The sequence below is a fragment of the Oncorhynchus mykiss genome, chromosome 19, assembly GCF_057628025.1.
Source record: "Oncorhynchus mykiss isolate SJ-2025 chromosome 19, ASM5762802v1, whole genome shotgun sequence".
NCBI classification, from domain to species: domain Eukaryota; kingdom Metazoa; phylum Chordata; class Actinopteri; order Salmoniformes; family Salmonidae; genus Oncorhynchus; species Oncorhynchus mykiss.
In genome coordinates this window covers 45,554,426-45,620,863 of record NC_143040.1, presented here as the reverse complement: position 1 = coordinate 45,620,863, position 66,438 = coordinate 45,554,426, and the positions used below count along the sequence as shown (strand labels likewise).

Below are 66,438 nucleotides of genomic sequence, written 5' to 3'. Positions count from 1 at the left end.
CTTAAGTAGTAAATGGAGGACGCTTTTCCCTTGGTTTATTTTCATGCCAGCCAGGTGGGCTATTCTCCTGTTGTAAATATAAACAATGTGCTTAATATCAGGAAAGTTGAGAAATAAATATAGTAGGCCTGAAAGCTGATGGGATCCTCCACTTTTAATAGAGGCCATCTCATGCAATTGCATAGCCTATTTTCTCACGCAATTGCATAGCCTATAGAAATGTTGCCATCATCAGCTCATGGGCTCTCATGAAGTGTTTGATTTGATTTTCGATCACATTTGCATTGATGTCAGAGAGATTAGAGGGACAATAGAGTGTGTGGTACCGTTATCTCTTCATTCCAAGACTCAATCACGGACACTCTTACTGATTGTTATGACTACTTCGCGTGATGTGTTGTCGTCTCTGCCTTCATGCCCTTTGTGCTGTTGTCTGTACCCAATACAGGGGCGGCAGGGTAGCCTAGCGGTTAGAGTGTTGGACTAGTAGCCTGTTTCTAGGCCGTCATTGAAAATAAGAATTTGTTCTTAACTGACTTGCCTAGTTAAATAAAGGTAAAAAAAAAATGTGTACCATGTTGTGCTGCTGCCATGTTGTGTTGCTACCATGTTGTTGTCATTTTGTGTTGCTAGCGTGCTGTGTTGTCATGTGTTGCTGCCATGCTATGTTGTTTTCTTAGGTTTCTCTTTATGTAGTGTTGTGTTGTCTCTCTTGTGATGTGTGTTTTGTCCTATATTTATTATATATATATATATTATTTTTTTTATCCCAGCCCCCGACCCTGCCGGAGGCATTTTACCTTTTGGTAGGCCATCATTGTAAATATGAATTTGTTCTTAACTGACTTTCCTAGTTAAATAAATATAAATAAAAGTTAGCAAGTTTGGTAGGCTACTAATGACCATAAGCAGCAGCAGAGCTTGGAGAAGCCTAATTACAGTGACTAAACTGTTGCCTTCATGACTTGGTCACCATAACAGCCCCATTCATACCCCTTGACTTATTCCATTTTTTTTGTGTTACAGCCTGATTGAGCCTAAATTGTCTACACATAATACAAAAACATATTTTTAGAAATGTTTGCAAATTTATTGAGAATGGAATAGAGAAAAACATTTACATAAGTATTCAAACCCCTGAGTCAATACTTTGTCGAAGCACCTTTGGCAGCGATTACAGCTGTGAGTCTGTAAGAGTTTTCCACACCTGGATTGTGCAACATTTGCCCATTATTATTTTCAAAATTGCCATAGATTTTCAAATAGATCTAAGTCAAAACTGTAACTCAGCCGCTCAGGAACATTCACTGTCTTCTTGGTAGTAACTCCAGTGTAGATTTGGCCTTCCTGTTGAAAGGTGAATTAATCTCCCAGTGTCTGGTGGAAAGCAGACTGAACCAGTTTTTCCTCTGAGATTTTGCCTGTGTTTATCTCCATTACATACATTTTTTATCCAAAAAAACTCCCCAGTCCTTAACGATTACAAGCATACCCATGACATGATGCAGCCTCCACTATGCTTGGAAATATGGAGTGTCACTCAGTAATGTGTTATATTGGATTTGCCCCCAACATAACACTTTGTATTCAGGACAAAAGGTTAATTGCTTTGCCACATTTTATGGGATAATTATTTTAGTCTCATGTTGCAAACAGGATGCATGTTTTAGAATATGTTTATTCTGTACAGACTTTCTTATTTTCCCTAAGTCAATTAGGTTAGTATTGTGGAGTAAATACAATGCTGTTGAGCCATGCTCTGTTTTCTCCTGTCACAGCCATTAATGTAACGGATGTCGTCTGGAGATAGAGAGGAGGACCAAGGTGCAGCGTGGTAAGTGTTCATGTCTTTTTAATAAACAAACTGAACACTGGAACAAAACAATAAATGATGTGAACAAAACGAAACAGTACCGTGTGGCCCAAACACTCACACGGAAACAAACACCCACAAACCAAAAGTGAAACCCAGGCTACCTAAGTATGATTCTCAATCAGGGACAACAATTGACAGCTGCCTCTTTTTGAAGTGTCTTTCCTATATCAAGGAGATACTGTATTGGAAAGCTGGGGAAATATAAACGTTTAAGCCCTTTTTTTGGGCACAAGACTCTCTTAATTTTAATAAACCAGTACCTTCAGACGAGTCCCTTGACACTTGTGAGGATCATAGGGCAAAACTGAGAATCTCCCCTTTCCATAGAGTGGTATTTGTTTGTAATCCAAACCGTTTGAACATTACAGAGGTTTTCGTAAGAAGGCCCGATTTTAAGGATACTCTCACAAACACTGGTGTAGCTCGGCCACCTTCCACCGCAAATGCGTAAAACCGACATATGCGGCTGTGGTGGGTTGAGATGCAGCACATGCAAAAACTGATAGCTCTAGCTCAGTGGTCTCCAACCGGTAGATCGAGATCTTCAAGGCATTCCTAGTCGATCACCAAATATTTCTGTAGAAAAGCCAACGAACGATAAAGGCTTGCGCTTCTTTTTTAAAATCGTGTTGAGCTGTTGCCGGTAGTGCACCATTCAAAAGTCCTGCGCACTGGGTAAGCAAAGTGTCCCATGAGACAAACTCTGTCTACCCAGTGGACCGGCAAATCTGTGAATAAATCGAGTGCACCTACTGCGCTGCCCAATCGGATAGCTCAAACCACCGTGACTACAGAGCTTCCATGACCCTGGCCACAGCCAAGTTTATGTTAAAGTTTATATTCAGCACTGTCATTGTTTTTATTCAACACTGTTACAAAACATGTTTCTCCGTACTTCTGCTCGGGCTGCAGCTGCTATGAATGAATAGCCAAGTATTGATAGCCCTGCATTTTATTATTATTAGCAGCTCGCCGTGTTGATTTTGATATAAAGGAATATTTAACTTTCTCTGGTATTAGAAACAGCATGAATTTGTGCATGAGGCAGATGTGGTGCGACTCGAGTTTCGCCATCAGGTGGAAGACGGTGTCCCCTCTCTCTGGTCAGTCTTGCCGGAGGAAAGGAATGAGAGAGCAAAAATTGTTTTGAACGGTCATCCACTCGGAATTCCAAGTCGGACACTCTGGCATCTTTCTAGAGATCCGACTTTTCAACCTGAAGATCACCGACGTGGTGATTTGACCTTGTTGACCATCAGATGCAAGTACCATCAGTCCAGTAAAATAAAAAAAACAAATTATTAAAATTCATGCTCCACAGTGCCTCACAAGTGCTAAACGAACTGATCTATTTTGTTTATCAAAGCTCGAGTTTTGAAATATAATATGGTCTGATTAACAATATTGGCAGGCCAATCATATAGCCAATATGCTGTGATAATATATTAGGCCAGCTGCCAAACGTCATTCCTACAAAACTGTTTGTGTGAGGTTAATTTCAACAACAAAAAAATCTGAGCAGTAGATCTCAGCTTGCTTTTTGACTGTGAAAGTGATCGTGACTCAGAAATGGTTGGTGACCACTGCTCTAGCTTAATCTGACGGATTTTGATGGGGATTTTTTTATTATGTTACTTAGATCGGCGCACGGGTGCGTCAATATACTCTTAAGGATTTTAAACACTATTATTGCTTACAGAGTGAGACCATGCAACTTATTATGTGGAACCCCGTTCCTCTAGCGGAACCCCTCGCCAACAGCCAATGAAATTGCAGGGCGCCAAATTCAATCAACAGAAATCTCAGAATTCAATTTTCTCAAACATACAAGAATTAGGCACCATTTTAAAGATACAATTCTCGTTAATCCAACCACAGTGTCAAAAAGCTTTTCTGTGAAAGCAGAACATATCATTATGTTAGGTCAGCAACTAGTCACAGAAAGCATTCAGCGATTTTCCAAGCAAAGAGAGGAGTCACAAAAAAGCAGAAATATTGATAAAATGTATCACTAACCTTTGATATTCTTCATCAGATGACACTCCCGGGACAACATGTTACAAAATACATGTATGTTTTGTTCGATCAAGTTCATATTTATATCCAAAAACCTCAGTTTACATTCGGCTTTGCCTCCAAAACATCCCGTGAATTTGCACAGAGCCACATAAAATCACAGAAATACTCATAATAAACATGAATAAAAGATACAAGTGTTATTCACAGATTTAAAGATATCCTTCTCCTTAATGCAACCGCTGTGTCAGATTTAAAAAAAACTTTACGGAAAAAGCAAACCATGCAATAATCTGAGTACGGCGCTCAGACAACATACACAACCCAAGAATATATCCGCCATGTTGGAGTCAACAGAAATAGCATTATAAATATTCACTTACCTTTGATGATCTTTGTCAGAATGCACTCCCAGGAATACCAGTTCCATAAATTCCATCATTTATGTCCAAATTCCTACTTTTGTTAGGGCGTTTGGTAAACAAATCGAAACTCACGAGGCGCGGGCAGGTCCAGCGGAAATATCGGACGAAAATTCCAAAAAGTTATATTACTGGTCGTAGAAACAAATCAAACGATGTATAGAATCAATCTTTAGGATGTTTTTATCATAAATGTTCAATAATGTCCCATCTGGAGAATTCATGTCTGTAGAAAAGCAATGGAACGAGAGGTAACTTTCTCATGACAGCGTGTCACGAGACCGAGGCTGCTGGCAGACCTCTGATTCATTCCCCTCTCATTGAGCCCCCCTTCATAGTAGAAGCCTGAAACAACGTTCTAAAGACTGTTGACATCTAGTGGAAGCATTAGGAAGTGCAAGATGACCCATATCCCACTGTATATTCAATAGGGACTGAGTTGAAAACCTACAAACCTTAGATTTCCCACGTCCTGGTTGGATTTTTTCTCAGGTTTTTGCCAGCCATATGAGTTCTGTTGTACTCACAGACATCATTCAAACAGTTTTAGAAACTTCAGAGTGTTTTATATCCAATACGAATAATACTATGCATATATTAGCATCTGGGACTGAGTAGGAGGCAGTTTACTCTGGGCATGATTTTCATCCAAACGTGAAAATGCTGCCCCCTATCCATAAGAAGTTTTTGACTCAAGACATTTTAGATTTTCACTTTTGATTCATTTGTAATAATTTTGAAAAACATAATTCCAATTTGACATTATGAGGTATTGTGTGTAGGCCCATGACAAAAAAAATAAATTTAAGACATTTTAAATTCAGCCTGTAACACAACAAAATGTGGAAAAAGTCAAGGGTTGTGAATAATTTCTGAAGGCACTGTAGCTACCACATTTACCTTGTACCCCTGGACTTCGACTCGGTACTGGCACACCCTGTATATTACGATGTTCTTTTTAATAATTATTGCTTTTTGTTATTCCCTGTATATTTATTCCTTTATTTATTCCTTTTTCTTTTATTCCTCACAATTTCCATTTTTTTAAAGTATCTTTGTCTTTAACTCTATTGTTGGAAAAGGACCTGTAAGTAAACATTTCACTGTTAGTCTACCTACACCTGTTGTTTACAATGCATGTGACAAATAAAACGTGATTTGATTTGAGGAGCGGCTGAATCAATGACCCTCCAACTCAACTCAATCCTTTCTTCAGTCGGGAGTTGCACGTGTGTCAGGGCAGCAGCAACACTGGTAGTGGACTCTACAGGTGTAGGATGTTAATTTGATACAGTTTGCTGCAACAGGAAAATAACCCTGCAGCAATAGAACATGTGAATTATTATGTGGATTGTAATTAATGGACATTTTTTTGTAGGGGTTAATACTTTTTCCGGAAGGAAAAGTCAAGTCTGACATTTCAAAGTGGAAATTACAAACTTCAGAAGCCTTCTTAAATCTCAAAAGTAAAATGAGGCTTCTCCTGGTTTCAGTGAAGGAATGACATCGGCTCACATCCAGACAGAGATATGTACAACCTGTGCCTGTGTCAGAGTGAGTGATGGTACAATGCTTGTCTTGTATCAGCACATCATCCACTAGTAATCAATGCCAGTGCATATACAGTACCAGTCATATACAGTACCAGACACACCTTTCACAAACTTTTGACAGGTACTGTACCTTCAGTAGGAAGCAGTGCGAGGAGCTTGTCTCACAAACTGAAAAGGTCCATTTCTACTCATGTGATATATTGTGTTGTGCATAGGTTAAGTCTTATGGTGAGATTTCAGACTTTTCCCCCAAGTGCACATTTAGCTCAGAAAGTGTTACGTTTAACACTTTCACAATGTACACGTGTCCCACTGTACAGTTTAAAGTAAAACTTCTGATGCATTTCCCTGTTGGATTGAATGGGACATTTTTCACACAATAAGTATTTATGTAGACAAACACAGCAATCCTGAAACTTTAATGGAATACATTTTCATACAAAAAAGAATGTGTATTTGAATTACTACATTGCTACACACTTACACATTTGACCTCTTATTGGGGATTTAAATAATACAATTTGCTGGAAATTCTATTGTAATTGGTTAATGTAAGTAAGTACTTACTGTATGTTATACTGTAAATACCAATATGTACAGTGTATACATATACCAAGACATGAGAAACCCTCTACAACCTTCTAGATAGTCTTACTACAAATTATTATTTTATCAAGGTCACATAAGAAACGTCATTGAATACAAACAGCCCCTACTCTCTTTCTAGCTTATCGCTAGATGATGCCCTGTAACTTAAAGTCATATATCATATAATCGTAAAAATACGTCAAAAAGGTTGATGGAATCAATGTTGACTCTCTGCATCAACTCAAGACCGGGGGATGTATACACAAGAACATTTCTATTGACTTCAGCAATGCATGTGCAAAGCTATTCATAAATCATTATATAATGTGTCTGATATAATAACTCACTGGCGGCAGGTAGCCTAGCTGTTAGGAGTGTTGGGCCAGTTCAATTACCGAGCTGACTTGGTTAAAAATCTGTTGATGTGCCCTTGAGCAAGGCACTTAACCCTAATTGCTCCAGGGTTGCTGTCAATAATGTCTGATTTCTGGCTCTGCTCCACTCTGAGGGGAGTGGGATGTGCAAAAAACACATTTTCACTTTGCACTTGTACGTGTGGTGTAGGACAAATGTAAGCACCCACCTAATTATTGTAATGGTGAACTTGGACCAAATTGATTTATCACTGATACAATTGCAGCTGTTAGGGCAAGCCAGCCAACATTCAAGAACAACGGTCTCCTAGAGAGAAGACAAATTCCAATCAAAAAGGGAGCGGATCTTTCCTGTTTCAGCTCTTTTCAGCTGAACAGAACGCTTTGGGGCTGAGATTAAACATGTTTTTATCAATCCATCACATTTACCAACCTTGGCGGTTCTTTTCAGTTCCTTTCTAGACAGAAAGCAGTCAATAATTAAGCTCAATAATAAAGCTCATAGCACTGCCACTGTGACAGCCTTAAGAAATGATCACCCCTGACATCAATGTACATGGATTTGGAGAGAGAGTTGGGGACTTGAGAACACCCACTGTGGTGACACCAGGGGCCTCGCTAATGTCTTGAAAAGAGAACTGTTAATATTCTCAACTGGCCCTGGACCCTATGGCAGCAAAAAGCAAATTCACTGAACAGTTCTACATTTAAAGAGACCAGCTTGATAGAACACAGCTTATTTAGCTTATACAGCACATGAAGACTCCAAAGAGGGTAGCTAAATAACAATTAGGCTATGACAACCTAAAGCTGTACATTATTTCTGCTCATGTAAAGTGTGCTTATATCTTTCAGGTCTACCTTGGTCATATACTTTAATGTCTCTGTGAGAGGTTTGTTATAAAAAAGTGAAATGTCAATGATAGATGTTCTGTGGTGTAATAAATCATGTTTCAGATGCAGATTTAGCAGAGTAAATTAGATGGTGGAGTGATTTCCTTTATTGGACCATAAACTGGTGTGGCATTGCTATAGAAACTGAGAAGCGTTCTTTTGTCAGAACAGATAATGGACTGTAAGAACCTGAGCCCATGGCTAATGCAGAAGTATTCCCAGCATCACTTAAATGTTTTAAGATTCACGTCTCTGTTCATCCAAATAATTAAGCAGCACTCCTCGTAATTGCCTCTCATCTATCTGGGGGACATTTAAGATGGTCCGGTTCATCCCGTATCTTATCGCCCTCAGTACCACAATGCAACACAACAACATCCAGGAGTGTGATGTCTACTGAAAGTTAGGCGACTAAAGTTGAAAATACCATTCAGACTTCAGTTGAACGTGTGTGTACTGGTATATTGTTCCTATCCTGAAACATTGAATTTTTTTTATTGAAAGTGAATGTTGCTGAAGCTTCAACTAAAGAAACCCCCCACCACAGTCAGCGTTTGCATCCCGGAGCCCTTTTCATTATGTGATATTTATCCTTTGCCTTTTATCACGTTCCCCCATGGGGAAGCTCACTCATTTTTGGCTTGGTGGACAGGAAGGCAAGATGGATCAGAAGGTGAATGCGTAGACCACTCCCACCACCACAATGTTGCCGATAGTAGCGATGATGGCAATCCAGAGCCAGATGGCATCACTGGACGAGGACTGGTCGTCCTGCTGGGTCTGGGATGAGGTCGCCGCAGAGGCGGCGTGGACACTGGCTGAGGAATTGAAGAGCGAGTGGTCGGCACTGTAGTTGTCATTGGGTGAGGAGTCCATGAAGGCCCCCGTCATGACTGGGATCTGCAGGACAGGGAAGGATGGGAGGGAGGGAGAGGGAGAGAAAGAGAGAGAGAGAAAATATTAGATAAGATATGAATTGACAAAACCAAAAGGAGTTATTTTATTTAATATGCCGTGTAGATCTCTTTGCCAGTAGGTACAGAAGATTTGAACATTTTCTTTCCTGTGAGTGGGAGATGTTCATAGGTCCTGCATTAGCAAGTTAAAAGTTTAAATTAAATAGTGAACGTATCACGGCATCTTGTGGGAACAAGGTTTCTCACTTCTGGTGTGGATCCCCCCCCCCACACACAGGTGTGTTCCCACCCTTGGAACTAAGGCTTAATTCACATGAAATAAATATTTAACGAGTGGGAAGTGAGAGTGATTTATTGCTTGGGACAATTAGAAGCCTGCTGAGAAGGCGGCTGGACAGCAGAGCAGAAGAAGAGAGAGAGTGCATCCTCTCATATGTACTGTAGGAAGCTAAGAAGTGCCTGAAAACGAGAGAACACTTTCTTGCTGCGAACGCTAGCTCTCAAATTAGAAAACAGATTCCTCTCCTCCGAGGGCTGTCAAAAAAACAATGCTAAAAATACTTGAGGGATGTAGAGCACTCACACTATATACACCAAAACACTCTTACTCTTTCTGCTCGCTCTCTTTCACACACACACTAATACAGTGAGAGAGAAAAAAAAACACACAGAGCACACAGTCTCATTTGAGGTCGTTCCTCTCACTGAGATAAAACATTTTTTTATAGCATTCCGCTGCTTTCCAGCCATTGGCCCCTGGTGGTGAGTAATGACATGACATATCCAATTGGGCATGATGGGAGCAGATATCTATGTATGGGTACAGTAACCTGGGGTTCCCCTCACCTAGTGATCACTCAGCCAGAAGTAAGGTGTAGGGTTGACTGATGAATGGATGGATGGATGGATGAGGGGATTGCTGATCTAGAATGGTTTGATCGCATTAGAAGGGGTGTATGCTATGTATGGACACTCCACATGTACTGTAGCTAAAGGTTTTTTAGTAGTAGTAGGTTTAGCTGAATAGAGCCTATAGAGGAGTGACAAAGTCTACATTTAGACACATCTAACATAAACGCCCCTATATGACTCATTTCACCATAAAAACATCCACACCATAGCTTTGCATAACATGCAATAATTGTTAAGGTAGTAACTTTGGAAAAACATTAGTAATCTGGTATCACTTGTCTGAACCCCTTATTTCCCAGTGCACCGGCATGAGGTCAGCACAGCTAGCTGTAAGCATTATAAATCCACCTCATGGGTGGAATGTTATTTATATTTAATAATTAATAAACATTATTTCGAAAAACCCACAGAAAATCTGGTGTTTCCATGTCAAAAGGTTTTGTTATATTTCAGTCTTCTGTGATGTTTATAAAATGTAATATTGGGATGCAAACTCCAAATTGAATAGATTTCAACTTTATATCGGACATGGTACAGGTGTCTTATTTTTTTAAGCCCATAACAATGTGTGTGAGGTGTATACTTTGGTTTCAAAGTAGATTTGTTTAAGACTACCAAGAAACATTCTGTGTGACCCTGATTTAGCCCACTGCAGTAAAAGGTTAATGGAATGGAAAGAGAGAAACCCTGGTATGGGGCATCCCCAGGCCGCTTTGCACTTAAGCGGGCAATGAGGGCCATCTCCCATGCATCAATGTCAGGAAACCGATGCCAGTAAACCTGCATGGGTGAGTGGCTGCGTAATAGAGCCAGTCATCTGGTCACTGACCAGGGTAGGCTTAGATCTCGCGGATATGCTGGCTCAACAGCAACAGGCTATCTTAACATTGCGAGCAGTTTATTGGTGCTATATTGGATTAGATAGAACATGCAATGTTTGCACACTCTAAGAAATGCTGGGTTGTTTGGATGACCCAACTGCTGGGTTGCAAGCATTGGGTTACCTTGTTGGGTTGTTTTCTTTAAAAAGAGCAAGGTTGGGTTGTTGATGCTGGGTTATTGAGATATGAGCCAGCAGGTCAGATCAGAAGACTGGAGGCGTGGCTCAGTAGGGGCGTGGCTTTTAGATAGTTATTTTTGGCCACCAATGAAAGTGAATGTTATTCCGGTTCATCTGTTCTGTTTTATTTTTATCACATGTTAAGGTTTATCAACACTGACACTTTTGTAGCTTTATTGAGGCTTACTGTAGGTCCCGTGTGGCTCAGTTGCTAGAGCATGGTGCTTGCAATGTTAGGGTTGTGTGTTTGATTCCCATGGGGGACCAGTAGGAAAAAAAGTAGGGAAATGTTGGCACTCACTACTGTAAGTTTCTCTGGATAAGAGCATCTGCTAAATTATTAAAATGTGAAATGTTTACACAAGTGTATGAGTTCCTCAAGAACCTATGCATAAACCACTGTTGGGATAGTTACAATATGTAAATAACACTGGGTGAAAGGAGTCTATATCAGGGGATGTCTGTTAGGTGCCTCCTAAGAAGAGGTAGGTGCAGGAGTCAGGAACAGGAGAGCAATGAAGTCCCAGTAGCACAATCGTTTATTGAAAGTCCCAACACAACAACAACAACAGGTGGGGAAACACACTCAACGAAGTCGCCACACACAGGGAAATAACGTAACACTCGGAGGAGAAATCTCTACTCCTAATTACAGTCCAAACGGTACAACGACCGTGAGAAAACAAAACCCTGTGGCGCAAACAAGCACCCCTAACAGAGCAACAACAGCAAATAATCCCCCACAAAGAATTAGCAGACAGCGAAGGTTAATAAACCCACCGAAATTAACTAATAGGACACAGGTGTAAACAAAACAGACAGACACAAAAGAAAAATGGATCGGTGGCAGCTAGCTAGTAGACCGGCAACAACAACCGCCGAGCACCTCCCGAACAGGGAGAGGAGCCACCTCCGGTGGAAGTCGTGTCAATGTCTTTACATGACACATTTTTGATATTCTAGAGAATACAGACCATTTCCAATCCATTTTTTTTGATTTATGGATATGCACCATATCCTGATAAATTCTGAATCTAGATGTGTCCTTTAGACATATATGATATTGGGATTACTCCAAATATCACACGAAGACATATCCTATGGCCGAATATGGACTCATTCAATATTTTGAGATATGTGACATCGATTTTTCGCTCTTCGTGTTGACAAATTCTGACGGTATACATCACATATAACGCTGTAAATAAGGGGGATTTCTTATGCATTTCTGAGTTCTCAGCACATGCTCAATAATTTTACAAATATGAAATCCACATTTTTCTTTCATGCACAAATCATTTTTGGTATGGCCGGATATTGACTCATTAGATATCCTGGGATCTTATTTTCTCTATATGATGACAAATACTGACAGTAGGCCTATATAGTATATTTTCTCAGCACATGCAATGCATATGCTCTTGACTGAGGTCCATATGAGGATCTAGAAATGCATTTGATATGTTGATGCATGCTCAAAAATTATACAGTGCCTTCAGAAAGTATTCAGACCCCTTGACTTTTTCCACATATTGTTAGGTTACAGCCTTATTCTAAAATTGATTAAATAGTATGTTTTCCTTGTCAATATACACACAATACCCAATAATGACAAAGCAAAAACAGATTTTTTGAAATGTTTGCAAATTTATAAAAATAAAAAAAATGGAAGAATAAATTGACATACTGTAAGTATTCAGACGCTTTACTCAGTACTTTGTTGAAGCACCTTTGGCAACGATTACAGCCTTGAGGCTTCCTTGGTATGATGCTAGACCCTTGGCACACCTGTATTTGGGGAGTTTCTCCCATTCTTCTCTGCAGATCCTCAAGCTCTGTCAGGTTGGATGGGGAGTGTTGCTGCACAGCTATTTTCAGGTCTCTCCAAAGATGTTCGATCAGGTACAAGTCTGGACTCTGGCTGGGCCACTCAAGGACTTTCAGAGACTTGTCTCGAAGCCACTCCTGCGTTGTCTTGGCTGTGTGCTTAGGGTCGGTGTCCTGTTGGAAGGTGAACCATCGCCCCAGTCTGAGGTCCTGAGTGCTTTGGAGCAGATTTTCATCAAGGATCTCTCTGTACTTTGCTCCATTCATCTTTCCCTTGATCCTGACTAGTCTCCCAGTCCCTGCTTCTGAAAAACATCCACACAGCATGATGCTGCCACCACCTTGCTTCACTGTAGGGATGGTGCCAGGTTTCCTCCAGACGTGACGCTTTGCATTCAGGCCAAAGAGTTCAATCTTGGTTTCATCAGACCAGAGAATCTTGTTTCTCATGGTCTGAGAGTCTTTATATGCCTTTTAGCAAACTCCAAGCTGGCTGTCATGTGCTTTTTACTGAGGAGTGGCTTCGTCTGGCCACTCTACCATAAAGGCCAGATTGGTGCAGTGCTGCAGAGGTGGTTGTCCTTCTGGAAGGTTCTCCCATCTCCACAGAGGAACTCTAGAGCTCCGTCAGAGTGATCAACATGTTCTTGGTCACCTCCCTGACCAAGGCCCTTCTCCCCCGATTGCTCAGTGTGGCCAGGTGGCCGGCTTCAGGAAGATTCTTGGTGGTTCCAAACTTCTTCCATTTAAGAATAATGGAGGCCAGTGTGTTCTTGGGGACTTTCAATGCTGCTGAAATGTTTTAGTACCCATCCCCAGATCTCTGCCTCAACACAATCCAGTCTTGGAGCTCTACGGACAATTTATTCGACCTCATGGCTTGGTTTCTGCTCTGACATGTGCTGTCAACAGTGGGACCTTATATAGACAGGCCTGTCCAATCAATTGAATTTAACACAGGTGGACTCCCACACAAGTTGTAGAGCCATTTCAAGGATGATCAACGGAAACAGAATGCACCTGAGCTCAATTTCGAGTCTCATAGCTAAGGGTGTCAATACTTATGTAAATACGTACTGTCGAACAATTCACAACAATACACACAAATATAAGATTAAAATAATGGAATTAATAAATTAATAATGTTGGGGGGATTGACTAAATACAGTAGAATACAGTTTATATACATATGAAATCAGTAAAACAGTATGTAAAAAAAAAGCCGGCTACTGATGGCTATTTAACAGTCTGATGGCCTTGAGACAGAAGCTATTTTTCTGTCTCTCCATCCCGGCTTTGATGGAGCTATATTGACCTCGCCTTCTGGATGTTAGCAGGGTGAACAGGCTGTGACTCGTGTGGTTGATGTCCTTGATGATCTTTTTGGCCTTCCTGTGACATCGGGTGCTGTAGGTGTCCTGGAAGGAAGGCAGTGTGCCCCTGGTGATGGAAGACCACATCACCCACTGGAGTGCCCTGCGGTTGCGGGCGGTACAGCTGCTGTATCAGGCGTTGATATAACCCCACAGGATGCTCTCAATTGTGCATCTATAAAAGTTTGCGCCTTCTTCACTACACTGTCTGTGTGGGTGGACCATTTCAGAAAAGTACCAGTGTTCTGGCTTTGACCCCAAGTAAGAACAGGTCCACTGGTGAGACACTTATGCTGGCCTGCGTAGATGGAAGCAGAAAAGTCTGAGCCTTTTGGGTAAAACACTGGGGTAAATTTTGTATGGAAATGGGCCAAAGGTGTTTTTGTCTGGTCTTTGTATTTCAAATAAGCTCAAAGCACAGCTTCCCCCTCAAAAGCAATGTCTTACTTGAGTGGAGATTCAATTAAGGGGTTCAACCCCCCCCCCCCGCCACGCTAGCACAATATAATGCCAGCACAATATAAAAATGACGCAAGCACAATATAAAATTACTAGCTTGGCTGGTTTTGCGCATCGTTTTCCCCCCACACATCTTTTTGGTGTTCAAATTCTATTTTTCTGCCTGAACTGCCTTTTCCCCACGATTATTCAAAGCCTTTTAAGTAGACCTTAGGTCCTGTTAAAATAGCATGTCCTAACAGAGATAGATGGGGTATGTGACTGACAGTTAAAAAGACGTGTGGAAGAGACATGGCAATATGATCTAATGCCCTGCATGGCCCAATCAGAGAGGAGCAAACGCTCCGCTTCAGAGATGAAGCTGCACCTCTGTCAGCTGCCTGCGGTTGTCAGGAAAATACATTATTTGTTGTGAAGCGCATCCCGCCGGCAGAAGATGGATACAGAGCTCCCTGGCATTCAGTTTGCTGATATGGACATATAGTTTGCATGCATTCTGGAGTGGAAGTGCAGGATCTCAGCAGGTCCTTCCTACACACTAACAGCATGGTATAGTATAGATTTTCACTGGTGTGAAGTTAATTTTGTAGCAGTGGTTTTCAGACAGGAGTACAAACAAGGGTCAAGAGAAGGAACGATATTCTGGTCATTTTAACATGTGCAAACGCTTAGTAAATAAATGCCCTCAGTACGCACCTAAGTGTGTTTATTATGTACCCAAGTAGAGTATGTATGATCTGGAAATTACCAAACACTCTCTCTCACCAAATGGCTAGGTGAGTGTATCTTAATTGAAAATACTCATGTGAAAAATGCATGACTAACATCCACATATAGAAACATGGGAATACTGGGCTACATTGCAAGAAATGCCAAGTATGTGTGGGAGAAAAGCACATGTGTTTTGGTGTGTAAACAATAGTTTAAAAACCAAAACCATTAATGGATTGCAGTCTAAATCTATCTCATGATTAAGAACAAAACATGTAATCAGTTCTCAAACTGTGGATAGCTGCAATTTTTTAATTACTGTAACGAGACTGAGGAAGCTCATTGAAAGACTGAGAAAAAACACATTTGGATTTTTTCTTCAGAGCTCAGAATTTTAGAGGACTTTGACACTGTGAAGAGTTATATTTTTCTTATTGAAAGCCTAAAAATGACATCAACATCGTAAAAACACCAGCATTACGCAATGTGATGCTATACTTGCACTTGGCAGTATGACTTAGGCATGTACTGTATGTGGCCATTGTTATGGATGATTTATTCCACGGTATCCAGTGGCTTTATGAGAATATTATCGTAAACTCAACAACAATGTGTTACAGCACAGGAAAATAGTCAATCACAGCACTCAAACCAAAGGAACAAAGTGAGGAGAGAAGAAAGTTGTCTCTGACATCAACCAGCTCTACTGTTCTGTATCAAAATACAGAGCTATCGCTATCCATAACTTGCCAGCACATTTTTATACCCTGTCCAAACACCAACAAGGCTCCAGTGAGAGGCCGAGTCAGGGCTATTTCCATTGGAACAGTTTGGAAACAGAGAGACATTCTTTTAAATGTATGAGGCTCACTTAAAGAGAGTAAAATACCACAAGAAGAGATTTTATGAAGGACCTCCAGAAACAGATATTTCAGAATGCCCTGCTTATTACCCAATATAACCCAAAAGTCAAACAGTCAGCGTGTCAGACCTCTTCCTACAAAGATGCAGTATTAATCATAATAATGCTCAAGTATACTGCTGATGAAAATAGATCTTTGTTAAGGTTTTTTATACATTCATAACAATTCATATTTCTTCAGACAACTGAGAAAAGAATCCATTTAAAAAAAGCAAATACACACTTTCTCATCCACTGTCTTTCTGAGCCGTTCTCTCTAAATCCAGCATTTTGAAGAGATGGAGATTAAGGATGAAATTTTGACTCACAAACACTGTTTATACCTGTAAAAACGTAAACTCTCCTCGGGTGTCAGAAGTTTGAGTTTTCATTTGGTTTGCCTGTTGACTGAGTGTGTCGTGCAGCAGAGGGAGTCATGGACCAGAGCACCAGACACAGAGTAACACGCGTCAGGAGTTAGACACTAGAATGAGGAGAGCTGGTCAGATGGCTAGATGTCACACACACAAACACACTGTACACACATACCGCACACACACACACACACTGCACTCACAGTGAACAGTCAATCAAAGATGATCTTCTTTATGTGCTAAGTCAGGCATTGGCATTCCTCTCAGCTGACTAGAATGGAAAATCATGTGTACATTATGCACATTATAGAGCCTAGCCAAAGCTTATGGAACAAGAGAAAGATACAGTATAATACAGTTATTACATAGTAAAGTTTTAGAAAACCAGGTGCATGAAGCTGTATAAACATTATATATTAAGATACAAGATTGACTGTGAATATGATGCAGGTGGCTGGGCTGAAACACTGCTACACAGGTTCTATTGAGGTAAAAGATCTACTATGAAACGCTGCTGGGCCGCTGAGAGAAAGAAAATCGATAAGACTGAAGTTGTAAATCTAGATGGCAGTACAGAACCGTGGTGGACTGAGGTGAAATTCCATCTGGTCTGAGTCTAGTTTAACTAGTTCAAGTTTTATTGTCAGGGCGAAATGCTAAAATTGCATGTTCTAACCAACAGTGCAGTAATCAATATTAAAATAGTATAACTGATAATAAATGAAGAAAAATATATATATAATAATAATAATAATGATAATAATAATAATAATAATAAATATATATTCACACACACACACATACATACACACATATATATATATATATACACACACAGTGCATTCAGAAACTATTCAGACCGTTTGACTTGTTCTACATTTTGTTACATTACAGCCTTATTCTAAAATTGATTAAATTGATTTATCTCATCCATCTACACATAATACTCCATAATGACAAAGCAAAAACAGGTTTTTAGACATTTTTGCAAATGTATCTCAAATAAAAAACTTAAATATCACATTTACATAAGTATTCAGACCGTTTACTCAGTACTTTGTTGAAGCACCTTTGGCAGCAATTAAAGCATTGAGTCTTCTTCTGTATGACACTACAAGCTTGGCACACCTGTATTTGGAGAGTTACAGATCCTCTCAAGCTCTGTCAGTTTGGATAGGGAGCAAAGCTCAGCAGCTATTTTTAGGTCTCTCCAGAGATGTTAGATCGGGTACAAGTCCAGCTCTGGCTGCGCCACTCAAGGACATTCAGAGACTTGTCCTGAAGCCACTACTGTGTTGTCTTACCTATGTGCTTAGAGTTGTCGTCCTATTGGAAGGTGAACCTTCGCCCCAGTCTGAGGTCCTGAGCAGACGTGACGCTTGGCATTCAGGCCAAATAGTTTAATCTTGGTTTCATCAGACCAGAGAATCTTGTTTCTCATGGTCTGAAAGTCCTTTAGGTGCCTTTTGGCAAACTTCAAGCTGTCTGGCCACTACCATAAAAGCCTGATTGGTGGAGTGCTGCAGAGATGGTTGTCCTTCTGGAAGGTTCTCCCATCTCCACAGAGGAACTATTGAGCTCTGTCAGAGTGACCATCGGGTTCTTGGTCACCTCCCTGCGGCTCTGACTTAGAATACGTGGACAACTACAAATACTTAGGTGTCTGGTTAGACTGTAAACTCTCCTTCCAGACCCATATCAAACATCTCCAATCCAAAGTTAAATCTAGAATTGGCTTCCTATTTCGCAACAAAGCATCCTTCACTCATGCTGCCAAACATACCCTTGTAAAACTGACCATCCTACCAATCCTCGACTTTGGCGATGTAATTTACAAAATAGCCTCCAATACCCTACTCAACAAATTGGATGCAGTCTATCACAGTGCAATCCGTTTTGTCACCAAAGCCCCATATACTACCCACCATTGCGACCTGTACGCTCTCGTTGGCTGGCCCTCGCTTCATACTCGTCGCCAAACCCACTGGCTCCATGTCATCTACAAGACCCTGCTAGGTAAAGTCCCCCCTTATCTCAGCTCGCTGGTCACCATAGCATCTCCCACCTGTAGCACACGCTCCAGCAGGTATATCTCTCTAGTCACCCCAAAAACCAATTATTTCTTTGGCCGCCTCTCTTTCCAGTTCTCTGCTGCCAATGACTGGAACGAACTACAAAAATCTCTGAAACTGGAAACACTTATCTCCCTCACTAGCTTTAAGCACCAACTGTCAGAGCAGCTCACAGATTACTGCACCTGTACATAGCCCACCTATAATTTAGCCCTATCAACTACCTCTTTCCCAACTGTATTTAATTTATTTATTTATTTTGCTCCTTTGCACCCCATTATTTTTATTTCTACTTTGCACATTCTTCCATTGCAAAACTACCATTCCAGTGTTTTACTTGCTATATTGTATTTACCTTGCCACCAAGGCCTTTTTTGCCTTTACCTCCCTTCTCACCTCATTTGCTCACATTGTATATAGACTTGTTTATACTTTATTATTGACTGTATGTTTGTTTTACTCCATGTGTAACTCTGTGTTGTTGTATCTGTCGAACTGCTTTGCTTTATCTTGGCCAGGTCGCAATTGTAAATGAGAACTTGTTCTCAACTTGCCTACCTGGTTAAATAAAGGTAAAATAAAAATAAAAAATAAATAAATAAAATGCTGGTCTGACCAATCCAAATCCATGTTTCAAGATTGTTTTGATTACGTGGACTCGGATATGTTCTGGGTTGCATCTGAGAATAACCTTGACGCATACACGGACATGGTGACTGAGTTAATCAGGAAGTGTATAGGGGATGTGTTCCCACTGTAACTATTAAAACCTACCTAAACCAAAAACAGTGGAAAAATGTCAGTATTCGCGCTAATCTGAAAGAGCAAACCACCGCATTTAACCACGGCAAGGTGACTGGGAATATGGTCAACTACAAACAGTGTAGTTATTCCCTCCATAAGGAAATCAAATAAGCAACATGTCAGTGGAGAGAAAGTGGAGACGCAATACAACGGCTCAGACACAAGATGTATGTGGCAGGGAAAACCAGCCACTTTGCGAACACCGACGTCTTCCTACCGGACAAGCTAAACACCTTCTTTGCCCGCTTTGAGGATAACACACTGCCACCTACTTTTTGACTTTTGGCTCTCTTTCTCTGTGGCCGGCGTGAGTAAGACATTTAAGCGTGTTAACTCTCACAAGGCTGCAGACCGGGTGACTAGAGTGTTTACGGACATTCAATCTCTCCCTATCCCAGTCTGCTGTCTTCACTTGCTTCAAGATGTCCACCATTGTTCCTATACCCAAGAAAGCAATGGCAACTGAACTAAATCACTATCGCCCAGTAGAACTCACTTCTGTCATTATGAAGTGCTTTGAGAGGCTAGTTAAGGATCACATCACCTCCACCTTACTATACACCCTAGACCCACTTCAATTGGAATACCACCCCAATAGATCCACAGACAGTGCAATCACCATCGCACTACACACTGCTCTATCCCATCTGGACACCCATCTGGACAATATACCCAAAAGATTTAGACTTTTCTGTTTCCATCTACGCAGGCTAGCACCTGTGTCTCACCAGTGGACCTGTTCTCACTTCGAGTCAAAGCCAGAACACCGGTACTTTTCAGCTGTCAGTTACATAACAATGGCTAACTGTGAACTTTAAAAACTTCTCATAGAGCAACTGTTTTGTTTAGGCAAAGGTTGATTCTGCTCTTCACAAGTCCTCACTGTCAGCCAAAGCTGTGGAAATACAATTTCCCTAGTTGAACACAAAGGTGTATACACTAATGTACCACTGGAGTTACAGTCGAAAAGCAGCACGAGATTTAGAGTCCGTCAACCACAGTACGCTGCATGTTAGAAGGCAATACAGGAGCAAGAAATGCCTTTACCACTGTCAAAGAGAATATGACAAATAGCTTTTAAGCCACTACTGTATAGCTCTGTGACTCACAGTGGTATTCTGTCCTGCTTGGGTATTCATTATTTTCATCTTTGATCTGTAATCGTTAACGTGGTCAGTATTTTGACAGATTGGGACATACTGTAAACCTTTCACATTATCACCCACTCAATGACAAGTAGCAGCAATGATCTTCATGTTAATAGACAGTTGGACTGCAGAGCCACAACATGGCCATAGTCCAAAGACAAACATTAGGAGGGGCACCACAATGCATTCAACTGAAATGTTTCTTCTGATTTAACTCAACTCCTCTGAATAAGAGAGGTGTGGGGGGCTGCCTTAATCGGCATCCAGGTCATCAGTGCCCAGGGAGCAGTTGTTGTTGGGGGTTAACTGCTTTGCTCAAGGGCAGATCTTTCTACCTTGCAGGCTCTGGGATTTGAACCAGCAACCTTTTGGTTACTGGCCCAACTCTTTTACCATTTGGCTACCTGCCACCCTGCATTATAGTGTTTAAATGTTCAACGTGCTGTGTACGCAGGTTTGACAGATAAGCTATTACTACCGTATAGAGCAGACCCCCTACACACAAAATGCAGCCTAATATTTCTGCCACAGTCAAATGACTCCTGGCGTTAAGGGAAACAATCAGACTCAGCAGTGCGGCTGGGCTGTGCTCTGTGACATGTGATTTAACTCAGGATTTCTAAGGGACTGTGGTTAAAATAAAATTATGAATTGACCGTAAGTTACCTTAAAGGGGACCTCAAAATACTATATATATATATTTGTTTGGGGGGGGGGCGGGTTATGGGATACACACACTGCTTCGGATAGGTATTTTTACTGTCTGTGCTGTTGTGCAGGGCTGGATACAGCCCAGTGTTTTGTATACGTGTTTGTTTTGGGTGTATTAAAAACCCCTGTGTATTCTTGCGCCTGTCTCCAAAATCCTTTATGCCAGTCTCCAAAATCCTGTATGACACTACAAGCTTGGCACACCTGTATTTGGAGAGTTACAGATCCTCTCAAGCTCTGTCAGTTTGGATAGGGAGCAAAGCTCAGCAGCTATTTTTAGGTCTCTCCAGAGATGTTAGATCGGGTACAAGTCCAGCTCTGGCTGCGCCACTCAAGGACATTCAGAGACTTGTCCTGAAGCCACTACTGTGTTGTCTTACCTATGTGCTTAGAGTTGTCGTCCTATTGGAAGGTGAACCTTCGCCCCAGTCTGAGGTCCTGAGCAGACGTGACGCTTGGCATTCAGGCCAAATAGTTTAATCTTGGTTTCATCAGACCAGAGAATCTTGTTTCTCATGGTCTGAAAGTCCTTTAGGTGCCTTTTGGCAAACTTCAAGCTGTCTGGCCACTACCATAAAAGCCTGATTGGTGGAGTGCTGCAGAGATGGTTGTCCTTCTGGAAGGTTCTCCCATCTCCACAGAGGAACTATTGAGCTCTGTCAGAGTGACCATCGGGTTCTTGGTCACCTCCCTGCGGCTCTGACTTAGAATACGTGGACAACTACAAATACTTAGGTGTCTGGTTAGACTGTAAACTCTCCTTCCAGACCCATATCAAACATCTCCAATCCAAAGTTAAATCTAGAATTGGCTTCCTATTTCGCAACAAAGCATCCTTCACTCATGCTGCCAAACATACCCTTGTAAAACTGACCATCCTACCAATCCTCGACTTTGGCGATGTAATTTACAAAATAGCCTCCAATACCCTACTCAACAAATTGGATGCAGTCTATCACAGTGCAATCCGTTTTGTCACCAAAGCCCCATATACTACCCACCATTGCGACCTGTACGCTCTCGTTGGCTGGCCCTCGCTTCATACTCGTCGCCAAACCCACTGGCTCCATGTCATCTACAAGACCCTGCTAGGTAAAGTCCCCCCTTATCTCAGCTCGCTGGTCACCATAGCATCTCCCACCTGTAGCACACGCTCCAGCAGGTATATCTCTCTAGTCACCCCAAAAACCAATTATTTCTTTGGCCGCCTCTCTTTCCAGTTCTCTGCTGCCAATGACTGGAACGAACTACAAAAATCTCTGAAACTGGAAACACTTATCTCCCTCACTAGCTTTAAGCACCAACTGTCAGAGCAGCTCACAGATTACTGCACCTGTACATAGCCCACCTATAATTTAGCCCTATCAACTACCTCTTTCCCAACTGTATTTAATTTATTTATTTATTTTGCTCCTTTGCACCCCATTATTTTTATTTCTACTTTGCACATTCTTCCATTGCAAAACTACCATTCCAGTGTTTTACTTGCTATATTGTATTTACCTTGCCACCAAGGCCTTTTTTGCCTTTACCTCCCTTCTCACCTCATTTGCTCACATTGTATATAGACTTGTTTATACTTTATTATTGACTGTATGTTTGTTTTACTCCATGTGTAACTCTGTGTTGTTGTATCTGTCGAACTGCTTTGCTTTATCTTGGCCAGGTCGCAATTGTAAATGAGAACTTGTTCTCAACTTGCCTACCTGGTTAAATAAAGGTAAAATAAAAATAAAAAATAAATAAATAAAATGCTGGTCTGACCAATCCAAATCCATGTTTCAAGATTGTTTTGATTACGTGGACTCGGATATGTTCTGGGTTGCATCTGAGAATAACCTTGACGCATACACGGACATGGTGACTGAGTTAATCAGGAAGTGTATAGGGGATGTGTTCCCACTGTAACTATTAAAACCTACCTAAACCAAAAACAGTGGAAAAATGTCAGTATTCGCGCTAATCTGAAAGAGCAAACCACCGCATTTAACCACGGCAAGGTGACTGGGAATATGGTCAACTACAAACAGTGTAGTTATTCCCTCCATAAGGAAATCAAATAAGCAACATGTCAGTGGAGAGAAAGTGGAGACGCAATACAACGGCTCAGACACAAGATGTATGTGGCAGGGAAAACCAGCCACTTTGCGAACACCGACGTCTTCCTACCGGACAAGCTAAACACCTTCTTTGCCCGCTTTGAGGATAACACACTGCCACCTACTTTTTGACTTTTGGCTCTCTTTCTCTGTGGCCGGCGTGAGTAAGACATTTAAGCGTGTTAACTCTCACAAGGCTGCAGACCGGGTGACTAGAGTGTTTACGGACATTCAATCTCTCCCTATCCCAGTCTGCTGTCTTCACTTGCTTCAAGATGTCCACCATTGTTCCTATACCCAAGAAAGCAATGGCAACTGAACTAAATCACTATCGCCCAGTAGAACTCACTTCTGTCATTATGAAGTGCTTTGAGAGGCTAGTTAAGGATCACATCACCTCCACCTTACTATACACCCTAGACCCACTTCAATTGGAATACCACCCCAATAGATCCACAGACAGTGCAATCACCATCGCACTACACACTGCTCTATCCCATCTGGACACCCATCTGGACAATATACCCAAAAGATTTAGACTTTTCTGTTTCCATCTACGCAGGCTAGCACCTGTGTCTCACCAGTGGACCTGTTCTCACTTCGAGTCAAAGCCAGAACACCGGTACTTTTCAGCTGTCAGTTACATAACAATGGCTAACTGTGAACTTTAAAAACTTCTCATAGAGCAACTGTTTTGTTTAGGCAAAGGTTGATTCTGCTCTTCACAAGTCCTCACTGTCAGCCAAAGCTGTGGAAATACAATTTCCCTAGTTGAACACAAAGGTGTATACACTAATGTACCACTGGAGTTACAGTCGAAAAGCAGCACGAGATTTAGAGTCCGTCAACCACAGTACGCTGCATGTTAGAAGGCAATACAGGAGCAAGAAATGCCTTTACCACTGTCAAAGAGAATATGACAAATAGCTTTTAAGCCACTACTGTATAGCTCTGTGACTCACAGTGGTATTCTGTCCTGCTTGGGTATTCATTATTTTCATCTTTGATCTGTAATCGTTAACGTGGTCAGTATTTTGACAGATTGGGACATACTGTAAACCTTTCACATTATCACCCACTCAATGACAAGTAGCAGCAATGATCTTCATGTTAATAGACAGTTGGACTGCAGAGCCACAACATGGCCATAGTCCAAAGACAAACATTAGGAGGGGCACCACAATGCATTCAACTGAAATGTTTCTTCTGATTTAACTCAACTCCTCTGAATAAGAGAGGTGTGGGGGGCTGCCTTAATCGGCATCCAGGTCATCAGTGCCCAGGGAGCAGTTGTTGTTGGGGGTTAACTGCTTTGCTCAAGGGCAGATCTTTCTACCTTGCAGGCTCTGGGATTTGAACCAGCAACCTTTTGGTTACTGGCCCAACTCTTTTACCATTTGGCTACCTGCCACCCTGCATTATAGTGTTTAAATGTTCAACGTGCTGTGTACGCAGGTTTGACAGATAAGCTATTACTACCGTATAGAGCAGACCCCCTACACACAAAATGCAGCCTAATATTTCTGCCACAGTCAAATGACTCCTGGCGTTAAGGGAAACAATCAGACTCAGCAGTGCGGCTGGGCTGTGCTCTGTGACATGTGATTTAACTCAGGATTTCTAAGGGACTGTGGTTAAAATAAAATTATGAATTGACCGTAAGTTACCTTAAAGGGGACCTCAAAATACTATATATATATATTTGTTTGGGGGGGGGGCGGGTTATGGGATACACACACTGCTTCGGATAGGTATTTTTACTGTCTGTGCTGTTGTGCAGGGCTGGATACAGCCCAGTGTTTTGTATACGTGTTTGTTTTGGGTGTATTAAAAACCCCTGTGTATTCTTGCGCCTGTCTCCAAAATCCTTTATGCCAGCGTGACAGAATAACAGACCTACAAAATGGAGACATCAGGAAAGACCGAGCTGGCGACCATTGTAGGGACAGTACAGCACCACGATGACTGTCTCTTGAGACTCGGTATTGCCATGGACAGTGTGCTGGCAACAATCCCGCGCTTGGAGGGAAAAGTGCAGTCCCTCCAGTCTCCAGCACCGATTCTGGTACCAGCTCCCACACCACAACCTACTTCCGTTCCATTGGAGCTGGCCCGTGGAATACCCCTGTCCATCCTGGAGAGCTTCGACGGCACACCAGCAAGATGCAAGGTGTTCCTTCTAAAATGCGACCTGAACCTCGCTCGCTACGACAGGGCTGTTTCCGGAAGAGACAGGGTTGCCACCGTCATCTTGGCACTGACCGGATGGACTCTGGACTGGGGTGCCGGGGTCTGGGAGACGGGCGGACCCGAGGTCGAGTCCTACGAGCACTTCACCCTCCTCTTTCGCTTGGTGTTTGACCATCATGTGGGCCGAGGAGGGTGAGTCTACTCGACTTTGCCAGGGATCTAAGACCGCCTCGGAGTTCGCCCTGGGGTTCCGGACCATCGCTGCCTCCACCGGATGGAACAAGTTGGCTGTCGTCAACGTATTCAGCAGCGGACTGCGGGAGGTGGTACAGTTGGAGTTAGACTGCCGTGATGACAACCTTTTATTCGACCAGCTCATCAGCATTGCAATCCGGTTGGACAATCTCCTGTGGCTCCGAAGAAGACCTGCGCAGAATTCGGAGCCCATGGCCACCCCTGCTCCGTGGAAAGAGCCACGGAGGTGGGCTCGGCGTGTTTGAAGGAGAAGGAGGAATCTGGTTCTATTGTGGAGAAAGGGGTCATTTCTCCCCAACCTCTCTATCCACAAGGAGGTGCGGAGGTGACAAACCAGATAATTCTCCTGCGCCAACCCAGGTAGGAGGCAAGGTCTCCTCTCCTTACCTGTCAAATCAACCAGTGTGGTTTCCCGTTAAATTCCCTGAGTACCCTAGCCCTTCAATCCCGTTAAATCTGATTGATTCCGGAGCTGTCGGGAGTCTCTTAGATGAACACCACCATTCTCGTCATTGTGGACCGGTTTTCCAAAGCTCCTGCCTCTGCCTGGGCTTCAGTCGGCCATGCAAACCGCGGAGGCTCTTTTTACGCACGTCTTCCGGCACTATGGGATCCCGGAGTATATTGTGTCAGATCGTGGCCCTCAGTTCACCTCAGGGGTATGGAAGGCGTTCATGGAAAGCCTGGGGGTCACGCTCAGTCTCACCTCCGGGTATCGGCCTCAAGCAAATGGGCAGGTGGAGAGAGCCAACCAGGAGGTGGGAAGGTTCCTGCGGTGTTACTGTCAGAATCGGTCGGGGAGTGGGTGGATTTTCTACATTGGGCGGGGTACGAGCAGAATTCCCTCCACCACTCCTCCACTAACCTCACTCCTGTCCAGTGTGTGTTGGGATATCAGCCGGCCCTGGCACCTTGGCATCCGAGCCAGACCGAGGCTCCTGTGGTGGACGAGTGGTTTCGGCAAGCTGATGATATGGAACGCTGTACACACTCGTCTCCTGCTCGCTGTGCGTTGGCACAAGTAACAGGCCGACCGCCACGGCAGTGAGGCACCTTTGTTCTCCCCAGGCGACCTGGTCTGGCTCTTCACCCGGAACCTGCCCCTCCGCCTCAGGGCAGGAAGCTGTGCATGTGGTTTGTGAGGACATTTAAAATCCTTGCTGAGGCTGGAACCAGTGACGTCCCGGCTCCTCCTCTGGACATCGAAGGAGGTCTGGTGTACTCGGTCTGGGAGGTCCTGGATTCTAGGTGTCAGTGGTGGGGCGTCTCTAGTACCTCATCAACTGCGAGGGGTACGGCCCAGAGGAGCGGTGCTGGGTTCCTGCGGTGGACATCCTGGATGACTTCGCTGACCAAGGATTTTAACCGTCGGCACCCAGACTGAACCACACTGTGCACTTGTGGTCGTCCCCGAGGCCGGTGTCGTCCTGTGCAACGCGTCAGGGTGGTACTGTCACAGATCCCCCCCGGTCCTGATGCTCATTCTGTTCACCAGTTCCGGAGGTCTACATCACTGGCTTTCTAGGTTTCACTGAACAGGATTTGTTATCAACCCCGGACTGTCTTGTCTGATTACAAACACCTGGTTCCCATTTCCCCTGATTAGTATGTTATTCAGTTGAAGTCGGAAGTTTACATACACTTAGGTTGCAGTCATTAAAACTTGTTTTTCAACAACTCCACAAATTTCTCGTTAACCAGTGCCCCTGGACCTCTGGAATTAAAACAGCCCCAAAACATCACTGACCCCCCTCCATATTTCAACATGGGTATGAGGTGCCTCTCCTAGTATGCATCTCTGTTTCGACGCCAAACATGCTGATGCTGAGCAGGAGGCTCATCTGACCAGAACAAGTCATAAGTCGACGCCAAACATGCTGATGCTGAGCAGGAGGCTCATCTGACCAGAACAAGTCATAATTTAAATCATGTTTGGCAAACTCCAAGCACTTGCATCTGTGTCTTGGGGTCAGAAAGGGCCTTCTTCTTGCAACCCTTCCAAAGGGCCTGTGGTTGTGGAGGTGGCGTCTGATGGTGCTTTTTGAAACCCGGTGACCCCAAGATGCCACAAAAGCCTGCAATTCTTTCACAGTGATTCTTGGTGATTTTGTTGCTTCTCTCACTATCCTCCTCCCTACCCCTACCCTAATGCCCTGACAGTGCTCAGTGGTATATTCAATCGTTTGTGGATCTTCTTGTAGCCATTACCAGATTTATGAAGGTCTACGACTATCTGTCTCTTTTGAACTGCCAGTTCTTTTGTTTTCTTCATGGTGTTGGATGACAGTGGGATATTGCATGTAGGTTACCGCATTTTTATACCCTAGTGAAACAGGAAGTGATGTAATGGCTCAATATAGTTCCTTAAGACTTAGATAAACTTAAATAACTGGAATTGAATTTCAGTAGATGTTATTTACAATAATCTTTAAGGGTGCCATTAATTGTGAAACCTTGATTTGGAGGAAATACATTTTTAATTAAATCAATAAATTATTTTGGTTGGTTCCATTGAAACATTAATAAAGTACAGTATTTTTCACATGTTGGTATTTAGAGGTTATCGCTATAATTATATTGTTTATATTTGTTTGTGCATTGCCAGTCAGGGGTGCCAGTAATTTTGGAGCCCACTGTATCTATCTAATAGAACTCAGAGGGTTTTCTTTAATGGAAGCTTCTCTAATGTCAAACATGTAAAGTCTGGTGTACCGCAGGGCAGCTCTCTATGCTCTCTACTCTTTTCTATTTTTACAAATGACCTGCCACTAGCATTAAACAAAGCATGTGTGTCCATGTATGCTGATGATTCAACCATATACAAAATCAGCAATCACAGTTAATGAAGTCACTGAAACCCTTAACAAAGACTTGCAGTCTGTTTTGTAATGGTTGGCCCGCAATAAACTGGTCCTGAACATTTCTAAAACTAAGAGCATTGTATTTGGTACAAATGATTCACTAAGTTCTAGACCTCATCTGAATCTGGTAATGAATGGTGTGGCTGTTGAACCAGTTGCACCAGCTGTCATTGTCAAAACATAGATTCAATGGTTGTAAAATTGGGGAGAACTCGGTCAGTAATGAAGAAATGCTCCGATTATTTGACACCAGACTCCACAAAGCAAGTCCTGCAGGCTCTAGTTTTATCTTATCTATTATTTTCCAGGCATATGGTCAAGTGCTGCAAAGAAAGACCTAGTTATGCTGTAGCTGGTCCAGAACAGAGCGGCACATCTTGCTCTTCATTGTAATCAGTGGGCTAATATTAATACTATACATGCCAGTCTCTCTTTTGGCTAAGAGTTGAGGAAAGACTCCTTGTATAGTCAACTTACACACAGCACTGACACACGCACTTACACAACTCTTCTCCCCATGTGACCTACTTGTTGTGTGTATGTATTGACATGTATGTGTAACTAATAGATGCACACACACACACACACTACATGTTATTGTTTTTAAATGGATGTAAATTGTAAAGTCTTTTGTCTGTAATGTAGTTTTTGTTATACGTTGGACCAGAGTAAGACTTGCTGTCGCCCTTGACATTGACTAATGGGGATCCTTATAAATCAAATCAAATACTCTACTGGCATATCAAAGTTCCAGTGGAATTGAGGTAACCCCATAAATAGATTATGTTCACTACAGAGGTTGAGAAGAGGCCGACCTCTTTACAGCATTGCTTCCTCAATGTTTACTGGTGCTTGATGTTTCTGCCCTTAGAGGCGAGAACACAGAACATAACATAGAACACATCAAGGTGGGTGCTGACTGAATCTCCGTCGCAATGGATCCTGGGTGATTGTATCGGTCTTTGCGAGTCAATGGGCCGTAGCCATGGGCAACCACTGCAGGTCATAAAATGTGGGAGTATCGAGCAGCCTGAGGTTTAACCCATTTCCTGACAAACTGCAAAATCTTTATCGTCCTTGCATGGTGTCAATCGACCCTCCTATATACAGTGCCTTGCGAAAGTATTCGGCCCCCTTGAACTTTGCGACCTTTTGCCACATTTCAGGCTTCAAACATAAAGGTATAAAACTGTATTTTTTTGTGAAGAATCAACAACAAGTGGGACACAATCATGAAGTGGAACGACATTTATTGGATATTTCAAACTTTTTTAACAAATCAAAAACTGAAAAATTGGGCGTGCAAAATTATTCAGCCCCCTTAAGTTAATACTTTGTAGCCATTCTAACACCTGGATATGTTTATTTTTGAACCATTCCATTGTAGATTTTGCTTTATGTTTTGGATCATTGTCTTGTTGGAAGACAAATCTCCGTCCCAGTCGCAGGTCTTTTGCAGACTCCATCAGGTTTTCTTCCAGAATGGTCCTGTATTTGGCTCGATCCATCTTCCCATCAATTTTAACCATCTTCCCTGTCCCTGCTGAAGAAAAGCAGGCCCAAACCATGATGCTGCCACCACCATGTTTGACAGTGGGGATGGTGTGTTCAGCTGTGTTGCTTTTACGCCAAACATAACGTTTTGCATTGTTGCCAAAAAGTTCAATTTTGGTTTCATCTGACCAGAGGACCTTCTTCCACATGTTTGGTGTGTCTCCCAGGTGGCTTGTGGCAAACTTTAAACAACACTTTTTATGGATATCTTTAAGAAATGGCTTTCTTCTCGCCACTCTTCCATAAAGGCCAGATTTGTGCAATATACGACTGTTGTTGTCCTATGGACAGAGTCTCCCACCTCAGATGTATATCTCTGCAGTTCATCCAGAGTGATCATGGGCCTCTTGGCTGCATCTCTGATCAGTCTTCTCCTTGTATGAGCTGAAAGTTTAGAGGGACGGCCAGGTCTTGGTAGATTTGCAGTGGTCTGATACTCCTTCCATTTCAATATTATCGCTTGCACAGTGCTCCTTGGGATGTTTAAAGCTTGGGAAATATTTTTGTATCCAAATCTGGCTTTAAACTTCTTCACAACAGTATCTCGGACCTGCCTGGTGTGTTCCTTGTTCTTCATGATGCTCTCTGCGCTTTTAACGGACCTCTGAGACTATCACAGTGCAGGTGCATTTATACGGAGACTTGATTACACACAGGTGGATTGTATTTATCATCATTCATTTAGGTCAACATTGGATCATTCAGAGATCCTCACTGAACTTCTGGAGAGAGTTTGCTGCAGGTGTTAGAATGGCTACAAAGTATTAACTTAAGGGGGCTGAATAATTTTGCACGCCCAATTTTTCAGTTTTTGATTTGTTAAAAAAGTTTGAAATAGCCAATAAATGTCGTTCCACTTCATGATTGTGTCCCACTTGTTGTTGATTCTTCACAAAAAAATACAGTTTTATATCTTTATGTTTGAAGCCTGAAATGTGGCAAAAGGTCGCAAAGTTCAAGGGGGCCGAATACTTTTGCAAGGCACTGTATTTGGATGCTCATTCCCATGGATGAATAATGCATTCATATTAATATTCTACTTCACACCTATTGTTTTTATTTATTTTTTGCTGCACCTTCAACTCTTCATTTATACTTTTTAGAGTAACATTTTACTGTGTAATGGAACATAGATCATCCACAGCAGACTTAGTGTTGTGAGGTTTTCTCTACTTCTTTCAAGGATGTTTTTGCTTCCTTCAGCTCTGCCTTCACTGACCTCCAGCTGTACCTGCTTTTCCCTGAAACGTCGGTGCACAATAAATACTGTATATGGTATACTGTACTTTGATATTGATCATTAAACACTGAATAGCTAAAGTGAAGTGGGTATTGTATGAGAAAAACATAATGCCCAAATCCTGGCAACTGGGCTAACTATATTCGTTGTCGTGAAATATCACCAATTTCAACAATAACCTTGACGATTCAATAAAACCAGCATTTCAGAATTAGTGTGCAAACCCCTTTCCTCCCTCCACCATAGATTTACAGAGTGAAGCAGATCCTTGAACGCGACCTTGGAACTATTCAGAGACACTTAGCCTAAAGCTGTAGAGAGAAAAGTTAGTTTGGTATTCCTAACTAACCCTGTTCTATCTGAACAAATGAGGTGGGAACATAAGCTTGTTTACTCTTTGCACAGCATAGCCTCTCATTCTTCTGAGTCCACTCACAGCCCAATGTACTGGTGATGATTGCAGTGTGAAGTGGGAAGCCAATACTTTGTTCTGGTATTGTTGTTTTTACTGAAGTTCTGAACGCAAACCCTTTGGTGCAGGCCTATGATTGAAACAGAGGGATTCTTCTAGAGCAGTGGTCACCTATCGGCGATCGCGATCGACTGGCCGATTTCCAAGGCATTCGTAGTCAATCACCAAACATTTCTGTTCCAAATTGTTTTTTGGTTTAGCGCTGTTGGCGGTAGGTGCACTTGATTTAGCATCTCTAGCGCCGGGAAGGCAAAGTGTTCCCATTTTGAACCATTTAATGTGTCTGAAGGTAGAACTCTGCATATCCGGCAGGCCCAGGGAGCAAATTTAGTGCACCTATAGGCCGAACGCTGGCCAATCAGATAGCTCAGATCACTGTGTCTGCACAGTTTCTTCAAGCCATAGGCTGTAAAATGAAGCCTCAAGTGCACAACAAAGTTTATACTGTGAGATTTCAAAACTTTTAAAACCATGACTAGAGAGAGACTCAATGAATACAGCAAATTGGTGCTGTTTTTAAAAGTAAGTTCATGTTTAAGTTGTTATTCAGCAGTGTCGACACTTTGTTTAACACTTTTATAAGCCATAACATGTGTGCTCCCTACTTCCACACACACTACAACCAGCACTGCAGCTGTAATGAATGAGTATAGAAAAGTGTTTCGATAAGCTTGCTGATTGTGTCTTTTGTAACATTAAGGTATATTTCACTTTCTCTGGTCATAGAAGTAACAACAATGAATTGGTGCATGAGGCAGAAATAATGCTGTGTGACTTGAGTTTCGCCATCAGTTGGAAGAGAGGCAGCATCACCTCGGCTTCCTCCCTCCCCATCAGTCCAGTAAAATAAAAGAATAACAAATTATTATGCTCACTCAGTGGTGCCTCACAAGTAACACAACAAATTATCTATTGCCAGCGTGATCATATACAATTTAAAAATATATATAATTTCTCAATTTCAGGGCAATTCAAGCATAGCCAATATGCAGCGATAAAGTTTTGCGCCTATAGCCTACTGCACAAACCTCATTGCTACAGAACTGTTTTAATAGGTTAATGTTGCATAGGATGTTGTTTTTTAAGTCATGTTTTTAAAAAGCAATTTGGGCTCAGTATTTGGTATCTGAAAGCCTGTTTAATTTCCACTCAGTTTGACTATAGCCAGTCCACAGTCTAGACTTGTGGTGTGGCTTATCTCCTTCTTTTACTCAATCTGTCATTGAGTAAATAAGTCACTTCCTGTGGCTGAGGCAAACTGAGGGAACATGTTGTCCTTCCTCCACTCCTAGAACTACAAAGGCTTTTTTGGATTTCCCGGAAGGAGATCCCTAGGTAGAACCGAAGAACCAAAGAGACAGCCCTAAACAAACCATTTATGAACCCTTTTTTTCTGCAAGCGTAGTCTATAGATCTACTTCTCACATAGCACCGCTGTGTTGATCAAATAAATAAGACCCACCTTTGTTTAGTCATTTGTATTGTAATGCTAACTGACACAAAACATGTTGTGCCTTCAACACAACTCATTCTATGATGCAGAAACGATGTAAATACTGTTAGAACACTTTATTATGGAAATAATGTTGAATGCCACATACTGTGTATACAGTGTGAGCTGATGTTCTTCACTTCAGCTGAAATATCACAATAAATGACAGAAGGCTATTTTATTTCCACCTAAATATTTATATGGATTTATTAGGGACACAGTTATTATCCAAAGCTTATGTTTGTAGACATATGCCTCCATATGCCTCCACTATACCCAATATTGTACCAAAACTCTACTTTCACTTCCTTCTCTCCCTGAGCCGGTCTGGGCTTATGAGCCTCAGCTGGCACAACTCGCTCATCTTATCTATCTAGGTTGGATTTTATTACAATTCACATCTTTCTCATATATTGTATTGCTTCCATCTGTTTCACTGTTCTGCCCTCCAGCTATTTATAAGAGTAGTTCTGCTAACAATGCATTACCTTATACGTTTTTCATCGTGCCTTTAGGCGTTTGGGGGACTAGGTCTTGTGAAAATGTTGTTTTCATCCTTGGCTGGAGCTCTCTCTGGCACAGTGAAGGCTCCTCAGAGGAGGAAGGGGAGTACCATCCTACTCAGTGAATTGAATACAAATTTAAATAGTGAAACATGAAAAGAAGTTTGGATAAAACTATGCCAAATATTTTCACATCACCAGGTCTATAGTACTTTCTTGGGTAGCACAATGGTGTAGCCCGGAGGACAGATATTTTTCGACCTCCTCTGGGTACATTGACCAAGAAGACTCATGGTTCTCACCCTTACCATAGACTTACACAGTAATTTTGACGACTTCCAGAAGACTTATCAGAGCTCTTGCAATATGAACTAATATCTTGTCCACCCAATCGAAGGATCAGAGTATTAATTTAGTACTGAAAGCAGCTAGCTAACACTGCAGTGCATAACATGTGGTTAGTAGTTGACTCAGAGAGAAAAAGAATATAGTTCAACAATTTTGAACAAATTCATTTCTTCAAACTTTAAAGTATCAGCAGTGAGATTGAATGATATAAATACAGTTGAAGTCGGAAGTTTACATACACTTAGGTTGGAGTCATTAAAACTCGTTTTTCAACCACTCCACAAATTTCTTGTTAACAAACTATAGTTTTGGCAAGTTGGTTAGGACATCTACTTTGTGCATGACACAAGTAATTTTTCCAACAATTGTTTCCAGACGGATTATTTAACTTTGACTGTGCCTTTCAACAGCTTGGAAAATTCCAGAAAATTATGTCATGGCTTTAGAAGCTTTTGATAGGTTAATTGACATCATTTGAGTCAATTGGAGGTGTGCCTGTGGATGTATTTCAAGGCCTACCTTCAAACTCAGTGCCTCTTTGCTTGACATTATGGAAAAATCAAAATAAATCAGCCAAGACTTTTGTCTGGTTCATCCTTGGGAGCAGTTTCCAAATGCCTGAAGATACCACATTCATCTGTACAAACAATAGTACGCCAGTATAAACACAATTTTACCATGCAGCCATCGTACCGCTCAGGAAGGAGATGTGTTCTGTCTCCTAGAGATGTACTTTGGTGCGAAAAGTGCAAATCAATCCCAGAACCGCAAAGGACCTTGTGAAGATGCTGGAGGAAACAGGTACAAAAGTATCTATATCCACAGTAAAACAAGTCCTATTTCGACATAACCTGAAAGGCCGCTCAGCAAGGAAGAAGCCACTGCTCCAAAACCACCATAAAAAAGTCAGACTACGGTTTGCAACTGCACATGGGGACAAAGATCATACTTTTTTGAGAATTGTCCTCTAGTCTGATGAAACAAAAATAGAACTGTTTGGCCATATTGACCATTGTTATGTTTGGAGGAACAAGGGGGAGGCTTGCAAGCTGAAGAACACCATCCCAACCATGAAGCATGGGGGTGGCAGCATCATGTTGTGGGGGTGGCAGCATCATGTTGTGGGGGTGCTTTGCTGCATGAGGGACTGGTGCACTTCACAAAATAGATGGCTTCATGAGGAAGGACAATTATGTGGATATTGTCGTGTCTTTACTATCATTAAATGAAGACTTTTAGTTTTTATCAAAGATTCTCTGTAATTAGTATTACGTGACTAAACTGATTAAACATGTAACTAATTAACTAGGAAGTCAGGGCACCAAGGAAAATATTCAGATTACAAAGTTATAATTTCCTAATATAACTTTTCAGATATTTTATATCTGATCAATTAGTCTTCGAATTAATTAATTATTTACTTTACCTCATGTTAGTCTCATTCCAAACGTCGTAAATTGTTGGTTATCTGCACGAACCCAGTCTTCACTATGAGTCATCCATACATCAATTGTCTTAAATAATTTATTTACTAACTAAGTAATTCAATCACAGAAGTGCACACACAAACAAACAAAGTAAATATGGTTCCAAGAAATGATAGGGGAATGTGCCCTAGTGGGCTAAAGTGGCATGGCGGCTTGTTCAACAAAAGGGAATTGGGTGTCGACTGAGAAGTCACTACAGAGTTGATAATTATAACAATTGAAATACTAATCCTTTGCAAATGAACGCTCACTCATTCGGGAACAATTGCAATCAATATATATATATATATATATATATATATATATATATATATATATACACACATATATATATATATACACATATATATATATACACATATATATATACACATATATATATATATATACACATATATAAATATATATATACACACACATATATATATATATATATATATATACACACATATATATATACACAAACACATATATATACACACACACATATATATATACACACACACGTATACATACACACACACATATACATATATATATATATATATATACACAGTGCCTTGCGAAAGTATTCGGCCCCCTTGAACTTTGCGACCTTTTGCCACATTTCAGGCTTCAAACATAAAGATATAAAACTGTATTTTTTTGTGAAGAATCATCAACAAGTGGGACACAATCATGAAGTGGAACGACATTTATTGGATATTTCAAACTTTTTTAACAAATCAAAAACTGAAAAATTGGGCGTGCAAAATTATTCAGTCCCTTTACTTTCAGTGCAGCAAACTCTCTCCAGAAGTTCAGTGAGGATCTCTGAATGATCCAATGTTGACCTAAATGACTAATGATGATAAATACAATCCACCTGTGTGTAGTCAAGTCTCCGTATAAATGCACCTGCACTGTGATAGTCTCAGAAGTCCGTCAAAAGTGCAGAGAGCATCATGAAGAACAAGGAACACACCAGGCAGGTCCGAGATACTGTTGTGAAGAAGTTTAAAGCCGGATTTGGATACAAAAATATTTCCCAAGCTTTAAACATCCCAAGGAGCACTGTGCAAGCGATAATATTGAAATGGAAGGAGTATCAGACCACTGCAAATCTACCAAGACCTGGCCGTCCCTCTAAACTTTCAGCTCATACAAGGAGAAGACTGATCAGAGATGCAGCCAAGAGGCCCATGATCACTCTGGATGAACTGCAGAGATATACAGCTGAGGTGGGAGACTCTGTCCATAGGACAACAATCAGTCGTATATTGCACAAATCTGGCCTTTATGGAAGAGTGGCAAGAAGAAAGCCATTTCTTAAAGATATCCATAAAAAGTGTAGTTTAAAGTTTGCCACAAGCCACCTGGGAGACACACCAAACATGTGGAAGAAGGTCCTCTGGTCAGATGAAACCAAAATTGAACTTTTTGGCAACAATGCAAAACGTTATGTTTGGCGTAAAAGCAACACAGCTCATCACCCTGAACACACCATCCCCACTGTCAAACATGGTGGTGGCAGCATCATGGTTTGGGCCTGCTTTTCTTCAGCAGGGACAGGGAAGATGGTTCAAATTGATGGGAAGATGGATGGAGCCAAATACAGGACCATTCTGGAAGAAAACCTGATGGAGTCTGCAAAAGACCTGAGACTGGGACGGAGATTTGTCTTCCAACAAGACAATGATTCAAAACATAAAGCAAAATCTACAATGGAATGGTTCAAAAATAAACATATCCAGGTGTTAGAATGGCCAAGTCAAAGTCCAGACCTGAATCCAATCGAGAATCTGTGGAAAGAACTGAAAACTGCTGTTCACAAATGCTCTCCATCCAACCTCACTGAGCTCGAGCTGTTTTGCAAGGAGGAATGGGAAAAAATTTCAGTCTCTCGATGTGCAAAACTGATAGAGACATACCCCAAGCGACTTACAGCTGTAATCGCAGCAAAAGGTGGCGCTACAAAGTATTAACTTAAGGGGGCTGAATAATTTTGCACGCCCAATTTTTCAGTTTTTGATTTGTTAAAAAAGTTTGAAATATCCAATAAATGTCGTTCCACTTCATGATTGTGTCCCACTTGTTGTTGATTCTTCACAAAAAAATACAGTTTTATATCTTTATGTCTGAAGCCTGAAATGTGGCAAAAGGTCGCAAAGTTCAAGGGGGCCGAATACTTTCGCAAGGCACTGTATATATATATATATATTTACGCTCAGTGTGTCGTCTTGATCGCTGTTGAAATGTTTAGTTCTTTTGTAGAATTGTCCGTCTCTCTCTCTCTCTCTCTCTCTCTCTCTCTGTCTGTCTGTCGTGGTTAGAGGGGATAGTTCAGAGCGACATTAATTAATGTTGTAGAATTGATGTTTCGGCGGTTGTCGTTCTTCGTGTTCAATGATACCGAATTCCTAGCTGCAGACTAGTAATTAATATCAAAGACTTGTTCTTATTCTGTCGGTATCGATAGTCTAAGAGTTTAACCACGTGGTATGGTTAAAAGATTCAGCAATGGTCTGTAACCTTTGGCCTCTCGTAATGGAGAAAAACATGGTCTAGTGAGAACTTCTTAAAGTTGGGGTTTTATTCGGAATTGCAGGAAAGGGCCTGTCCAAGGATGCCCGACCCTAACTGGGCTCATGGGTGGTCCTCTAATTTAGTTAAACTCAAAAGGGAATTGGAATTTCCTTCATTAAACAGTCCAAAATCACATTAAACAATTTTACAAACAGTATCACCCTCATTCATCTTATACAATAATTAGATGTAAACCTCATATCGGAGGCTATTATATAAACAGCGTTATGGTAAAGTGGCCGCACCGTCTCCCTTGAGCTTCACCAAAATGTAACAAACGGACCAGTTCGTAGCTGGATTCTTCACCGATCTTATATACCTTCTCCGGAACATAAATGTTGTTCGGACCTCAAGTTCTGTGAGGTGGAAGAAATTCCTTTGTTCTCTATGAAACTTCACTCTGTCTCTATACTGTGTGGCCATGAGACAGGGTCTTCCCTAGGAATTTACGATCTCTCTGACCACAGCAACCTGGTTGTAAGAGACAGAGAGAGGGGGATGGTGCTCGCTGTACCCAAAGAGGGCTTGTAGTCCAGGATCCAGTTACAGAGGGAGGTGTTTAGTCTCAGGATCCTTAGCTTAGTGATGAGCTTTGTGGGCACTATGGTGTTGAACTCTGAAACAAGTAGGTATTACAGACTCGGTCAGGGAGAGGTTGAACATTTCAGTGAAGACACTTGCGAGTTGGTCCGCGCATACTTTGAGTACACATCCTGGTAATTCGTCTGGCCCTGCTGCTTTGTGAATGTTGACACAGTCATCCGGAACCGCTTGTGCTCTCATGCACGCTTCAGTGTTCCTTGCCTGGAAGCGAGCATAAAAGGAATGTAGCTCGTCTGGTAGGCTTGCGTCACCTCCTTTTCCGCGGCTGGGTATCCCTTTGAAGTCCGTAATAGTTTTCAAGCCCTGTCACATCCGACAAGCGCCAGAGCCGGTGTAGTAGGATTCAATCTTAGTTCTGTATTGACGCTTTTCCTGTTTGATGGGTTGCCTGAGGGCATGGCGGGATTTCTTATTAGCGTCCGGATTAGTGTCCTGCTCCGTGAAAGCGGCAGCTCTAGCCTTTAGCTCGGTGCGGATGTTGTCTGTAGTCCAAGGCCTCCGGATTGGGATATGTACAGTATGTACGGTCACTGTGAGGACGATGTTGTCGATGCACTTATTGATGAAGCCGGGGACTGAGGTGGTATACTCCTCAATGCCAGAACATATTCCAGTCTGTGCTAGCAAAACAGTCCTGTAGCTTAGCATCCGCGTCATCTGACCACTTCTGTACTGAGCGAGTCACTGGTGCTTCCTGCTTTGGGTTTTGCTTGTAAGCAGGAATCAGGAGGATAGAATTATGTTCAAATTTGCCAAATGGAGGGTGAGGGAAAGCTTTGTATGTGTCTCTGTGTGGAGTAAAGGTGGTCTACAGTGCACATGTGACATGCTGGTAGAAATGAGGTGAAACGGATTGAAGTTTGCCTGCATTAAAGTCCCCGGCCACTAGGAGCACTGCTTCTGGATGAGCATGTTTTTTTGCTTATACAGCTCATTGAGTGCGGTCTTAGAGCCACCATCAGTTTGTGATGGTAAATAGACGGCTACAAATAATAGAGATGAGAACTCGCTTGGTAGATTTTGATTTGATTTGGATCTATTTTAGTGCCCATTTGGACTAATCTTCCAAGAGTCCTTAAACATTAAAATATCATTTATAATTCAAACACACTTTCACATATAACACACTATTACAAACACACATAATATACTAGCATAATGACCCAATAAATACTCATGCTAAAAAAAATGGATTCTTCATCTACTATAGTCCCACAACATTTCTATATACTATATTTAAATTGTTTTAAAATAATAAATGTAATAATTAAATGTATATATTGAAAGGTTTCTAGTTTGCTCAGTTAATTTATTCAATTTCTTTATTGTTCTAAATCTAAATGTTATTTTGCCTATTTCTCTTTTCTGTCTGGATAACGCATAGATGGTGGACAATCTATTCCTAGTATTTACGGAATGTCTGTCTCTTACCAACTGAATACCGTTGTGAATAGAACTTGGCCGTTTTAAATGATGTATATTATAAAATAAAATAAGCATGTTTTTTGCAATTATCTTGTCCATTGATGACCAACCAAGAACACTGCGCATGACTGCACCAGAAGAACCATTTCTCCACCTTAAAACAATCCTTGCTGCTTTATTCTGTGCATTATGCAGCCTCCTAACTTCACTTGATGATGCATTTCCCCAGACCATCGAACAGTAGTTCACCTGACTCTCAATTAATGCTTGTGTTATTTGCTGAAGAATTTTTCCTGGTAAATATTTAGCTATCCTTCTGATTATGCATGCTGATATAATATATATATATTTTTTTACATAGATTCGTTATTTGAGACGTTCATGATAAGCAGTTGTCTAGCTGCACTCCCAATAGTTTGGTTTCTGCCACTTCTTCAATTTGTACTCCTCCCATACTTAATTGCTGTTTTGGCATTTTCCTAGTTGAACAGACCAACATAACTTTGGTTTTCTTGGTGTTTAAAACAAGTTTGTTTTGTCAAACCCACTTCCTGATATTCTCCAAATCTCCTTGTAAAGCCTGCTACCGATTGTCTTGCTGCATAAATTGTAGTATCATCTGCAAATATAGTAGCTTGAGTTTAAACCAAGGCATAGGGAAGGTCGTTGGTATATATTAAGTAAAGAAGTGGCCCAAGGCAGCTGCCCTGCGGTATTCCACAGTTTAACACATAAGGGGAAGAAAATGAACCATTGATATAGGTGGACTGTTTCCTGTCAGTTAGATATGACTGTACCCAATTCAATGCTACCTCCTTAAAACCATAATGCATTACATTTTGTCAAAATTATTCCATGATCCACTAAATCAAATGCTGCACTGAAATCTAAAAATAGTACACCTACAAATTTGCCATTATCCATAGCATTGAGCCACTGGTCAGTCAAGTCAACCAATGCAGTGGTAGTGGAATGGTTTTTGCGATAAGCATGCTGATTGGCTGTAATCAGATCATTCTTTTCCACGTACTCCCACATTTGTCTACTCACAATACCCTCCAATATCTTACTGAGTGTAGGGAGTAGACTAATTGGTCGACTATTGGCAGGAGTAATGGGTTCTTTGCAGTCTTTCGGAATAGGACACAGTTTCGCATGCTTCTATACATTTGCAAACATCCCCTTTTCCAGTGACCAATTAAATATGTATCTCAGTGAAAGTGCAATCTGGGGAGCAGCACAGCGAAGCAAAAAATTGTCCATAAGACCTTAACCTGTAGATTTACCATCAGGTAATGACTTCTGTGTTCCATAACTTTTTACAATCATTTTTACAATCAATAAAAGCATTGTTGTAAAATAACTTTTTTTTCTTTCGGTTCAATTTAACTGCATAATTACGTAATGTTCTATAATTCTGTTCATCAATTTCTAATTTTGACTTGGCTGCTAAGACTTTTGCCATATTTCTTTGAGAAAAAGCCTCACCCAGTTCATCATCAAACCATGGAGATGGACGGGCACCAACTGTACTCTTTCTTATAGGGGCATGATGGTCCATTACCTCCATGAGCAAATCAATAAAACATTCTGTAGCGTGATTTAAATCATCCTCTAGATAATCAGCTCCCAGGGTACAGCAGCCAAATAATTTAGAAATAACTCATGATTAAATGTTTTAACATTTATTTTGACCACAATCCTAGGGGGTTTCTTTGGAAAAATTGGTGTTCATGGTTATGGTCACAATATTATGGTCTGTCCAGCCCACTGGCATTGATCTGGCTTTTAAGCATTGCAATGGTATATTACAGAAAATCAGATCAATGCATGTGTCTGAACGATGACCCAACTTAATTGAAGATCTAGTAGTATCATTAACCATTTGTTTCAAACCACAGTTCTTAGCATATCTCATTAATTTTGTTCCATTCGAATTATTGTGATCCTTCCAATTTATATTAAAATCACCCAAGATAAATACATCTCTGTTGCTATTTGTGGCCTGGTCAAACCAAGTACATAAGTCATCCAGATAGGACACTGTAGAGCTAGGAGGTCTATAGACACATCCTACCAATACGGGTGCCTGGTGAGGCAGATGTACTTGAGCCCATAGTGCCTCTATTTGACCTACATTAAGGTCATCCCTCCTCTTAAAAGGTACAGTGGGGCAAAAAAGTATTTAGGCTGCCACCCATTGTGCCAGTTCCCCCACTTAAAAAGATGAGAGGCCTGTAATTTTCATCATAGGTACACTTCAACTATGACAGACAAAATGAGAAAAAAAATCCAGAAAATCACATTGTAGGATTTTTTATGAATTTATTTGCAAATTATGGTGGAAAATAAGTATTTGGTCACCTACAAACAAGCAAGATTTCTGGCTCTCACAGACCTGTAACTTCTTCTTTAAGGGGCTCCTCTGTCCTCCACTCGTTACCTGTATTAATGGCACCTGTTTGAACTTGTTATCAGTATAAAAGACACCTGTCCACAACCTCAAACAGTCACACTCCAAACTCCACTAGGCCAAGACCAAAGAGCTGTCAAAGGACACCAGAAACAAAATTGTAGACCTGCACCAGGCTGGGAAGACTGAATCTGCAATAGGTAAGCAGCTTGGTTTGAAGAAATCAACTGTGGGAGCAATTATTAGGAAATGGAAGACATACAAGACCACTGATAATCTGCCTCGATCTGGGGCTCCACGCAAGATCTCACCCCGTGGGGTCAAAATGATCACATGAACGGTGAGCAAAAATCCCAGAACCACACGGGGGGACCTAGTGAATGACCTGCAGAGAGCTGGGACCAAAGTAACAAAGCCTACCATCAGCAAGGGCATTGAAGATGAAACGTGGCTGGGTCTTTCAGCATGACAATGATCCCAAACACACCGCCCGGGCAACGAAGGAGTGGCTTCGTAAGACGCATTTCAAGGTCCTGGAGTGGCCTAGCCAGTCTCCAGATCTCAACACAATAGAACATCTTTGGAGGGAGTTGAAAGTCCGTGTTGCCCAGCAACAGCCCCAAAACATCACTGCTCTAGAGGAGATCTGCATGAAGGAATGGGCCAAAATACCAGCAACAGTGTGTGAAAACCTTGTGAAGACTTACAAGAAAACATTTGACCTCTGTCATTGCCAACAAAGGGTATATAACAAAGTATTGAGATAAACTTTTGTTATTGACCAAATACTTATTTTCCACCATAATTTGCAAATAAATTCATTAAAAATCCTACAATATGATTTTCTTCCCTCATTTTGTCTGTCATAGTTGAAGTGTACCTATGATGAAAATTACAGGCCTCTCTCATCTTTTTAAGTGGGAGAACGTGCACAATTGGTGGCTGACTAAATACTTTTTTGCCCCACTGTATATAGTATACTGCCCAACCCTAGTAAATAATACTTTTTTAAAAATCTTACACTCGTACCGAAATATATCATATTTTGCATCATCTACAAAGTGTAAGAGTTTGTTTTGTAATATTTATGCCAGATGCTCATGTTAGACATATTTTCAGATTGTCACATAAAGTGTTAGCTTCTTGCCAGCTGAATGCTAGTGCTCTCAGAACCACATTGTGGAGTTGGTAAGATTATTTGAAGGGTGAGTGATTTTCAGAATGGCATTCTGTTTCATGTAAAGCTTCAGGGTTTTTTATTTTGTTTCATTTTTTAAATTGTAATTTATATTGTGATATGTCGCTTCCCCCAGAGCTCTATGGGTTAGATGAGGATCTATTGTTCCATGTGGGGTTAGCGTATCACGTGGACAGTGTGTTTGTAAGTATTCACATTGTTCTATGACAAAATGTATTTGTATTTTTCATGCAAGATATAATTTTGATAATGGACATCTTGTACTCAGACATTTGAACTGTTAGAAAGTCTATTCTAACTGTGAACATTGTGGTCTGTAATTTCTTCTGTTTTTTTTTAATAGAAAGCAGAGCCACCACCGTTTATGCATTTTACTTTGTACTTATTGTACTCAGATTGTTTTTATGCACTTTACTAAACAGAGTTACTTCACTTGATTGTGATTTAGACTGAACTTTACCTTATGGTGACTTCACCTTGTGGTGATTTCCCTCATACATTTTCCTATTTTAAATGTAATCTTCGACAGAATAAATAACCCCCAATAAATGTTTGTCCTGTGCTGGGTTTATGTTCGTAAGGCTACATAAACTATAAAAAACTATTTTGCACGCGGCTGAGGGGGTTATAAAATACTGCATGCGATATGAACCTCTTGCGATATGGATATTGCAAATGTAAATATTGAGGATTTCGATGTGAATTTGATTAATTGTGCAGCCCTAGTTGACCCACAGCTGGGGGATGAGGAGAATGTCTCTACCCAGTTAAAATAAACGATGAGTAAATACTGTCCCTTTGGCTTAAATTCTGTAGGTTATGGTATTTATCATTTCATAATTGTGTCTATTCTAGACAGAATACATTATTATTGCTCTCAACTTAGCATTCAAGAGGTTATGATTGTCGCCTATTAATCCATGTTCTGTAATGCTTGAGGACGACTCTACTTTTGACCTAATGAAGTATGGCTTTTTCATTTGTAATTCAAATAGTATCAAAAAACAAAAAGGATGCATTGTTTGAGCACTTCTATCGAAGGTTATTTTACAATGAAAGTGGCAACTTTCAGTTACCTAACCTCACTGAACTTGAGCACTGACAAATACAGTACAGAAAAAAAAAAAAAAACGTTGATTTACTGTATGCCTGAGACCTTTAGGCTGAGGAAGTCTTGTTGGGTAGTCAGCATCAAAACTGATCTCCCTGCAATGCATAATGCAAAATACCTGTTACAAGGACAATTAACATACATTCTTTGCTTGAAGCTTTACTGAAGAATTTTTCCAATATATTATGTACAATGTTATCTCTGTTCAAGGGTCCCATGCTTAGTCTATTCTCTCTACATAGTCTCTGTGGTAGACTACACCATATAAGTAAGTATTACAGTAACTTAACAGTATCTATGTGGCCTACACAACCCTCTCCCCAGCCACCATCAGCCACTATCTACTGCTGGACAAAATCCACAGCTAACCATGCAGACTGCATTAGAAAAGCTCAGCTTCTCTGGAACTTCTATTCTCTGTAGGAAAGAGACTTATGATGACATCAGTCATCTTTTGGAGACAAAGTGAGGGTAGAAGGTCCATTGGTTTTCAGCAGTGCTGGTACACTGAGATGGATGAACAAAAAAACACCCATGTTTTCTCATCGCAAAGTCAAGACTCCAAGGACTGCTGCTTGCACTTATGGCACACTATTACGGCGCCACTCAGAGCTCTGGAATTAGTTTCACCTCCATTAAAGGGGAGCTTCACACATTTTAACATATATACTTATTTTCACACTTTCTGTGATTATAGTTGATCACCAAAACCATTGTATTAATTATATATATCTAACCGATGTGAAACGCTTGAAACGCTATTAGGGCGCACCCCGCAAGCTAGCTAGCCATTTCACATCGCTTACACTCACTCCCCTTTTGACCTCCTCCTTTTCTGCAGCAACCAGTGATCCGGGTCAACAGCATCAATGTATCATCATTGCTTCTGTCCCTCTCCTCGCCCCTACCTGGGCTCAAACCAGGGACCCTCTGCACACATAGACAACAGCCACCCTCGAAGCATCGTTACCCATCACTCCACAAAAGCCACGGCCCTTACAGAGCAATGGGAACAACTACTTCAAGGTTTCAGAACGAGTGATGTCCCCGATTGAAAAGCTATTAGCGCGCACCCCGCTAACTAGCTAGCCATTTCACATCTGTTACATATATATAGACACACATACATACACACACACACACATATATCTGTCATGTTCTGACCTTAGTTCCTTTGTTTTTGTCTGTGTTTTAGTATGGTCAGGGTGTGAGTTGGGGTGGGCAGTCTGTTTGTTTTTCTATGTGGGTTTTTGAGTTCGGCCTAGTATGGTTCTCAGAGGCAGCTGTCAATTGTTGTCCCTGATTGAGAATCATACTTAGGTAGCCTGGGTTTCACTTTTGGTTTGTGGGTGTTTGTTTCCGTGTGAGTGTTTGGGCCACACGGTACTGTTTCGTTTTGTTCACATCGTTTATTGTTTTGTTCCAGTGTTCAGTTTGTTTATTAAAAAGACATGAACACTTACCACGCTGCACCTTGGTCCTCCTCTCTATCTCCAGACGACATCCGTTACAATATATATTAAAAAAAATATATAAAAAAAAAAATATATATAAATATATATATATATATATTTTTTTTTATTTTATTTATTTATTTAAAAATATATATTTTTTTGGGGGGGGGGTTCATTACAGAGAAAATTGGTTGACACATTTTGCAGAGTCATCACTTCCCATTGACTACAATATATTATAAAAATGTGTCTAAAGCACAGGAGGTTGGTGGCACCTTAATTTGGGATGATGGGCTTGTGCTAATGGCTGGAGCGGAATCAGTGGAATAGTGTCAAATACATCAAACATGTAGTTTGATGCCATTTCATTAGCTCCGTTCCAGACATTATTATGAGCTGTCTTCCCCTCAGCAACCTCTGTGGTCTAAAGCATGTTAGAAAATGCTCCAAAATCCTCCAAACTAACTCATATTTAATCAGAATCCCATTCTGAATATTGTCTCTGGAAACATTTTTTTTTATTCCACTGTCACCATAAATTCACAACTGCATTTTGCTGTTGTTGTCGTAAACACCATCACTCTCATGAATTGTGAAAATTAGAATAATCTTTCAGAGTCAAGAGTACTACTGTATGCAGCTTTAACTAACTCACATGTTATGTATACAGTAGCAAAATGCCTGTGCTGTTCCATTGAACAGTGTCAATACCAGTTTAATTAAGTCAATCCGATACATCAACGGAATGGCCCATAACCTGTTAAACTCTGAGTGGTTGTTTTGGAAATCGAAATAAAATCTTACTGCTGGCAATGTCATAAGAATCTCCCTGATTGCTAAAGTCATTTTAAGATGTCAGGCTTGAAAATCCGTTCAGCCATTTTGGCACAGTGACTCACTACCCAAACTAGAGGCAACTGGTTTCAAGTGGCTATGAGACATCAAGTGATCTCCTACTGCTATCTAGTAGACAAAAACAATGCACAAACTCTGCACTTAAAAATGGCTGTGTTCTTATGGGATTTGTGCATGGTTAGAGCGCCACCATTAGGGAAAGGATCTTACTTTTTTTTTATCCTTTAGACATTCAAATCTCTTATTTAATTGGGAAATTAAAATTAAATACACCTAGCTATGTCTAATTGACCAATGAGTCATAATGACTCTTTGAGACAATGACAATTATACAATTATAGCTTATATTACTTAACAGATGTTTGGGCCTATCAGAGTAATTTTGTTCAGCTCACCGGTGTCCTTGGATTTTCTTTACCACTATTGTACCTAAATTCTATCCCACTTGGAAGAGTTGTTTTTATATCTAAGACAAATGTCGCTCCACCTGAGCAGGTGAATGAAAACCACCCTGATTAAATCTGAAAATGAGCAAGTGTCCCACATCATTTTAGTAGTTTAGTACACTTCGAATTAAGCACTTTGAATGGGTTCATATAAGATCATTAGGCTACAAAAACATTTCTATTGCCTGACCCCGCAACAACATTTTGGTGCAACCAAATCATAGGCTTGTGCCACCAGCTGAAAACATTAGGAAAAAGTTAGTATGGAGCCTGTGTGTACTGTCTCACATAGAATATAGAACATGTAAGTTACAGGATCTGTATGCTTTATAGTCACGAAATAGTCATGTTACTAAATGAAATATGCCAAGGTGTTAGAAGTGAAAGTAATCCAAAAGTAATTGAAATTACTACTTCATTTTTCATGTAACTAAAGCAGTAATGGACTACATTTTTCAGATATTACACCCAACCCTCCCCACATGTCAGTAGCAATATACAGGTAACTGACAAAATAAAGGAAACACTGACATAAAAAGTTTCTTAAATAGGGTGTTAGGCCAACACGAGCCAGAACAGACTGAATACACCATAGATTAAACAAGTGTCTGGAACTCTATTGGAGGGATCCGACACCATTCTTCCATGAGAAATTCCATAATTTTGTGTTTTGTTGATGGTGGTGAAAAATGCGGTCTCAGGCACCGCTCAATAATCTCCCATAAATGAGAATGGTGTTAGGTTGAGATCAAGTGACTGAGAAGGCTATGGCATATGGTTTACATCGTTTTCATGATCATCAAACCATTCAGTGACCACTCATGCCCTGTGGATGGAGGCATTGTCATCCTATGGGGGCAAAGCCATCCCACCTAGTACATTTGGTTCCTTGGAAGTTGTGGGAAAATTTGTTTTTGGTTTCACTTTGGTTGTGGGGAGAAAGCCATACATTTCCTGACTGGTAAAACTGAATGTTTTTTTAAACGTTCTGAGAACAGAAGTGAACATTTTGCCTGTTCTGGGAACTTTTAATCCTTACTTTTCAGCGAGGTTCTGAGAACATTTTACTCTGTTTCATTTAAAGTTTTCCTGGGAGGTGTGATTAACACTGAGGATGAAATGTATAGGTTATTTGGAGTTTTTTTTAAAAACTTCCTTAAAATGTTCACTGAATGTTTCAATAGCACTGCAAACTTATTTTGGGTTGACTTTTTATAAAACTCCAAGCACAGATAGGACAGCTGGAAATTAATTTCCTTAGGCATTAATCATGCAAATATACAGTGCCTTGCGAAAGTATTCGGCCCCCTTGAACTTTGAGACCTTTTGCCACATTTCAGGCTTGAAACATAAAGATATAAAACTGTATTTTTTTGTGAAGAATCAACAACAAGTGGGACACAATCATGAAGTGGAACGACATTTATTGGATATTTCAAACTTTTTTAACAAATCAAAAACTGAAAAATTGGGCGTGCAAAATTATTCAGCCCCTTTACTTTCAGTGCAGCAAACTCTCTCCAGAAGTTCAGTGAGGATCTCTGAATGATCCAATGTTGACCTAAATGTCCATAAAAAGTGTTGTTTAAAGTTTGCCACAAGCCACCTGGGAGACACACCAAACATGTGGAAGAAGGTGCTCTGGTCAGATGAAAGCAAAATTGAACTTTTTGGCAACAATGCAAAATTGTTTGTTTGGCGTAAAAGCAACACAGCTCATCACCCTGAACACACCATCCCCACTGTCAAACATGATGGTGACAGCATCATGGTTTGGGCCTGCTTTTCTTCAGCAGGGACAGGGAAGATGGTTCAAATTGATGGGAAGATGGATGGAGCCAAATACAGGACCATTCTGGAAGAAAACCTGATGGAGTCTGCAAAAGACCTGAGACTGGGACGGAGATTTGTCTTCCAACAAGACAATGATCCAAAACATAAAGCAAAATCTACAATGGAATGGTTCAAAAATAAACATATCCAGGTGTTAGAATGACCAAGTCAAAGTCCAGACCTGAATCCAATCGAGAATCTGTGGAAAGAACTGAAAACTGCTGTTCACAAATGCTCTCCATCCAACCTCACTGAGCTCGAGCTGTTTTGCAAGGAGGAATGGGAAAACATTTCAGTCTCTCGATGTGCAAAACTGATAGAGACATACCCCAAGCGACTTACATCTGTGATCGCAGCAAAAGGTGGCGCTACAAAGTATTAACTTAAGGGGGCTGAATAATTTTGCATGCCCAATTTTTCAGTTTTTGATTTATTAAAAAAGTTTGAAATATCCAATAAATGTCGTTCCACTTCATGATTGTGTCCCACTTGTTGTTGATTCTTCAAAAAAAAAGCCTGAAATGTGGCAAAAGGTCGCAAAGTTCAAGGGGGCCGAATACTTTCGCAAGGCACTGTATATATATATATATATATATATATATATATATTGTGACATGGCATCAGTGATATTCAAACCTATAATCTTCTGTTCTTTATCCATGGAATTAGTCCACTGCACCAACAGGATGGAGCTAGCATGCCGTGTTTTTTTACACATACAAAGCTGTTAGTGGGCACAGCCAACACACCTGAACACACTTAACAAGATAGAGGATAAAGTTTTGTTGACGCTGAACGAATATTTTCAAATTACATTCTTAGAACATTCTCTGAACGTTACTAAAGTGTTTGTGGTTTTTGATGGAGTTTTCTTAACATTCTCTGAACAATTTGAGAACATGACTTTAAATAGAACCACGAAGGAAATGGTATGCTGAAGTACTGACATTCCCAGAGAGGAACATTGTTTCTTAACATTCTTTGAACTATTCCCAATGTCAAACCAGTAGAAGAAGATTTCTAGAACACTACCAAAATTTAAATGTAACCATGTTTGACATTTTTGAAAAAGTTCTGTTAATGTAATGAAATGCCAAGAAAATAATGTTTTGTCAAGTTCCTTAAATGTGCTGAGAATGTTCCAAAGTCAAGCAACTATCCTACACCATTCCCAAAAAGTTTTGGGAAGGTTGTATGCAAAATTACCATAGGACAATCACGCTCTGACCAACCTCTAAAAAACATATGGTTCTCAGAACGTTATGTGCTAGCTGGGATGGTAGCCAAAATAATGGCATGCCCAGCATTTTTATACATGAAGATAAGCATAATGGAATGTTAGTTGCTTAATTAACTCTGGAACAACACCTGTGTTGAAGCATTTGCTTTCAATATACTTTGTATCCTTCATTGACTAAAGTTTTTCCATCATTTTGTCATTTACCTGTAGTTGACAACATGCAAATACAGGTAGGCAGCCTACCCTTGTAATGGTCAATTTAACATGCGGTAAATTGAAACCGACATAAACAAGGATTTTCAACATGTATTCTAATAGGGGAGTATCTGTCAGAAGAACTAGCGTAATGTCCAAAAACCTTAGTATTTTAGAGATACTGTATAGCTTGCTCAAAAAGAGTGACATATCTATCCATCTTACCCTAACAGCTCTACAGATACATAAAATAGCCATAAAATAGCCTATAATTTGCAGAAAATCACGTCAATGTCTACAGTGTCCACCACACACCACTAAAAACAACAATGCCACGCCCTCACATTTTAGAAAATAAAGTTAAGTCAGGGTTCGCTTTGTAACCACTTGTTTGCTAAATAAACCACTTATTAACACAAACACAGCGCGTATTCTTACCTGTGCAGCTATAAATGAGAGATCCATACTGTTGCCCTAGTCAAGACAACCAACCTACGCACCCAAAAATAAAAATTGTAGTTTATTTTATTCCCCAAAACAGCATTGGTCTACTTGTGACAAGCAGTCTTCAGGTTCAGTCTAATTTAATGTGAAAAACATGTCGAGCAATTACATACAAACGGCAATTTTGTAACGAGAGGTTGAGTAGTCTTCAGGTCCACATCTGCGCGAGCATAGAGCGGGAGAATGCGATGTGAGCGTGGGAGACGAGAGAAGAAGCGGGCACGGTGAATGATGCTCTGTGTACTGTGTTCTCGAAGTCACATTATGGATGGAGGCGGGTGAACAACAAGCTCTCTATCCCTCTCTCTTTCCCTATTAGACTCCTACTTTTACCCAGTTAGAATCGAGTACCCTACTTCTTGCTTGAAAAATAATGTTAAACTGTCAATCATGTCGGAATAGCCTAATTCTCAAATGTATGTTCCCCATGTGGGTCCTGGCAGACGTTTTACAGTGACAGACTAGGCTACCAAAGATAAGGACAGGTAATCAAGGAGCATGACTTGAATTTTATTTGTCAATATTCCCATGCTGTTCATATTACATTGATACAGAGAAGACCTGGCCTATACTCTCTGCCTACATGCTTGAGTCAAATGTAGACCACACAAACTTGGACAGTAGTTATTGTCACATTGATATTCATAAGAGCCTCCCCTGTATCTCCAAACAGTGACAGTGGAGGCTCCTGAGAGGAGGAAGGGGAGGACCATCCACCTCAGTTAATTTAATAAAAAGTGAAACATTAAAAAAGTGATCCTTTTTAGATTAAACAATACTAAATATATTCACGACACCAAATCATTTATTAAAACACTGTTTCAATTGCAAACTCTAACCCGGACGACGCTGGGCCATTGTGCGCTGCCCTATGGGTATACTGACTTCAGTACAAAACCTAGGAGGCTCATGATTTTCACCCCCTTCCATAGACTTACACAGTAATTATGACAACTTCCTGAGGACGTCCTCCAACCTATCAGAGCGCTTGCAGCATGAATTGACATGTTGTTCACCCAATCAAAGAATCAGAGAATTAATCTAGACTGAAAGCATAATCTAGCTAGCTAGAACTGCAGTGCATATAATGTGGTGAGTAGTTGACTCAAAATGAGAGAAAGACAATAGTTGAACAGTTTTGAAAAACAAATATTTACCCTATTCAAACACCCGGCTCAAACAGAGAGGGATGCTATGTTAGCTAGCTGGCTATAGTTATCCAACACTGGAACTCTTCCAAGTCAAGGTACGGTTTTGGTTTTTATTCATTTATTTCCACTGGAGCCCACTGGTGTAGCTGCTAAACTGCTTTATGACTGTACACTGTACTGCATGATTGTAGTTGGATACTTACGTGTTAGTTCTAGTATGTTGACTATGAAGTGACAACGATGTAGGCTGTGTGTAGTGGTTAGCGGTCATGATATGAAGGTTTGGCTCTGAAAGGTTTTTGCGCCTGGTCACAGAAAGCTGATGTGTTTTGCACTGAAATAAATCCACAAGGGAAGGGAATAGGTGAAAGGACGAAACCAGCATAGACATACCTAAATTTGTCCAATAGAAACTCTCATTTGCAACTGTTGGACTAATGATTACACCTAGATCAGCTAGATGCAGGCAAGAGTATGCAAGGCGGTATTGAATGTGTCTGTTACCTTGATTACTCAAAATTCTTTCATTCATAGGCTAGGTTGTAGCAATCTCATGATTTGAATATGATGTAAATGCCTAAACCTATCGCTGTTCCATTGAGCTGGGTGAATGGAATATGAATGACAGTCATCCAATATTCTGTAATAGAAATAAGGCCATGCTCCCTCAAAAAAATAATCCTCCCTCCCATGTTTTGAAACCTCAAGCATTCTTTGGCCTATTACTTTCAATGGAGAGGAGGGAGGGATACCTTTTGAAGGCAGTAAATTAAAGGTAGGAAGATAAATTATGTTAAAGGAGGGAGATGAAAGTGAGGGAATGGACCTGCTGGGGACCTTTATGGCCTTGATTCTATCTTACAATGTGTTTTTGATCATTTTAGTTGAGTTTTTCCATGGAGGAGATGAGGCAGACATACCGGATCAGAAGTTAGGTTCCTTCTCAGTCTCTTTGTTTCTCTTTTTGCTGAGCACACATCCAATCTCTCAGTGAGTGAGTGGGATTTAGCTTCCGTTCAGCTCTCACAGAAGAACTCAGACCCAGCTGTTGATTAGACTTTTTACTCATACGTTCTGGTCCCAGTTGTTGTTTTGAATGTACAGTTTGGTTTGAAAATTCAGACAGGTCACCCGTTATAAAACTCCGTATTTGATGTCCATCCATGTCTGAGGACACCGAGAGATTACATGGAAATCTGCCAGTAGGGGCAGCAGTGAGCTCTGTTATCTTCAAGAAGGTAAGCATCTGCCTTTGATTCCAAAGGATGCAAGTTTGAATCCAGCGATAGAAAGCTTTTCATATTTTTGTTTTAAGCCTATCCCAAACCTTAAAAATGCTGAGTTAATCCCTAAACTAAACCTTAAACACTTCAAAATTTGACGTTTGGAACAACTTTGAAATGTGATGTTTGAGAAACATGGATGAACTCTGACGCAAGACTGTGAGAGCTGGTTGCGAAAATGACCACACCAGGAGTTTCAGGCGTAACATGAACCACAGACATCCTGTTGTAGGGAGGATAAACACTTTTAGTAACCCACTCTTGTGCAGGCGGTACTGCACTGAAGATGTTCATATCTGACCTACAGAGGTCAAAGCTGGGGTTATTATAGACAAGCTGTAAGTTATTACTGTCAGCATCTCATAGAATACTGAAAACAATGGGTGGTAATCTGCCCTAACTCAAAAAAGAAAGAGATATATAACACCAAAATAATGTAAGATAGACTAGACTACTTAACAAACGGCATCAACCCATGTTGTTCCAGCTTGTGCATTTTAATGAGCTGGGATGCCACCTGATAAACATTTATGAATGCCTGCTGCCTGTGGCTGACTGATTCTGTTATTGCTGTCACAGAGCAGCGATAAGAGATCCAGTGCACAGCCATTATTTTTATATACGTGTGTCTGTCTCTCTCTCTCTCTCAGAGTGAGGTCACACTCTCTGAGCACTACTAAACATCCTCAATCTTGGGGGACATTTGTTGTGCCTTAATTTGACTGATGTAGCTCTGTGGGTAGGAACCATATGAATAGCATTAGTATCGAAATTGAAGACTAATTAATCAAAATGCAATATGAAGCAGCCAGACAGGAATGTTGGACCAAAACCTTGAGGGAGATGAGGTTTTATGGGAACACACAGCCACCTTGGCTTAGTATTTGACAAAGCAGATGGAGGGATTGGAAAATGTATGGTCCTCTTGCCACATGCATACAAACCTAGATACACAGTACCTGGATACAGACATAGACACACGTACTGGTGCACAAAAACATACATCACTGCTTTTGGCCCTTGCCTACTCTCTCTTTGTTTGCTTCATGTCAATTGATGCATACCCAAAGAGGTAAATAATTCATTATTAATGCTCAGCTGAATATATTGAAATGAATCATGTATGTGTTTGTCCATGAGAAACCTAGCGGGATTTAGTTCTACACAACATTCATAACATTTTGTAGTCAAGAGACCTCTTTCAAGTGCACATATAGTAATTTTTTACCCAGAAACACAGTTTGGCTTCAATTGTTGAAGCTGCAGATAATGTCTACTGTATGAAATGACTGTATATTGAAGCTTAATATCTAAAGACGCATGTTATGAATTCATGTAAGCTACATAGGGCTTGTTAAAAGCTTTGATGTAGTCTTTGGCACAAGGCTTAGCAGTTATGAAAGCACATCATACTGTACATCAACTCCGTTGGAATGCAAAGTAGATCTGCTGAAAATGTTTTGCAGTAATTGATGTGCATTTTAATAAAACACTACAAGCATTTTCAGCAACTCCTCAACTCCCTTAGGGACTTTATTTGAATTATTTACCACAACACCTACTATACAGTCCAAGGACAGCTTAAGAAGTTAAACAGTGAGCACAATAGCATACTCTGTAAGACAATATATGGAGTCACTTACATTAAGAAGACACACACCTTAAAATATAAATAATGAGTGTGTTTATTTGTTTTGTATAGCGGATGTGTGTACATCTGTGTGAGTATATCTAATGTTTTCTCAGTACTGTATATAGAACATGTCATTGGCTATAGAATAACCAACCTGGCTACCAAGCTGAAATGCACACGTTTTCATATGTGTTTACCCTTCCCTGTGTATGTATATGCTAACATACTGAATACATTTTAAAATGATATATTATCTGAAGAGTATCTTTGAATTCTTTCAAAGATCAAAATGGTTAAACAAGCTCTTGTTGAAGATTTGATGTTCAGAGGTTTTTTTGGTCACGTCTTTGAAGTTACAGTGTGACCCATCAAGCCATTGCATATGTAACAACATTCCTTGGAATTGCATGTCTAACCTTTTCCAACCCTATACCCTTCGTGACAACATATTAATGAATTTCCTCTTAGGGAGGAAACATCTTTGCAAATTATATTCCATTTGAATTGTGTGAATGAGAATAGCACTGCAGTGTGTTTGGCCCGGTAAGAGGAACAATCTAATCCTTTACTATTTCCTATTGAAAACAAAATATGAATATTTAAAAGTTATCATAGAAGTGATCTACCATCACTAGTAGGTTTGAATCTGCTATGGTGTATTCCCTCATGTTTTGACAAGGGACAGTAATAGCATGACACATTATTTGCCCTTTAGGTTTCGCCATTAAGTGCCACAAATGATCTTAAGTTATACCACTGCTGTTGCCTCAGGTCAGGGCTAACCTATCTGTTTCTTCTTTTCTCTCAAATGACCTGATTAGCTGCACTCTCTTAATCAGTTTGACAATACACTTACTAAAGTAAGCTCCCAAGCCATGAGTATGTGAAAGAAAAATAAGCATTTTTCATGTAAAAAAAAAAAAAAAGATCCAACCTGTCTTTGCACAAAGAACAAGTAAAGTGTAGTACGACAATTACATTATGAAGTCAGTTCATTCCAACCCTCTCACCTGACTAATTTATGGGTTAATTGGGATGCCTTCTTGGATTAATATTTCATGGAAGCCTGTTTATATTAATTTCCTCCTCAATGTAAAATAATAATGTATGTCAAATAGAATAGTTTTTAATGTACAGCTTGTTGAATATATATGTATTGGAAGGTTTATTGAATAGCTTTAGGATATTTTCTATAATGACATCATCTGAATGAGCATTTGTAATACTGTCAGTCCTCCATAATATAGGGACCAAACCTTTCAGACAAAGCAGGTAGACCACTGTTGGGGACTAGGAGTGAACAGCTAATGTTGTTCTGTATTGATATTGCATCAAGTGTCATCAATGTTTCAGCCTCAGACAACCCGTTGCACTTAATATATCTGAGTACTGCTACTTAAAATTAATTTGCTGTCATTACTCAAACCGATGGAGTCACTGTGACCCTGTAGGTGGTCCAGCTTTGAGTTGTATCAGCTTTAAAGTTTTGAGTAATGCCCCCACTAAGCCACACCTCCAAATATAATTTCCCAGTGTGCCTTGCCTTTGAGTGAATTGTAGCGTTACCACCCATGACTGTATTTGTTGGTGATGGAGACATTCACCAATGAGTTCCTTGGTGATTATTATCATTATAATATAATTTTATACTCTTTATGACAATACATGAAATATCTCATGAGGCATGATAATTTTGCAACCCTTCCTGAAAGTAGTTATGCTGGCTTGCAAAGTGATACGTAACTCCTATTGGAATCCAGACAGAGTTAGGAGATCCAACAGTTAGAATGTTTTATTCACCTGTAACCTGTATTCATAATGACTGCCAGGGTTAGGAACAGAACCTAAGCCATTTAAACTGAAACAACCATTTCAGTAACAGGTGCATAAAATCTAACAAAATTATTGGATTTGTTTAGAAATATGTATGTTATTTATCTTTGTGTAGCATAATATTAAATAATCAATCACTCATTTTACATGCAAAAACAGAGATATTACAAACAACTTGAATTTGTTTTAACCTGTAGTAGCGCATGCTGGGTGAAAAGTTAATTTGTTATCATAACCTAAATTGTTTTAGTTGATTTGACTTCTAATTTAGTTTTGAGTTGGTACCACAAACATGTTGAAGTAATAGGGACTTTTCATTGACTTTGAGTTCAACTTACTATAATTTTTTTAGTTAGAAATGCCTTGGGGTTTACATTTAGGCTAGTCAAGGTAACTTGCATTTCGTTATTTGTGTTTGTTTAGCATGCAACAGTCACTTTGAAACGTCCCTTAAAGTCCCCATAAACACTGGGAAAGCTGATAAAAGTCACAATACCTCACTTTATCATACCTCACTCTATCCACAGCAATGGTCACTAGAGAGATGCAGTGAGCTGATCCCCAGAGCAGCAGCTTGTCCCCTGTGTTTAAATAAAAAGTCTATTCATCTGTCCAAAAGACAAATCAACAGGAATTCAGCAAAAAATGCAATCAATTTAGGAAATCTGTTACCAATTATTCCCACAAATAAAAGGGTGATCGTGTCTCAAGGTACAGTATGAAATTATTGTTATTTTCAAATCCCTGCTATAGATGTTCTGTACGCCACATGATGAAAGACCACTTTGGCTGGAGTGTAGCTGCCATGAAGCATAAGCAGGCCTGTCTGTAACATGTACCTGCCAAAATGTATCCACATCCCATCTTCAAGATGGGACGTGGTGGCAGGTAGCCTAGTGGTTAGAGCGTTGGACTGGTAACCAAGAGGTTGCAAGATCAAATCCCTGAGCGGACAAGGTAGAAATCTGTTGTTCTGTTGTTCAGACAAGGCAGTTAATCCACTGTTCCTAAACTGTCATTGAAAATAAGAATTTGTTCTTAACTGATTTGCCTAGTTAAAAAAATAAGTCATTACTGCCACAAATGCATGCTCTGTGTGCAGAACATGGCACATTTTACACCATGACATTAAGTTATGACTGCATGGATACAAAGCAGAATGTCACAGGACAAGCATCCTGGAGGTGGATATGACCGGTGAAGCGCCCTTCTCAAGGAAATGGCCTTTTCCTGGTGTTCTTGTAGCTCTGCTTTTGAAGTTTTCAGGGGTTTGTCAATACCACTGAATCAGCAAAATCATAGAGGTTCATAAAAGGATGCAATCATCTAATAACCTTTATCTAATGCTTGTGTGATCACAACTTTTTGCAGTTAGTGTCAAATGTAACTGCTTGCAGTAACTGATGTCAAACTGCTGTGATGATATCAGTGAGAGTAGGTTATCCGCTTTTGGCCTCTGTTAACCTCACATAGACAGTAGAAAATCAAGGTTTCAATCACGAAGCCTCTGGCTCAAACAGCAGAGATTACATGGGTTTGTATGGGAGGGAGGAGAGGATGTACTCAGGCACCTGATGGCAAGGGAATGAGGGGGCTGAGGCTCACTCTACTTTTCTCACTAGATTTCCCCATGGACCCCCTCACCTGTTTTTTTTATATTCAGGCATCAGGCCATTTCTTCTTCTTCTTCTTCTTCTTCACACTGCTTTTGTTTCCACACCAGCGAAAGGACAGTTGGAAAATGGAAGCACCACATTGGTAAACCTGAACATTTGTTCATTTTAGCCTGCAGCACACACCTGGACTTAATTTACATTTGGCTGCATTAGGAATGACTTTGCAGCAGGGCTAAGTAATTGCATTAGCGAGAAATACTTTTTAGATTGTGTGCCACAGACAACACATCGACCTCCAACGAACATGCAGAGAATCTAGGCACTTAAAAATTAGGCAACCACCTTAGCCAGAGACGGATTTAAAGTAAACAATTTTTAGTGGAACCACTAACCTTTGATGACGATGTCTTAATGTACATGTTCACCAAGCAGCCCCAACCCCTAAAAGAGAGACTTAAAATAAATTGCAGTACGACAGGGTCATATTTCATATACCTTTTGAAAGCTGCTAAACTGCACCGTTTTTATTTATTTATTTCTGGGCATTAATGGCTCCCCAAAGGCAAGTCCTCCACACCAGGATATCTGGATACTGGATAGTGTTTGCTACAGTATAATGTGTACATTTTAGTAATATTTCTTAGTAGTAAGGCAGGGCAGAGGACAGAATTTAGCCTGTAAATAAGACTGCTGTAGAGTCCGGGGGACACATTAACCATTTATCAACAGGCACAGAGGTCACAATGACAGCTGAAGCATAACCTTTGATGTGTTTGGATTGCATCCAATTACACCTCATCGCCACTGTCTTGTCATCCAGCCACATCTGAGTGCTAATGTGATTCATCACAGCAGACCGCCAGTGAGTGTTTTTCTTAGCGACAACGCCAACCCTTGAATGAATTATGTGAAAACCCTGTTGATGATGTTCAGATGAACGGGAGGAGAGAGAGACCAATAATGGGCTTGTGTCAGGATCTTCATCTCATCTGCATGCAAATGTATTCAAGTTGAGCTTCTAATTTATTCATCCAAATGCAACTTCATCTATTTATCCCTCATCTTTTCCTATCAATATAATTCTCAGACGAGGTTGGAGTAACACACAGGAATGTCCACTTTACCAAGATGATAAGTTTGTGTTGAGGTTCTTCCCCAGAAGAGGAAAACAAGGAAACAACAAGGGGATCTCTTTTTTTTTTTTTTTTTTAGCAATGCAAGGATAAGTAGCAGTGTGGTTGAGTATAGGGCTGTGTAATTGCTTCATATTTAATATAATGAACATGAGGCAGGGTGGGTGAGAGCCTCCCACAGATGAGGGGTGCGGATGCATTCCACGTGCTGCTTACTACTCCTGCTTTTATCTTCATTGGGCTGTCTCCGGTATGCACTTCTCCTGTTTGCTGCACTGGTGCATAAAACGGGTTACCAAATGAGTGTGGCCAAGCACTCTCTGCAAACGTACATGAACTAGGCCAAATACAGCACCTCGGAAACAATCCCTGTCACATTTGTGGTCGCCAGGGGGCAAAACCGATGCATGTAAGATTGATCCTACATATTGTCAACTGGGCCAAAAGTTCTCTCAATGTCAATTGAAGTAGTGAAAGTGTTATAACCTTAAAATAAGCAAAAATGTTGAGCTATTTTTGTCACAATTTTGTGTTCCTGTCTCATACGGTATTTTGTGTATTCAGTACGTTGTTGGCAGGATTTATGCTTCAAAGTGAAATATTGATTTTGGGTTGTTCTTATCAAGGGGATGCTGGATGGAGCCAGTGATTCGATCTGTGTGTGTGGTGCAGTTTTTTGGGGAGCCTAATTTGGTTGGCCAGATAAATGGTAAGTGGTCTCTAAAAGGCTGTCACTGTTAATTAAAAGATGCGCTCTGAAAAGGTCACCAACCCCCCCCCCCTTTCCCCTCCCCACCGCCTCCAGCAACACATGGGGACAGAGGCTGCCTTCCAAATGGCGCCATATTCACTATATAGTGTACTACTTTTGACCAGGGCCAATAGGGCTTTGGTCAAAATAAGTGCACTGAATAGGAAATCTGGTGCGATTTGATATGTATACAGAGACACAGTGACAGAGAAACATGGGGGCCAATGCCACCCACTGCAGTAAACCTACTCCGCTATCATGCCATGCACTGACATTTCAAATAATGTTGTGTCTGTAGATGAGATGGACACCTTGCCCTTACAGTACCAGCACTCATGAGAAGAGGAACTTTGTTCAAGTGCTGGTTATTCTTACTGCACAGCACAATGTGGGGTATACAGTATCTATTGCATTCTATCAGATTTTATGAAGTGTAACTTAAAAGAGGTAACCTTGTTAATCCAGTGTGTGTTAGCTGCCATAAATTAATCTAGCATTGTGGTGATTTCTCTATAATGTATCAACAAGAATCTTATTCTTTTTTTGAGGTCACATTCTAATCAGAGTGAGTCATTCAACTTTAGTTTTCTGATGTGCTTATACTACCTTGTTTTTCTCTCTAGATCCTAGCTGATCTTGCAGTAAACCAAAGCCACAGCCAGAGTCAGAAAATCAGGGAGGTAAGAGACCTGGTATTAAGGTCATGCAATGGGTGCAATTAAAGACAATACATTTTCCATGCGCACAAGGAGAGACAATACATTAGGGTTTTATCCTGGGAAGGTGACAAATTCTAGGATCCAGTTAATGGAATAAATTATCTGCTCCAAGTTTGTGAGGAGAGTCAACAGGCTCATTAAAGTGAGTAACTCAGAGGCCTTATTTCATGGTGCTAAAGTCTTGCACCAGCAGGCAGAGTCATGAAGAGGAGCCATTACACAGTCATGCACAGTCACAAACTCTGTACAGAATTGGTCAGGTGGACACAATCAATATTGATGACATAGTTATTGTCTGAACAATATTAGACCTTGAATCATTCGATCCATAACACTTCTCACAGTTCATTAATTTTCATTATTTTATTTCACTTATTCCTGCATGTTGGCGTTCAGAGCCTAAGATTTTCACTGTACGCCGCAATAACATCTGCAACCCTGTACATTTGACTATTAAACACTTTGAATCTCTGATTATATTGTTTTTTATTTTTATGTTCTTTTGTTTTTACCCTGTAGCTTCAAGGCAGAACTTTGTATTACCATAGCAAAGTATCCATTGAGCAAGGCACTCCTGTGATTCGCTCTGGATAAGAGCATCTGGTAAATGACTAAAATGTAAATCCCTTTTTTCCTTTAACGAGTCCAATTAGCTTGACGTGAATGATGTACTGCTTTCCCGGGAACAGACCCAGATCCCCATCATTTGCGTGAAGAGAAGAAGGAGAAAAAGGGGCCGGAGGGTGGACTGCCTTCTGAGAATTCGTAGGCGATCTAATAAACTCCCACTGCTTTCCATTCTGCTAGCAAACGTGCAATCTTTGGGAAATAAAACGATCACCTACACGGAAGATTAAACTACCAACAGGACATTCAAAACTGTAATATCTTATGCTTCATGGAGATGTGGCCGAATGACAACATGATCAACATACAGCTGGCTGATTAGACGCTGTATCGGCAGGATAGAACAGCGGTGTCTGGTAAGACAAGAGGCGGCGGACTATGTATTCTTGTAAAAAAAAGCTGTTGCACGATATCTAAGGAAGTTTCAAGGTTTTGCTCGTCTGAGGTACAGTATCTCATGACAAGCTGTAGACCACACTATCTACCTAGTGAGCTTTCATCTGTATTTTTCGTAGCTGTCTACATACCTCCACAGACTGATGCTGGCTCTAAGACCGCACTCAATGAGCTCTATTCCGCCATAAGCAAACAGGAAAATGCTCATCCAGAGGCGGCGCTCCTAGTGGCTGGGGACTTTAATGCAGGGAAACTTAAATCGGTCTTACAAAATTTCTATCAGCATGTTAAATATACAACCAGAGGGAAACAACTCTGAACCACCTTTACTCCACTCACAGAGAGGCTTAGAAATCTCTCCATCGCATCAATGAGCGGGACTCTAACCTGGACGCTTATAAGAAATCCCGCTATGCCCTCTGATGAACCATCAAACAAGCAAGCAAAGCGTCAATACAGGACTAAGATCGAATCGAACTACACCGGCTCTGATGCTCGTTGGATGTGGCAGGGCTTGCAAGCCATTACCGACTACAAAGGGAAGCACAGCCGAGAGCTGCCCAGTGACAGAAGCCTACCAGACGAGCTAAACTACATCTATGCTCGCTTCGAAGCAAATAACACTGAAACATGCACGAGAGCACCAGCTGTTCCGGAATACTGTGTGATCATGTTCTCCGCAGCAGATGTGAGTAAGACCTTTAAACAGGTCAACATTCACAAGGCCGCAGGGCCAGACGGATTACCAGGATGTATACTGCGAGCATGCGCTGACCAGCTGGCAAGTGTCTTCACTGACATTTTCAACCTCTCCCTGTCCGAGTCTGTAATACCAACATGATTTAAGCAGACCGAAATAGCAGACCGCCATAGTTCCTGTGCCCAAGAACACCAAGGTAACCTGCCTAAATTACTACCGACCCGTAGCACTTTGAAAAACTGGCTCACATCAACATCATTAACCCAGAAGGCTGCAAGGCACTACAGAGGGTAGTGTGTACGGCCCAGTACATCACTGGGGTAAAGCTTCCTGGCATCCAGGACTTCCATACCAGGCGGTGTCAGAGGAAGGCCTTAAAAATTGTCAAAGACTTTAGCCACCCTAGTCATAGACTGTTCTCTCTCCTACCACACGGCAAGCGGTACCGGAGCGCCAAGTCTAGGTCCAAGAGGCTTCTTAACAGCTTCTACCCCCAAGCCATAAGACTCCTGAACATCTAATCAAATGGCTACCCAGACTATTTGCATTGCCTCCCCCCTATTTTATTCCACTGCTACTCTCTGTTGTCATCATCTATGCATAGTCACTTTAATAACTCTACCTACATGTACATACTACCTCAATTACCTTGACTAACCGGTGCCCCCGCACATTGACTCTGTACCTGTACCTCCCTGTATGTAGTTTTGTTATTTTACTGCTACTCCTTAATTACTTGTTACTTTTATTTGTTATTCTTATTTTCATTATTTTTTAAAATTTAAACTGCATTGTTGGTTAGGGGCTCGTAAGTAAGCATTTCACTGTAAGGTCTACACCTGTTGTATTCGGCGCATGTGTCTAATACAATTTTATTTTATTTGAATGGCACACATACATAATCCATGTCTCAATTCTCTCAAGGCTTAAAAATTATTCTCTAACCTGTCTCCTCCCCTTCATCTCTACACTGATTGAAGTGGATTTAACAAGTGACATCAATAAGGGATCATAGCTTTCATCTAGAATCACCTGGTCAGGCTGTCATGGAAAGTGTTCTTAATGTTTTGTACACTGTGTATTCCCTGATTTTCTGTGGGCTGTGACTTCTGGGTAAGTCTCCAGTTCTAAGAATAGTACCCATGTTGACCCACTTTCTCCCAAGACACAGACTGTACAATCAAACCACTCCAGACAGACAGGCTTGTTAGTTTGGGAATGCACTTCCTTGCAGGGAGAGTATCAGAAATGGAAGTACCTTAGCACGCAATGGGAGATGGAAAACATGGGTTCCCTTTCAGTTGGTCACTCTGTATAACATATTATGGGGAGTCAAGGACCAATCATATTCACCTGAAGAAAACTGAAATTCGCACAACGGGCCAATGGATGCCGAGCCCGCCCCTCGAAGCCCTGCTTTCTGGCTATAATACCATGGCTCACATTCATTTCCTAAATTATTTGCTCTTCAGCTCGCCTGAAGGAAGAACTTGTCACACAATTTCAAACTTAAGTGTTTGTTAGTGGGGAGAGAGTACTCATCCCCCTAGATGTTATGAGTTTTAGGTCTTGGTATCAGTTTTTGTGTTTGCTAAAATATTTTGCTCTGCTTGTGTAGCTAATGCATACTTGGCCAGTGGTAAGAGTAAGTTCAAAAAGGCTAACCAGCCGAGTTTGAACCTAAGACCGTGCCCTATGGCATGTGGTTTCACAATGAAAATTGATGATAATCACAAGTACTGCCCTGTTTGCCTGGAGTGGAATCACGTTCAGGAGGCTTCGGCTCAGACGAGGTCGTGTGACCATTGTCTCCAGCTGGGTTCAACTTCCATTGGGCGTCGGGTTGACTTTGAGAGAAAGACTGGGTCCTCTGAAGAAGGATCTTCTGGTGAAGCAACCTCGGGAATGGGGTTGTCTGAATGGGGTTGTCTGAGGCAAGAAGAGAGCAGCAGCGGTGGTCAGAATTGATAGGGGTGTCATGGCAGCTGAGTGAGGCTCATTCTGGTTTCTCAGGAAGTGTTCAGAGTCCATATTCTTGGGATGATCTACTATTTCTGGTTAGCTCTGGAAGGGTTTCAAAGTGTCAATTGGCTTTGGATTCAGGAGGGGAAGAATGAACAATTGGTGGTCAGTGCGCCTTTGATGGAGCTGTGTCTTAGGGCGGCAGATCACCTGGGAGTGGATTGGCCGTCTTCTCCCCCACAGCGGAGTTACTCCAGGTTTGGGGGAAGGTATTTACCTCCTGTTCCTGCAGCGGTGAAGCATCACATACCCCTGTTTAAAGATTTTGCAGATGAGCTAAAGGCGACATGGGATTCCCCTCATTCAGCCAGGCTGGGGCTAACAGGTTACGGTGAGTTTATGAATGTAGAGGGTATGGAAGAGGCGGGGCTCATTTGCACACCGCCGATGGATGGAAAGCTGGTGAATTACTTAGCTCCCCAGGCTTACAATCCTAGCACGGTGCTTCCGAATAAACAGTTCTGGTACTCAGCGGATCAGCTGGACATTGAATGTGTTCACAATGCTACAGATGTGTGTCATATTGATTTGCTGATTTTGTGCTGTGTCTGTTCCACTGTAGTATCCTGGCTGTGGGGAAAGGTATGGGGGCGACGGTGGTGGCTCAGTGCCACATCTGGTTGACATTGTCCCAGATTCCTGAGAGGGACATGCAGGTTGAACCAGTTTCACCAACAAGGTTGTTTGTCTCGGCTATGGAGTCCTTACAGGCCCGTTTCAAAGAGAAACAAAAACAGGACGTAGCTCTACGGGTCCCACTAAAATCCTTCCACCAGCGGGTGGAGAATCTTCCACGGCGCTGAGGAAGAAGCAGATCTCGCGACCCTAGCTGAAGGCTGGATGAGGGGTGTGTTCTCGGGGCCCTCCTCCCCAAGCATTTACTGTGGCAACAGTGTTCACAAGTTGCTCAGTAAATTGGGGCAAGTTACTGGTTGCCAAAGTCCCTAAACCCGGTGTGGGCCGGGTATCAGAATGATGGTATAAAGAAAGCTCATTGTTTCAACCCAAGGTTCCTCGGTGTTCAGGGATATCGAAAGTGCGGTATCGTCCAGGTGTGTAATAAACACAGTTTCTTCCCTACATACAGACACATGGTTGTCGAGTGGCGGATTTGAAAACAAGCATAACAAACAAAACAAAAATTACAGTTGGTGCATCCTAGCGAGTGGTTCACGTCCATAGATCTGAAGGATGAGTATTTTCATGTGGCTATACATCCTCCCCAAAGAAAGTTTCTGA

General features: G+C 41.0%; 1 protein-coding gene across 1 annotated transcript; it reads right to left on the bottom strand.

Annotated features, from left to right (window-relative positions):
• Positions 1 to 6,265: 6,265 nt before the first annotated feature.
• LOC110497748 (uncharacterized protein C14orf132-like) lies at positions 6,266 to 51,622 on the bottom strand. Its single transcript, XM_021574079.3, has 2 exons — positions 51,270 to 51,622; positions 6,266 to 8,623 (listed from the first exon to the last, which is right to left on the bottom strand). Exons 1-2 carry the CDS (start codon positions 51,294 to 51,296, stop codon positions 8,390 to 8,392), a joined length of 261 nt encoding a protein of 86 aa, XP_021429754.1. The 5' UTR covers positions 51,297 to 51,622; the 3' UTR covers positions 6,266 to 8,389.
• Positions 51,623 to 66,438: the final 14,816 nt, after the last annotated feature.

Excerpts from the sequence above, each read along its gene's own strand:
- LOC110497748 (XM_021574079.3), bottom strand. The coding sequence starts at position 51,296 with ATGGATCTCTCATTTATAGCTGCACAG. Across the intron at positions 8,624-51,269 it reads TCTCATTTATAGCTGCACAG|ATCCCAGTCATGACGGGGGC; the intron begins GTAAGAATACGC and ends CCTGTCCTGCAG.